The following is a 72,089-nucleotide window of genomic DNA, read 5'->3' as shown; positions in this document are numbered from 1 at the left end:
ATGGGTTACATTGCTCAGGATGATATTTTCTAGCTCCATCCATTTGCCTGAAAAATTCATCATGTCTTTGTCATTAGTTGCAATAGTACACCATTATGTAAATGTATCACATTTTCTGTATCCATACTTAGGTGGAGTGACATCTGGGACAGAAACGTTTCTGGGTTAACAATTTTTAGATGGTTGGGTGGACCTATCCCCTCAACTGGGGCTGTGCTTATCTACTAGAGCTGGTCTCTACAGATTCTCCCTCCCCTTTGTTGGGTATTTGCACTAAAGTCATCCCCATTGGGTCTTGGAAGGCTCTCGGTTGCCTGGCATCTGGAACTTTAAGTGGCTACATTCATTCCCCATCCCCCACTGCTACATAAGTCTATTCGTTTTCCTAACCCTCTGTACTGCTTTCTTGGGCATTTTAATACTTGATTCTGCTCCCCCATTTTCCCTCCCCCTCTTCCCTCTCTCCCTCTGTCTCTCTACCTCCTGTGATTATTGTGTTCCCTCTTCTATGCAGGATTGAAGCATCTCCACTTTGGTCTTCCTTCATCTTAGCTCCATATGATTTGTGGATTGTGTCATGCGTATTCTGAGCTTTTGAACAGTGAGTACATACCATGTGTGTTTTTTGTGTCTGTGTTACCTCACTGAAGATGATATTTTCTAGTTCCATCCATTTGCCTGTGAATTTCATGAAGTCATTGTTTTTAATAGCTGAATAGTACTCTATTCAACACCCTTAGTCATCAGGGAATGCATATCAAAATGACACTGAGATTCCACCTCACACTAACGAGATTGGCTAAGATCAAAGATGCAAGTGACAGCAGATGCTGGCGATGATGTGGCGAAAGAGGAACATTCCTCCATTGATGGTGGAGCTTCAAGCTGGTAAAACCAATCTTGAAATCAAGCTGGCAGTTCCTCAGAAAAGTGGAAGTAGTTATATCTGAACACACAGCTCTGCCACTACTGGGCATATACCCAAAAGATACTGCAAAATATAACAAGGATGCATGATCCAATCGTTTGTTACAGCCTTAATAATAGTCAGAAGCTCGAAACAACCCCCATGTCCTTCAACAGAGAAATGGATGCAAAAAAATGTGGTACATGTGTAAATTTTTTCATAATATTATCATCATCATCATTATTATTACTATTATTATTATTATTATGTTAATCTTTTTTATAATCCTGTCATTATCGCCCTCCTGGTCCAACCTTGTACAGTTCCTCATTCCATTCTTCCTCTCCCCTGTCTCCAAGAGGATGTCCCCACCCCCGTACCCCACCAGTCCTCCCCACTCTCTGGAGCCTCAAGTCTCTTGAGGGTTAGGTGCATCTTCTCTCACTGAGGCCACATCAAGCAGTCCTCTGCTGGTCTGTGTATATGTCTGGGGCCTCATATTAACTAGTGTATGGTGCCTGTTTCGTGGTTCAGTGTCTGAGAGATCATTTTTTAAGTGCTTCTCAGACATTCAAGATTCCTCTGTTGAGAATTTTATTTCTGTTTAGCTTTGTACCCCATTATAAATTGGGTCATTTATGGTTTGTTTTTAGTTTAACATCTTGAATTCTACCTCCGTCAGCTGTAGAGTTAGTGAAGATCTTTTCCCAATCCATAAGCTGTTGTTTTGTCCTACTACCTTACAGAAGGCTATTTCCTACTTTCTCTTCTATTAGATTCAATACATCTGGTTTTATGTTGAAGTCTTTGATCCAGTTGGAATTGAACTTTGTGCATGGCAATAACTATGGTTCTTTTTGCATTATTCTAATGCAGATAGACAATTACACTAGCATCATATGTTGAAGATTTTTTTCTTTTTTCTTTTTCCCCCTTTTTACTTTGGATATATTATGTATTTACATCTCAAATGTTATCCCCTTCCCCCATCTCCCATACCCCTTCCCCTCTTCCTGCTTCTATGAAGATGCTCCGACTCCCATTCATGCACTCCTATCTCAATTCCTTGGCATTACATTACACTGGAGAAATGAGCCTTCACAGGACCAAGGGCCTTTCCTCCCACTGATGTCCTATAAGGGCATCCTTCACTACATACGTGGCTGGAGTCATGGATCCCTCCATGTGTACTTATTGGTTGGCGGTTTTGTCCCTGGGAGCTTTGGGGAGTATGGTTGATTGATAGATATTGTTGTTCTTTCTATGGGGCTGCAAACCGCTTCATTCCTTTCTCTAACTCTTCCATTTGGATGGAATTGGCCCCTGTGTTCACTCTGATGTTTAGCTGTAAGCGTCCCCATATGTATCAGTGTATGGCAGGTTTTGTGTGTCAACTTGATTCAAGCTGAAATGATCACAGACAAAGGAGCCTCAGTTGAGGAAATGCCTCCATTAGACCCAGCTGTAAGGCATTTTCTCAACTAGTGATCAATTGGGCAGGACCCAGCCCACTGTGGGTGGTACTGTCCCTTGGGTTCTATAAGGGAGAAAGCTGAGCAAGCCAGGGGAAGCAAGCCAGTAAGTAACATCCCTCCATGGCCTCTACATCAGCTTCTGCTTCCTGACCTGCAAAGCCTCTCAAGAGACATGCATATCAGGCTCCTGTCAGCAAGCACTTCTTGGTATCAGCAATAGTAACTGGGTTTGATGGCTGTATATGGGATTGATTCCCAAGTGGGGCGGTCTCTGGATGACCTTTTCTTCAGTCCCTGCTCCACTCTTTGTCTCTGTATTTTCTCCCATGAGTATTTTGTTCTCCCTTATAAGAGGGACTGAAGCATCCACATTTTGGTCTTCGATCTTCTTGAGCGTTATATGGTCTGTGAATTTTTTCTTGGATATTCTGAGCTTATCAGTGAGATTACATTTGTGTTCTTTTGTGACTGGGTTACCTCAGGATGACATTTTCTAGTTCCACCCTTTTGCCTAAGAATTTCATGTAGTCATTGTTTTTAATAGCTGAGTAGTACTCCATTGTGTAAATGTACATATTTTCTGTATCCAGTCCTCTGTTGTAGAACATCTGGATTCATTCCAGCTTCTGGCTATTATTTCTATTGTATGGTTTGGGCTTCTGGTCAAATATTAAATGTCCATACGTGTGTGGGTTTATTTCATGGTCTTTGATTCTATTTCATTGATCAGTTTGGTTCTTTCAGTACTAATACCATTATTTGTAGTGTACAGCTTTAGGTCAGCAATGATGATTCTTTCAGAAGATTTTTTATTATTCAGGGTTGTTTAGGCTATCGTGGGTTTTTTGGTTTCTCCATATGACATTGAGAATTTCTCTTTCAATGTCTATAGATGTGTGTTGAAATTATGATGGGAATTGCATTGAATGTAGATTTTTTTGAGTAGAATGGCTATTTTCACTATGTTAATCCTACAAATACATGAACATGGAGGAACTTTTCTTTTTCTAGCATCTTCCTCAATTTCTTTCTTCAGGGACTTGAAGTGATCGTGTTACATATCTTTCATTTGCTTGTGTAGAGTTACACCAAGATATTTTTTAAAGAAACTTTTTAAAAAGTAATGGTTCTTTTGTATTGTTTCAAAACACTATATAGCTCTGGCTATTTTGGAATTTACTCTGTGGAATAGACTGTGCTGAAACTCAGAGATCTGTCAGCCCTTGCCTTGTCTCAGGTGCTGAGATTAAAAGTGTTCTCCACTGTACTCATCTATAATCTTTCTTTAGGTATTCAGTTTGATATTTTTTGTCTTTGTGTGAATGTTTGTTTAGCTCATGATAAATTTCCTTCTCTTGTGTCCTTTTATACAGACACAAATGGTATGAAGTTTCATTTTATCAATAAAATATGCATACATTTCAATTCCCTTCAAATATGTACAATAAAAAACAGATAGACACATATATAGACATATAGACAATAGCCTAAAGTCATCCCAATAGGCCTGTCCTGTAAAGTTTATACCACCTTCCAAGTGGTGTCTTAATTCCCTAATACATGGATATTTAGGAGATGCTGGGATGTAGATCATGGTACATGCCATGAAGATATAGCTGAAAACCTATTTATCTGGGTGTGACCTCACAAACTTTAAATCCCAGAACTAGGGCTTGATAGGGAGGCAAGAAAATATCCTAAATTTGAGGCAGTAAGATCGATGTAGTGAGCTCTCGGATAGTCAAGAATAGTTAGAGTGGTCCTATCTCAAAAAAATGTAGATAAAATTAGAAAAGAGAAGAAAAGAAAAATGAATAGGAAAAATAAAAAGAAGATGGAGAAAAAGAAGAAAAGAAGATGAAGAAGAAGATGAAGAAGAAGGAGGAGCAGGAGGAGGTGAAGGAGGAGGAGAAGGAGGAGGAGGAGCCATATCATATGCCATTGCCAGTCACTTTTTAAAATTACTTTTCTTTCCTTTTGCACATTTTAAAAAAGTTTATTTAATCTCTGTCTTTTTTTTTACCCTCCAGATTTTATCCCCCTCCTGGTCCACCCTCTGCAGTCCAGTCTTTACCCAACACTTATTCTGCCCTCCCACAGCTTCTCATCCCATTCATCATTCCCTCTCTCTCCAAGAGGATGTCCCCCATTCTCATTCCATGGGACCTCTAGTCTCTTAGGGTTAGGCACATCTCTGATTGAGGCCACATCAGGAAGTCCTCTGCTATATATGTGCCAGGGACCACCTAGTTTTTGGCTCAGTGTCGGAGAGATCTCAGCAGTCTGGGTTATCTGAGACTGCTGGTCTTCCTCTGGGATTGGAAATGCCTAAGAGTGGGGAAAGGGTACTCATAGAGTCTATCTCCAGTAGAAGGACAGGGCATCAATTGGAAGGATGGGGTTGCCATCCCATAGTCAAAATCTCTGATCCAGAATTGTTCCTGTCTACAAGAACTACAGGAACAAAGAATGTCCAATGACTGGTCCAACTTGAGATCCATCTCAAGGGGAGACTCCAAGGCCTAACATTATTACTGATTACGTGATGTACTTACAATCGGGAACTTAGCATGGCTGCACTCCAAGAGGCCCAAATAGCAGTTGAATGAGACAGATACAGATACTTACACCTACATTGAACTGATGCCAGTCACATTTTTAAATCCAGTAAGGATTTTCTTCTACCTCATAGTTTTCCTGTTAGGTTCACACTTTTCACATTTTCTTATAATGTGGACATAATCAATAAATCATTCAATATTCTGCCTCCTCTGGGCTCTTCAACTGTAACAGCAATAACTTTAGGAGTCAAACACTCATTCGCACCATGCTCTTCTTTTCATTTCAAACTACTCTATTTCTAAACTCCCAATTTCACACACTTTTTTCTGTATGTTTCATCCATGGCCCAATTATAAACAAAGCTGATTCCCATTAAGTCTTTATCTTAATTAACATTAACTCTCAGCCTGACAGACTAGAATCATTTAGGGGGGAAAAAGAATCTCATTGAAGTAATCATCTTTATTTTTCAAGTTAGGTTATTGCCACATCTGTGATAAATTTTTATTAATTATGTATTTTATTTATTTACACCTCAAATGCTGCCTCCCCATGTTACCCCCTTGCAGAGTACTTACCCCATCCCTCATCCAACCTTCCCTCACCTTTAAGAGGGACCTCTCCCCTATATCCCTCCATGTTGGCATATCACGTCTTTACAAGACTATGCCAATTCTTTCCCACTGAGGCCAGACAAGGCATTCATCTTCTACATATGTGCCTGGTCCCAAGGATCAGCCCATTTATGCTGTATGGTCCGTGGATTAGTCTTTGGTTGCTCCCAGCAGTTCTGGTTAGCTGACATTGTTTGTCTTTCTATGGGTTGCCATCCCCTTTAGTTCCTTCAATCCTTCTCCTAACTCTTCCATAGGGGTCTGTAACCTCAGCCCAATACTTAGCTGTGGGGATTTGCATCTGACTTAGTCAGCTACTGGTAGAGATTCTCAGAGGTCAGCTATGCTAGAGTTCATTATACAAGCACAACATAGCATTAGTAATCATGTCATGGAGTGGTGCCTCCCTTGGAGATTTATCTTCAGTTGGGCCTGTCACTGTTCATCCATACCTTCAGTCTCTGTTCCATTTTGTGTCCCTGCATTTATTTGAAACAGGAACAATTTTGGGAGGAAAGATTTGAAGGTGGGTTGGTGTCCCTATTCCTCCTCTGAAGTTCCTGTCTGACTAATAGATATGGATTCTTCAAGTTCCATCTCCCTGTGTATTAATGTAAGTTCACCCATATTGAGTCCTAGGACCCTCCCTCATACCAGGTCTCTGAGACTATCTAGAGGTTCTCCATAACCCAGGCAGATACATATTTACATTCATTGTACTGGCCCTATGGAACTTGCTCATGCCTCCTCTTATACTTGACCCTGTCCCTTTTCCTGATTCTTCCCCTTTCCCACCCAGGGCACTTGATTCCCTCGCCTTCCATGATTATTATGTTCTTCCATTTAAGTAGGATTTAAGCATCCTCATTTGAGCCTTCCCTGTGGTTTAACTTCTTAAGGCCTTCAGGGTATGTTATGGGTATTCTGTACTTTTTGGGTAATATCCACTTATCAGTAAGTACATCCTTTACTATGATCAAGTAGGCTTCATCTTACAGATGAACAAAAGTCACATGATCATCTCATTAGTTGCTGAAAAAGTCTCTGACAAAATCCAACACCCCTTCATGGAAAAGTCTTCTGAGAGATCAGAGATGCAAGACACACACCTAAAATTAACAAGAACAATATACAGCAAACCAACAGTCGACTTGAGATTAAATGGAGAGAATTTGAAGCAATCCCAATAAAATCAGGGACAAGATAAAGGTGCCCACTCACTTCCTAACAATTCAATACAGTACTTGGAGTTCTACTAGAACAATAAGATGACAAAGGTAGGGTTGGGGATTTAGCTCAGTGGTAGAGCGCTTGCCTAGCAAGCGCAAGGCCCTGGGTTCGATCCTCAGCTCCGGAGGGGAAATAAAAAAGAGCTTTAGAAAAGATGACAAAGGTAGACCAAGTGGATACAAATTAGAAATGAAGATATCAAAGTATCATTACTCAAGGATAATATAATAGTATACATATGAGACCCCCACATTTCCATCAGAGAACATTTATAGCTGATAAACAATTTGAGCAAAATGTATATAAAATTAACTCAAAGAACTCAGGAGCCTACCTTTATACAAATAATAAATGGGCTGATACAGAAGGTAGAGAAACAGTACCTTTGACAATAACAACAAATAATATAAAATATCTTTATATAACTGTAACCAAGCAAGTCAAAGATTTGTATCACAAGAATTTCAAGCCTCCAAAGAAAGAAATCAAAGGAGATCTCAGAAGACGGAAAAATCTCCCATGCTCATGGATCTGTAGAATTAACATAATACAATGGCCATCTTAACAAAAGCACTCTACAGATTCAATGAAAACCCTATCAAAATTCCAACTCAATTCTTCACAGTGATAGAAAGAGCAATTCTCAGCTTTATATGGAAAAACAAAAAACCCAGTATAGACAAATCAATCTGGAACAAGAAAAGAACGTCTGGAGGAATCAGTAACCATGATCTCAAGCTGTACAACAGAGCAATAGTGATAAAAACCACATAGTGGTTGTCCCTCAGCTCCTAGAGGCACGACTGTTCCACAACCCTCGGATACAAAACCTATCTGCAGAGAACAGGTCTGCCAAGAGCACTCTCACTTCTAGGCCCACAGCCCACACCTAAGGACTCATTTCTCCCCATTGACTGTTGAAGAGAGACACCCCGGGAGCAGAGAGGCTGTGTGAATCACAGGGAAGCGTAGGATAGAACATTTCTGGTCTCCATCTGTACCCAGAGCAGGGGCTGTCCAACAGCTCTTGGACATAAAACTTGCTGACAGAGAGTTGGTCTGTCAGGAGCTCTTTCACTCCAAATATCACAGGCTCACAGGCCACAGGAGAGAAAAACTCCATTCAGAGACAGCAAGACCAACTAACATCAGAGATAAACAGATGTCCAGAGGCAAGAGCAAGAACCCAAGCAACAGAAATCAAGACAACTTGGCACCATCAGAACCCAGTTCTCCCACCAAAGCAAAATACTGGATATCGTAACACTCCAGAAAAGCAAGATTTGGATTTAAAAATCACATCTCATGATGATGATAGAGAACTTCAAGAAAGACATAAATAACTCCCTAGAGAAATATAGGACAAAACAGGTGAAGAAGAGAAACACTTAAAGAGGAAACACAAAAATCTGTTACAGAATTAAAGGAAAACAGAACAAAACAGGTGAAGTAATTTAAAAAATCCAGAATCTAAAAATATAAATAGAAACAATAAAGAAATCACAAAGAAGACAACCATGGAAATAGAAAACGTAAGAAAGAGATCAGGAATCATAGATGGAAGCATCATCAAGAGAATGTAGAAATTGAAGAGAGACTTTCAGGGGCAGAATATCCCATAGAAAACATAGATACAATAGGCAAAGAAAATGCAAAAAGCAGAAAGATCTTAACCAAAAATGTCCAGGAAATCCAGTACACAATGAGAAGATCAAACCTAAGAATTGCACCAGACTTCTCAACAGAGACTATGAAAGCTAGAAGATCCTTAACAGATGTCATACAGACCCCAAGAGAATACAAATGCCAGCCCAGGCTTCCATATTCAGCAAAACTCTCAATTAGCATAGACAGAGAAACCAAGATATTCTGTAACAAGACCAAATTTGCACAATATCTTTCCATAAATCAAGTCTTACAAAGGATAATAGATGGAAAACTCCAATACAAGGAGTATACCCTAGAAAAAAGCAAGAAAGAAATCTTCTTGAAACAAACCCAAAAGAAAATAGCCACACAAACATAATTCCATCTCTATCAACCAAGATAATAGGAAACAAAGCTCGTTGGTCCCAAATATCTCTTAACATCAATGTATTCAATTCCCCCTCCCTCAATAAAAAGATAAACTAACAGACTGGATATGTAAACAGGACCTGACATTTTGCTGCATACAGAAAAGACACCCCAGTGACAAAGAAAGATACTACCTAAGAGTAAAAGGCTGGGAAAATTGTTTTCAAGGAACTACTCCCAAGAAACAAGCTGGCGTAGCCATTCTAATATCAAATAAAATTGATTTTCAACCAAAAGTTATCAAAAAAACATAAGGAAGGACACTTTATAATAATCAAAGAAATTAATCTACCTAGAAAAACTCGCAATTTTTTACAAATATGCTTCAAATGAAAGGGTACCCACAATCATAAAAGAAACTTTAGTAAAGCTCAAAGCATACATTGTACCACACACAATAATAGGAGACTTCATCACACCACTTTGATTAATGGCTAGATCATGGAAACAGAAACTAAAGGGAGACACAGTGAAACTATTAGAAGTTATGAACCAAATGGATTTAACAGATAAACAGATATTTATAGAACATTTCATCCTCAAACAAAGGAATATACCGTCTTCTCAGCACCTCAAATTAACTTCTCCAAAACTGACTATCTAATCGGTCACAAAACAGGCCACTACAGATACAAGAAGATTGAAATAAGGCCATGCTTTCTATCAGATCAACATGGACTAAGGCTGGTCTTCAATAAGAAAAAAAATACAAAAAGCTCCCATACACATGGAAGCTAAACAATGTTCTACTCAATGAAAACTTGGTCAAGGTAGAAATTAAAGACTTTTTTAGAATTTAATGAAAATGAAGGCATAGCATACTCAAATTTATGGGACACAATGAAAGCATTGCTAAGAGGAAAACTCATAGCTCTGAGTTCCTCCAAAGAAATTGGAGAGAGGATACATTAGCAGCTTGACAGCACAACTGAAAGCTCTAGAACAAAAAGAAGCAATTCACACAAGAGGAGTAGATGGCAGAAAATAATCAAATTCAGAGCTGAAATGAACCAAATGGAATCAACAGAAGCAGGAACTGGTTCTTTGAGAAAATCAACAAGATAGATAAAACCTTAGCCAGACTAACGAGAGGGCAGAGTGAGAATTTGCAGATTTACTTGAAAAATAAAAAAAAAAAAAGATACCAAAAAATATTCTCAACAATAAAAGAACTTCTAGGGGAATCACCATCCCTGACATCAATCTGTATTACAGAGCAATATTGATAAAAACTGCATGGTATTGGTAGAGAGACAGGCTGGTTGATCAACGGATAAAATTGAAGACCCAGAAATGAACTCACATACCTATGGTCACTTGATCTTTGACAAAGGAGCTAAAACTATCAAATGGAAAAAAGTCAGCATTTTCTTTTTCTTTTTTTTATTGGATATTTTAATATTTACATATCAGATGTTATTCCCTTTCCCGACATAAGCCCCCCAATCCCATCCTCCTCCCCTTCTTCTATAAGGGTGCTCCCATCCCCAACCACCTTCCTAGCCCTGGGACATTCCCCTACACTTCAGGGTCCAGCCTTAGCAGGACCAAGGACTTCTCCTTCCACTGGGGCCCAACAAGGCCATCCTCTGCTACATTTGCAGCTAGAGCCATAGGTCAGTCAAGGTATAGTGTTTGGGTAGTAGTTTAGTCTCTGAGAGCTCTGGTTGGTTGGCATTGTTGTTCTTAAGGGGTTGCAGACACCTTCAGCTTTTTCAATCCTTTCTCTGATTTCTCCAACAGGGATCCTATTCTCAGTTCAATGGTTTGCTGCTAGCATTCATCTCTGTATTTGACATGCTCTGGCTGTGCCTCTCAGGAGACAGCTATATCCGGCTCCTGTCAGCATACACAAAGTCAGCATTTTCAAAAAATGATGCTAGTTGAACTGAAGGTCATCATGTAGAGGAATGTAAATTAACCCATTCTTATTGCTCTGTATAAAGGTCAAGTTCAAGTGGATCAAGGTCCTCCACATAAAACCAAATACACTCCAATTATTAGAAAAAAATGGGGAAGAGCCTAGAACACATGAGCACTGGGGAAATTTTTCTGAACAAAACATTGGGCTATGTTCTAAGATCATGAATTGACAATTGGGACCTCATAAAATTGCAAAGCTTCTGTAGCACAAAGGACACTGTCATTAAGACAAAACAGCAACCAGCAGATTGGGAAAAGATCTTTACCAGTCCTACATTTGATAGAGGTCTAACATCTAATACATACAAAGAACTAAAGAAGTTAGAAACATAGAATGAAATAATTCTATTAAAAAATGGGGTATACAGCTGAACAAAGAATTCTCAACTGATAAACACCAAATATTTGAGAAACACATAATATGGGTTCAGCGTCCTTAGTCATCAGGAAAATGCCAGTCAAAATGACCCTGAGATATCACCTCAAACCAGTCAGAATGGCTAAGATCAAAAACTTAGGTGACAGTAGATGCCAGGGTGGATGTGTAGAAAGAGGAACACTCCTCCATTGTTGATTGGATTACAAGCTGGTACAATCACTGTGGAAATCAGTCTGATAGTTTCTTAGAAAATTTGACATACTACTACCTGGCGATGCAGCTATACAACTCCTGGGCATGCACCCAGAAGTAGCTCCAACATATAACAAGGACACATGCTCCACGATGTTCACAGCAGCCTTAGTTATAATAGCCAGAAGCTGGAAAGAACCCAGATGTCCTTCAACAGAACAATGGATACAGAAAATATGGTGCATTTACACAATGGAGTAAATTCAGCTATTAAAAACAATGAATACATGAAATTCTTAGCAAATGGATGGAACTAGAAAATGTCATCTTGAGTGAGGTAACCTACTCACAAAAGAACACACATGGTATGCACTTGCAGATAAGTGGATATTAGCCCTAAAGCTTGCAATACCTAAGAAAAAATTCACAGATCATTTGAAGCCACAGAAGAAGGAAGACCAAATGTGAATGCTTCATTCCTTCTTAGAAGGGAGAACAGAATAGCCATGGGAGGAAATACAGGGACAAAAAGTGGAACAGGCATTGAAGAAAAGGTCATCCAGAGACTGCCCCACCTGGGGATCCATCCCATATGGAGTTACTAAACCCAGTCACTATTTCTTATACCAAGAAATTCTTGCTGACAGGAGTCAGATATGGGTGTGTCCTGAGAGGCTCTGCCAGAGCCCTACTGATACAGATGAGTATGGTTGCAGCTAACCATTGGACTGAATAAGGGGACCCCAATGGAGGAGTTAGAAATAAGATTGAAAGAGCTGAAGGGGTTTGTAACACCATAGGAAGAATAACAATATCAACACACCAAACCCCACCAGAGCTCCCAGGGACTAAACCACCAACCAATGTGTCTACATGGAGGGATCTGTGACTCAGCCATTTAGGTGAGAGAGGATGGCATTGTCTGTCATCAGTGGGAGGAAAAGCCCTTGGTCCTGTGAAGGCTTGTTTCTCCAGGGTAGGGGAACGCTAGGGAGTTTAGGTAGGAGTGGGCGAGTGGGAGTCAGAGCATCCTCATAGAATCAGGTAGAGGTGGGAGGGAGTATGGGATTGGGGAGAAGGGGATAACATTTGAAATGTAAATACATAAAATATCAAAGTAAAATAAAATTATAAAAAACATTATAGTTTTGATACCGAGAATGTTTGATCAACAGAGCAGAGTTGAAGACCCTGAGATAAACCCACAAGTAGAGATACTTGATTCTTGACAAAGAAGCCAATACCTTACAGTGGAAAAAAGAAAAGAAAGCATCTTCAACAAATGGTGCTGGTCTAACTGGCAGTTTTCATGAAGAAGTATGCTAATAGATCCATATTTATCATCCTGCACGCACCTTAAGTCCAAGAGGATCAAGGTCCTCAACATAAACCAGAATACTGTGAATCTAACAGAACAGAATTTGGGGAAAAGCTTTGAATGCGTTGTCACAGGAGAAAATTCCCTCAACAGAAACCAAAGGCTCAGGTTCTAAGATCAGCAATTGATTAATGGTACCTCATAAAACTGAAAAGCTTCTGTAAGGCAAAGGACATTGTCAATAGGACAAAAAGCAGCCTACATAGTGGGAAAAGATCTTTATTAACCTGACATCTGGTAGAGGACTCATGTCCAAAATATATAAAGAACTCAAGAAGTTAGACTCATAAAAATCCAATTGTCCCAATTAAAAATGGGGTATAGAGATAAACAGAAAATTCTCAACAGAAGAATCTTGAATGGCTGATAAAAACTAAAAGAAAATTTCCACATCCTTAGTCATCAGGGAATTTTTAAATTATGAAAGGGGGAACAGCTTGTGCAGTGGTATCATTGGTCAAATAGTTCTGGGTTGCATAAGAAAGTAAGTGAACGAGAAAGAAAGTTGCCCAGCAAGCATCATTCCTCTGTATATCCTGTCTTCAGTCTCCTGTTTTTAGTCCTTACCCTGGCTTCTTTCAGTAATAGCCTATGACCTGGAAAAAGTGAAATAAGCCCTTTCTCTGTCTAAGTCCTTTTATTTCAGAGTGTTTTTATTAGAGTGACGGACAAACAACTAGGATAGACCCTCTCCTAGACGGCCATGTAGACGTTTAACATTTTAACCTGGTCTAAACAAGGAAGTGTCCTCAGACTCAAAAGCTTCCTGGAATCTGTTGTTTAATAGCTTGATTTTCAACAGGAAGGGCACAAATATTTATATAATATCTCACCTCCTGTCCCAGTGACAAAATCTCATGACTTTGACCTCCACTGTCCACAGTTAATTCAACATTCTAGTTTTCCAAAGTACCCCTATAATGGCCATTAAGCTCTGCTTGAAGATTTCTATGGTGTCTCTTGTCTGATAGTCCAGATTCTTCCATAGAATTCCTATAACTTGATGGTCAGGACCCCAAACCTTGGTACCAATTTCCTGTACTAAACACTTTTCTTGTTGTTGTTTCAAACAAATCCCTAAGAAGAAACATTTTAATGGTAGGCTTATGTTGGCCTACTGTTCTTAGGTATATTCCACCTTAGAGGGGTAAGAAGGAAGGCAGAAGCATCCTGCTGACGGTCACATTGAGTTCACAGTCAGGAAGTCAAAGGAGGCAAATGCTGATTCGCCCCTTGTTGTTATATTTTTGTACATTTTGTGTCCCTCACCCCATGGGGTGACATCCACACTCAAAGTGGGTCTTCCCTAGGAAAAGCTTACTGAAACCACATTTGTAGATATACCTAGAAATGTGTTTCTACAATGATTCTAAACCAGTTGACTTGACCATGATGAATCTGTCCTTACAGTGTGGCTGTGCTCTTAGGATGATGCATTCTCATCTGATGTCTTTATCTATCAGTGACTAAACATTTTATATTCTCATGTTTGCCCTTCTTTCTTTCTGACATCTCAAGGAGCTCCAGAGGTTTACATCTTGGGCTTTCTTCTTGATATACATGTATATTTTATGGATGTCACAATCATTTTGGTTATTAAACATGGTAATGATTTTGAGGTCACTAAATGTCACTCTGCTATAGTAAGTATACCTGTCATTTTAGGTTTAATAGCATTTTCCCCATTACACTGTATATCTTAGGGTTTTGTGTGTGATATTGTAAATAGTAATGTCTTCCTGGTAGCTTCGTTCTAACTAAATATGAAATTTTCTTCCTTTTCTTTTCACTAGATTTTGTTAGAAATTGATTTCGCTATATATTAGATAATCTACCAGTTCTTTTTCTATTTAGTTGGAACAAATTTTTCTATTCCTTCACCTTAATTTGGTATCTATTAATGAGTTTTACTTCATAAAGTTTATTTTTAAAAGTAAATTGCTACTGAGAATATTCAGAGTTATTATTTAAAATGTTTATTAATTCTTTAGTTTTTAAAATTTTATTTATCTTGGATATATTTTATGTATTTACATTTCAAACGTTATTGCCTTTTCCCCTTCTCCCATACCTGCTCCCCCTCCCCCGATTCTTAACCACTCCCACCTCAACGCCATGGCATTCCACTACATTGGGGAAACAAGCATTCACAGGATCAAGGGCTTTTCCTCCTATTGATGCTGGACAATGTCATCCTCTGCTACATATGCTGCTGAGCCCTCCATGTGTACTCATCAGCTGGTGGTTTAGTCCCTGTGAACTCTGCGAGGTCTGGTTGGTTGACATTGTTGTTCTTCCTATGGTGTTGGAAACCCCTTCAACTTCTTCAGTCCTTTCTCTAACTCCTCCATTGGGGACACCAAGCTCAGTCCAATGGTAAACTCCAACTATCCTCATCTGTATCAGTAAGGCTCTGGCAGAGCCTATGAGGAGAATCTATATCTGGTTCATGTCAGCAAACACTTCTTGGCATCAGCAATAGTTACTGTTTGGTGGTTGCATATGGGATAGATCCCCAGGTGGAGCAGTCTCTGGATGACCTTTTCTTCAGTCCCTGTTCCACTGTTTGTCTCAGTTCCATGCTTTGTGCTATATTTCCTCCCGCGAATATTTTGTTTTCCCTTCTAAGAAGTACTGAAGCATGCAAAATTTGGTCTTTATTCTTGAGCTTCATATGATCTGTGAAATTTTTCTTAGGTATTCCAAGCTTTTGGGCTAATATCCACTTATCAGTGAGTGGATATCATGTGTGTTCTTTTGTGACTAGGTTACCTCACTCAAGATGACATTTTCCAGTTCCATCCATTTACCGAAGAATTTCATGTAGTCATTGTTTTTAATAGCGGAGTAGTACTCCATTGTGTAAATGCACCACATTTTCTGTATCCATTACTCTGTAGAAGGACCTCTGGGTTCTTTTCAGCTTCTGGCTATTATAAATAAGTCTGCTCTGAACATGATGGAGCATGTGTCCTTTTTGTATGTTGGAGCATCTTTTGGGTGTATGCCCAGGAGTTGTATAGCTGTGTCTTCAGGTAGTACTATGTCCAATTTTCTGAGGTACCACCATTTCCACAGTGGTTGTACCAGCTTGCATTCTCACCAACAATGGAGGAGTATTCCCAATTCTCCATATCCTCACCAGCATATACTGTAATCCGAATCTTTTAACTTAGTCATTCTTACTGGTGGGAAATGGAATCTCAGGGTTGTTGTTATTTCCATGATGACTAAAGATGTTGAACATTTCTTTAGGTGCTTCTCAGCCATTTGGTAACCATCCTCAGTTGAGAATTCTTTGTTTAGCTCTGTGCATCATTTTAATAGGATTATTTGATTCTATGGAGTCTAACTTCTTTAGTTCTGTGTATATATTAGATATTAGCCCTCTATCAGATGTAGAATTGGTAAAGATTCTTTGCCAATCTGTTGGTTGCTGTTTTGGCCTATTGACTGTCCTTTGCCTTACAGAAGCTTTACAATTTTATGAGGTCCCATTTATTAATTATTGACCTTAGAGCATAAGTCATTGATGTTCTCTTTAGGAAAATTTCCCCTGTGCCTATGTGTTTGAAGCTTTTTCCCACTTGTTCTTCTGATAATATCCAGAGTTATTATTAAATTGTTTATTAATTCTTCATTTTTTGCAGTGTTTTCTTATACTCTTTTGGTTTACAATTCAAGGAATATATGCCTCTTGAATATGTTTAATGTTGTCTTTAAACCAAACTATTCTGTCCAATATTCTCTGTAGAAGTTGATATAAATCCCTCAGTTTTATTTTTTGTCCTGAAATTTTTTTTTCACCTGGGAGTTCTTGGCAGAATAGTTTGTATTGGCATTTGAAGTTCTTTAGAAATACCAGTCTAGGTCTTTTGTCTTTCAAAATCTCCACTGAAAGCTATACATTATTCTAATGGTCCCGACTTTAAATATATCTTCCATCATTCTCTCTTGCTACTTTCTATATTCCCTTTTTTATTTTGTACAATTACTGCTGGCATTATTATATGAAGTGAGAGTTACTTATCTGGTCTTATTTGATGTTGCTATGTCTCTTGAAATTCAATCAGCATATTTTCTTTAGATTTGTAATTTTTCTTCTATGTTCTTATTGAAAATATTTTCTGTGGAGTCATTTTTTACTTAAATGTCTTGTTTCTTCTCCTTCTTCTATACCTACAACTTGTGTAATTTTCCTTCTATGCCATCTCATATTTTCTGGGTTTTTCATTTTTAGTTTTTTCTTTTTCTATATTCAATATTTTCTTTGACTTGATAATCCATCATTTACCTTTGTTTTCTTCAATTAATTCCAACCTTTTAGTCTGACTTTTCTCTGGAATTTTTGTTTGGATTTTTTTCCTAAAATTTTGTTTATTCTTTTTCTTTTGCACTGCAGATTTTATTCCCTTCCTTTCTCCATGGTCCTCCTACAGACTCACCCTTCTACTCAGCTTCTTCTAGTTTTTCCCTAATTCAACCACAGGGTTCACCAGCTTTTGTTCATTGGTTATGTGTCAATATCTGCCTCTGAGTCTTTAAGATGCTTGTTGGGTATTTCAGAGGGCAGTCTTGCTAGGTCCCTTTTTGTGAGCAGTCCATAACCTAAGTAATAATATCAGGTCTTGGGTCCTCCTCTTGAGTTTGATCCCACTTTCGGCCTGTCACTGGACCACCTTTTTCTCAGGCTCGTCTCCATTTTTATACCTTCAGTTATTTCAGACAGAACAACTATGGGTCACAGTTTTGACTGTGAAATGGCAACCCTACCTCGCACTTGGTGCCCTGTTTTTCTACTGGAGGTAGAATACAAGTTCCCTTTCCTCACTGTAGGGAATTTCATCTAAGGTCCCTTCTTTGAGTCCTGATAGTCTCTTACCTCCCATGTCTCTGGTACATTCTACCAGATCCCTCCACCTCTTACTTCCTGAAGTTGGCTGTTTCCATTTTTTCTGCTGGGCTCAGGCCTTCAGTCCTCTTCTCTCACCCAATACCTGTTCATGTTCTTCTCACCACTTTCGCAAACAAATCCTTTCCTCTCTCCTCCCTCCTGTGATTGATTTCTTCTCCTTCCCAAGTAGAATTGACTCATCCTTCCCTCTGCTTGGTAATCTTTTTGAGTTCAGAGGTCTGTGTCTTCTGTATTCTGTACTTTTTGGCTAATATCCACTTATTGGTGAGTATATACTATGCATGTACTTTTGGGTCTGAGTTACCTCACTCAGGATGATATTTTCTAGGTCCATACATTTGCCTGCAAAGGTCAAGATTTCCTCCTTCTTAATAGCTGAGTAGTATTCCATTATATAAATGAACCACATGTTCTGTATCCATTCTTCTGTTGTGGGATGTCTGGGTTGTTTCTAGTTTTGGCTATCACAGACAAGGCTGCTATGAACATGGTGGAACACATACCCCTGTGGTACAGTAGGTCATTCTTTGGGTATATTCCCAAGAGCAGTAAAGCTGGGCCTTCAGGTATTTCTATTTCTAATTTTCTTAGGAACCTCCAGATTGATTTCCAGAGTGGTTGTATCAGTTTGCAATTCCATAAGCAATGGAGGAGTGTTCCTCTTTCTCTACATCCTCACTAACATATGCTGTCACCTGAATCTTGAGCTTAGCTATTCTTATTGATATCCAGTGGAATCTTAAGGTCACTTTGATTTGCATTTCCCTGATTACTAAGGAACTTGAACATTTCTTTAGGTACTTTTTGTTTGAGATTCTTATGTGGTGAATTCTCTGTTTCATTCTATATTCCATTTTTTGATTGGGTAGTTTGGATTTTTGGCAGTTAACAAAAGTTATATATATATATGGTATTAGCATTTTATTGAACCTGGGGTTAGTGAAGCTTTATTTCCCAATCTGTAGTTTGCCAATTTGACATATTGCCTTTGTCCTTTGCCTTACAGAAGAAGCTTTCCAGTTTTCTAAGGTCCCATTTGTCAATTCTTGATATTATAGCATGAGCCATTAGAGTTCTGTTTAGGAAATTTCCCCCTATGCCAATGAGTTCAAGGCTCTTGCCCACTTTCTCTTCTATTAGATTCACTGTTTTATGTTGAGGTCGTTGGTTCACTTGGACTTGAGCTTTGTGGAAGGTGACAAATATGCTCTATTTTCACTTTTCTACATTCAGTCAGTTAGACCAGCACCATTTATAGAAAATACCTTCTCTTTTCATTATATATTTGTGGCTTCTTTGTCAAAGATCAAGTGTCCATATGTGTGTGGTTTTATTTTTGTGTCTTCAATTCTATTCCATTAATCAGTGTACCAATACCATGTACCAATATCTGTACCAATATCATGCAATTTTTATCACTGCATAGAATAGCATGAGGTCAAGGTTGGTGTTTTTCCCAGCAGTTCTCTTTTTGTTAAAAATTGTTCTTTGCTATTCTTGTTTTTTTTGCCTTTCTAGATGAATTTGAGAATTGCACTTTCCATGTCTTTGAAGAATTGTGTTTGGATTTCCATGGGGATTGTGATGAATCTGTAGATTATTATGGTGGCCTACTAATTTTTAGTAGGTTAATTCTGCCAATACATGGGCATGGGAGATCTCTCCATTTTCTGAGATCTTCTTTGATTTCTTTCCTGAGAGACTTGAAGCTATTCTCATACAGATCTCTTATTTGCTTGGTTAGAGTTACCTGTTGTGGTAAAAATCAAAAATGGTGGAACAGTTCCCATGTGTACCATTCAGCACTTTCCTTGGCTCCCTCTGACCCAGGCAGTCTGCGATCCATGGCATCCTGCCCTCAATCACAGCTCCATCCATCTCAAACAGTGGATGGCTACTCTCCAGCCCGTGGCAATCTATTTGCTCAACTAGTTCCCAGGGAGGGTTGTTACCACGCCAGGCATACACATTCCAATTTCGTGGGTGCCCAGTGAATCCCGCCACAATATACTCTCTTGAACTTAATTAAGTTGTCACATGAAAGATCCCACCACACAATATCCTCTGATCCAATTAATAAGATATAATTTGCCTATCTAGACCACACAAACTACTGTACACACCAATCCCTTAAAAGTAGTCATGACAACCTGTAACTATGTGCAAAGAAGAATCTTAATATCTGAATCCATATCCCCTCAGCTCCTTCCTCCTTCTGCAAGCAGTCCTTCAGCAATGGGGCTTAGGGTCATAATGCAAATAGGCAGTTTTCTGTGGATGTGGGACACATGATGCCTCATCACACTCAAATAGAGACAGTCGTGGTAGAGGCTAGAGGTAAAATTTTTGTTTGGAGTCAAGAGTACAGGATGTTACATTTCAGGGCATCTCAGTATCTTACAATATGGATTGGATCTGGAGGTCCTTATTTGGACTGGTGGGTTAGACTCCATGTGTTTTCAGGGAGATTCATGTGTGGGGTGACTAATAGAAATGTATGTGGAATGGATCTTGTATTACACATTTTGATTTTAATGGCCAAGCTCCATGAAGTAGAATAGTACTGTGATGGGAAGGGTGGTTGAGAGTGGAGGGGTATATTTTTTTTAAATTTTTATTTATTTTTTTATTATCTTGAGTATTTCTTATATACATTTCAAGTGTTATTCCCTTTCCCGGTTTCCGGACAGACATCACCCTCCCCCCTCCCCTTCCTTGTGGGTGTTCCCCTCCCAAACATCTCCCCATTGCCACCCTCCCCGCATAGTCTAGTTCACTGGGGGTTCAGTCTTAGCAGGACCCACGGCTTCCCCTTCCACTGGTGCTCTTACTAGGATATTCATTGCTACCTATGGGGACAGAGTCCAGGGTCAGTCCATGTATAGTCTTTAGGTAGTGGCTTAGTCCCTGGAAGCTCTGGTTGCTTGACATTGTTGTACTTTTGGGGTCTCGAGCACCTTCAAGCTCTTCCAGTTCTTTCTCTGATTCCTTCAACGGGGGACCTATTCTCAGTTCAGTGGTTTGCTGCTGGCATTCGCCTCTGTATTTGCTGTATTCTGGCTGTGTCTCTCAGGAGCGATCTACATCCGGCTCCTGTCGGTCTGCACTTCTTTGCTTCATCCATCTTGTCTAATTGGGTGGCTGTATATGTATGGGCCACCTGTGGGGCAGGCTCTGAATGGGTGTTCCTTCAGTCTCTGTTTTAATCTTTGCCTCTCCCTTCCCTGCCAAGGGTATTCTTTTTCCTCATTTAAAGAAGGAGTGAAGCATTCACATTTTGATCATCCGTCTTGAGTTTCCTTTGTTCTAGGGATCTAGGGTAATTCAAGCATTTGGGCTAATAGCCACTTATCAATGAGTGCATACCATGTATGTCTTTCTGTGAGTGGGTTAGCTCACTCAGGATGATATTTTCCAGTTCCAACCATTTGCCTACGAATTTCATAAACTCGTTGTTTTTGATAGCTGAGTAATATTCCATTGTGTAGATGTACCACATTTTCTGTATCCATTCCTCTGTTGAAGGGCATCTGGGTTCTTTCCAGTTTCTGGCTATTATAAATAAGGCTGCGATGAACATAGTGGAGCACGTGTCTCTTTTATATGTCGAGGCATCTTTTGGGTATATGCCCAAGAGAGGTATGGCTGGATCCTCAGGCAGTTCAATGTCCAATTTTCTGAGGAACCTCCAGACTGATTTCCAGAATGGTTTTACCAGTCTGCAATCCCACCAACAATGGAGGAGTGTTCCTCTTTGTGGAGGGGTATATTGAATAGTTGAATGTTGTGAGTTCACATGAGTTCTGATATAAAGTCTATTTTTACACGTGAGTTTAGTAACATGAAGACAGCCTTATTGCACTATATTGAAAATTTTGTACAGCATAATTACTAACTTATTTGTTTATCAACAAATCCCATGCACTTGCCTGATATGTGGGTGAAGTTTGTTATTAGAAGTTCTAGATACATGAATAACTGTAAATGGCTAGACTGGATCATCAGTATAGGTCAGTATAGTAAATATTACATAATCTCAGACACATGAGTTGGATAAAGTTTAGATTAGTTTTTGGATTATATAGTCACACACCTTGATTTGGAGAAATATTCAGAAAAGTACAGCATATATCCAATAAGTTGTACACTGCAACAAAAACAACTATAACTTTAATAGAAATAAAAATATTCAAAACAAAATATATAGATTCTGTCACTTGATTAGAAGTCTCCTTTCTTCTTTAGGTTGTGAAGTCTTTAGGCTTCAACCTAATTTCTCTGATGGGACTGAAGATTTCTGTAACTAAAATTTATCACAGTGGTGATTGCATATAACTAGGTTAAACCAAGTAAATTATAGCTGACCTTTAAGAATATAGTGACTTACTTGTTCTACCTGTTCAATTGATTGTGTATATAAAGGAGTGTAAGAATCAGTTTTCAAGAGACATCATTATTCTGAAAGTTAAGATTTTTCTCCCGCTCTCCTTCCCTTCATCTTTCATTCTCTGTTTTCTCTCCCTCTCCCTCCCTCTTCCCTCCCTTCCACTCTCTCTCTCTCTCTCTCTCTCTCTCTCTCTCTCTTTCTCTCTCTCTCTTCTTTATTAAACCCTGTCTCTTAACACACAGAAGAATGTGGTGAGTGAATGAGTGAAATAGTGGTGATATCAGCAGACAAATGAATCCTGGTGGATAGAGAAAAATACTAGGATACATAAAGCAGTTCAAGGCATAGCTCTGATAATCAGCAAAATAATTATTTTCGTGGGTAGAATTGTGTATTGCTTCAATTGCTTTGTAGTAGTTGAGCGGAATGATTTTCTATCAGGGTTTTATTGGTTACTTGTAATACCTTTCTAGTCTTTCTCTTTCGTGTCATAAGTTATTAACTTTTTCCCTAATTTTTTTCTTAAATTACATTTTCCATTAAAAGCAATCGTTACTAAATGAAATTCTCACTAAAACAGAATAAAATAAATTGTTTTGTGTTCCTTTTTTCTTTGCCTAATGGGAATGTTTTGTAAGACAAAATTTCTTCAACTTAAACTGTTTAAAATGAACCTTGCCAGGGAGGCCTATCTGTTAGTCTGACTCTTCACCATGTCTGTATCTGCATGGTACATTTGTATCAGCCTCTGCAGAAGCACCATGGTGTCTCTGACACTATCCCTGAAGAACTCATGATCTTGAAAATTTAAGTTAAAAACTTTCCCTGGTGTTTTTCAACCCCTCTTATTCATAAAGTCCATGAGAATACAACACACAGAAGACTCAGTTAAGTAGGGGAGCACAGAGACCAAAGAGACAAATCCTCTATGGGTCTGAGATAGCTCATCTATTTATACATTGCATTTGGTATTTTTGCGGTAATTCCAACAGTGGGGGTGGACAACTTTGCTTGCACTTGAGATTCTTTTCTTCCTACTGGGTTGCCTCATCCAGCCTTGATGTGAGGAATTCTGCCTAGTCTTAATGTAACATGTTATATTTCACTAGACCTGTGGAACTGCAACCACTGAAGCCAATAACTATTTTCTCATTTTAAATTTGTCATAGCAGGAAGAAAATTGACTAATACACCAGATAAAATTTTCTCTAAATGTTCAAGCCTGCATCTTCTATTTGGGTTGGGAGACATAGACCCACACTACCAAGAACACAAAAGTAGGTTGCTGTTTTTACAACTGTTCATGCATACTTTTAATAAAGCCTACTTACTGGCTTCCATCTAATGCCAGACTTAGTTTGAGAAACTTCACTAAAGTGTTCCCGTAGCTCTGGCTCCCTCCTCTTTGCTCTCCATTCTGAGTTTCGTGTGACTATGTTGTCTTCCCAGAACAGACATACTTGTTCCTCAACTCAAAACCTTATGGACGTTTTTTTCTGTGCAATTACTTCCACTGCCCTGGTGTCTTTTCGGTTTTGGTTTGTGTTTCTTATAGTCACTAATAAAGACTTTCAGAAGAAAACAGTGACAAATATCTGTATTCACTCCACCTAGCTGGAACACTGAAACGACTTTCTTCTATTTCCAGAAATTCTCTTGATAAGGACATGTTCAATGTTATTGTCAATACAACAAAGCTTCTATATTTGAAATGTCACAATCCATGTCAGGTTTAGTTCATGCTCATTTTATTAAATGGATATTAAATATCTAAACATGCTTTCTTTCATTTTCTAATGCATGTATCTTATTTTCAGAGGTTTAAAACTTTCAGTGTAGAGAATTTTTGTTTGTTTGTTTTTGAGGAGAAGCCAGGATACTTTATTGAAGACACCTCTTAGGATCAAAGGAAACTATCGTGCCGTAAGTAGTGTCTAGTTCCTGTTGCCACCATACAAAACACATTTATCATCATCATCATCATCATCATCATCATCATCATCATCATTATCATCATCATCATCACCACCACCACCACCACCATCACCACCATCATCATCACCATCATCACCATCATCATTATCATCACAATTATGCGATTTCCAGTGTACTAACACTGTGGTTTCTAAAACATGTTTTTTGTTTTGGTTTTTTTTTTTTTTGGCTTTGTTTTTTATTGGAAAATTTTTACATTTCAAGTGGTATTCCCTTTCCCAGTTTCCCATCTATAAGCCTATTCCCATCTCCCTCCTCCTTCTTCTATGAGGTTATCCCTCCTCCCAGAACATCCTCCCTTCCCTGCCCTGCCCTGATATTTCCCTACACTGAGGTGTCCAGTCTTGGCAGGACCAAGTGCTTCTCCTCCCATCGGTGCCCAACAAGGCCATCCTCTGTTACATATGCAGCTGCAGCCATGGCTCTGCCCATGTGTAGTCTTTGGGTAGTTGGAGCTCTGGTTAGTTGGTATTGTTGTTCTTATGGGGTTGCAAACCCCTTCAGCTCCTTCAATCCTTTCTTTGACTCCTCCAATAGAGACCCCATTCTCAGTTCAATGGTTTACTGCTAGCATTCACCTCTATATTTGTCATGCTCTGGCTGAGCCCCTCAGAAGAAAGCTATATCAGGCTCTTGGCAGCATGCACTTCAGGCTTCATAAATATTGTCTAGGTTTGGTGGCTGTATATAGATGGGCTGGATCCCCAGATGGGGCAGGCTCTGAATGGCCATTCCTTCGGTCCACTTTGTCTTCATATCCCCTCCTGTGAATATTTTTGTTCCTCCTTTTAAGAATGGCTGAAGCATTCACACTTTGGTTGTTCTTCTTCTTGAGCTTCATGTGGTCTGTAGATTGTGTTTTCGGTAATTGGAACTTTTGGGCTAATGTATACTTAATATGTGAACGTTGATTCTGCATTCTGCTATATTGTTAAATTTGTTTGCAATATCTAAAATTTTGGGAGATCTCTAACTATAATGACATCTGCAAATAGAGATTTATGTCTTTCTCTGTTAGTATTTCCTTAGTTTCCTGTTCTTGCCTTTGTCTCCCACTTGTACTTCCAGGAGAATATCAAACAATAGTGTAGCTACAATACATCCCTGGCTTCATATCGACTAAAGTGGGATTGCTTCAAGCCTTTATTTATTTAAGATGATATTGGCCATGAGTTTTTATATATATTTTTAATGGTGTTGAGGTGTTTTTCATCTACCCTTATATTTCCTAGGACTTTCATTGTGAAGCCATGTTGGATTTTGTCCAAGGGTTTTGCTATATTTATTGATATGATGATGTTATCGATATAATCATGTTATTTATATCTTCAGGGCTATTTCACTGATTTATTACATTTACTGACTTGTGTATATTGAATTATGTCTGCATTTCTTGGATAAATTCAACTTGGTCATGGTGTATAATCTGTTTGATGTATGTCTTTCTACAAATATTAAGTAACATTGAATTTTTGTGTATTGGCTCAAGGACAACTTTATAACTGAATCTGTGTATGCTACATTACAGAATTTTTCAATCACACCTTTTCCTACCAGTGGGAAGTTAGCATAAACCTGCAAAGATGGCTAAAGGAGAAGTTGCCCCTGACTGAATGAATGAAAAAAAAGCATCAGAAGAAAATAAAGCAACTTCCAGAAAGCAATTTTCTATCAGAGATCATTGTATTCAGAGGATTTATAAGAAAAATAAGTGAATTAATCCTAGTTTTCAGATTAAAATTTGTGAAAGGAAGAGATGAAAAGCAAGCAGGAGACAAAATAGGTTATGAGGCTCTTTAATCTGTCTTGCCTTCCCTTTACTCTGCAGTTGGGTTTGGGCTAAGTAAAATGCTACAGCACTGGCTGGTGTCTTGTCTGAGTCAGTAAGTATGTTCAATTAGATATTTTGTGTCTAATATACAATCAAGAGTATAAAAACATTTTAAGATTTATTTCATTTATTTTACATATTTTATTAAATAATCACATGAATTAAATGTCTGTGTGTAATATGCAGGTCATTTGTCTTTTGTTTCTGCTTTTTGTATAACAGTCTCAAATTCTGTAATTCTTTATTTCTGTGTAAAATATGTCACTCAGTAAACATGAGCCTGAAATTGAAGGAAGTCATCTTAGAGTAGAAATAATGAATTATCTGCTTAATTTGTTCCTTACTAACCTGATCTACCAAGCAGAAGATCATTAGCTCAGCCAGTCTCAGATAAGTTTGTCTATGGTGTGAGGAAACACAATAGATCTTTCTTTATAAGTGCAGAAGCTGAGGATTTTCAGCTTGTACAGTGGAAGACTCTTGTGAAAAACACATGAAAATATAAAAAGATGTCTCCAATAGAGAATGTATACAATTCTGTTTGAATATATAACCTATAATCATTTTGTCTTATCAAAACACCAGTGCGAATATATAATACACACACACACACACACACACACACACACACACACACACACACACACACACACAGCATTTGGATCTTACCTTCAAAAAGACCAGTTTTTTAAAATGGTGTAAGTTTTCACAGGCCAAATTGAGACCTTGAAACAATGTGGAAGTTAATTTTACTCTGTGAGAGATGTATACCTGATCCCATTGTGAAAATGTTATGTAGAGATTCCCTTTGGTAACATCTACCTAACAACAAAGCAGGTGGTGATGGGGGATCTTATGATATCATTCAAGAAAAACAAAGCACATTTTGTTTACAACTTTACTAATGACCTTTTACCTACTATACTTTAAGTTCCCTTTCCTTATGTAGGCTCAATAAAATAAAATAATGTATGACATACTTGACATGTCTTTCATGATCTTAGCCATTCTGACTGGTGTGAGGTAGAATCTCAGGGTTGTTTTGATTTGCATTTCCATGATGACTAAGATGTTGAACATTTCTTTATGAGCTTTTTGGCCATTTGATAATCCTCAGCTGAGAATGTTTTGTTTAGCTCTGTATGCCATTTTTAATAAGGTTATTTGTCTCTCTTGTGTCTAACTTCTTGAGTTCTTGTATATTTTTGATATTAGCCCTCTATCTGATGGAGGATTGGTAAAGATCCTTTCCAAATCTGTTGGTTGCTGTTTTGTCCTAATGACAGTGTCTTTTCCCTTACAGAAGCTTTGCAGTTTTATGAGGTCCCATTTGTCGATTCTTGATTTTAGAATATGAGCTATTGGTGTTTTCTTCTGGAAATTTTTACCAGTGCCCATGTGTTAAGACTATTTCCCACTTTTTCTTCTATTAGTTTGAGTATATCTGGTTTGATATGGATGCCCTTGATCCACTTGGACTTAAGCTTTGTCCAGGGTGATTGACCTCCTTTCGCTGTCTGATTGCTCTGGCTAGGACTTCGAGTACTGTATTGAATAAGTAGGGAGAGAGTGGGCAGCCTTGTCTAGTCGCTGATTTTAGTGGGATTGTTTCAAGTTTCTGTCCATTTAGTTTAATAATAGCTTCTGGTTTGCTGTATATGGCTTTTACTATGTTTAGGTATGTGCCTTGAGTTTCTGATCTTTCCAGGACTTTTATCATGAAGGGGTGTTGAATTTTGTGAAATGCTCACTCAGCATCAAATGAAATGACCATGTGGTTCTTATCTTTGAGTTTATTTATATAGTGGATTACATTGGTGGATTTTTGTATATTAAACCATCCCTGCATCCCTGGGGTGAAGCTTACTTGATCATGATGGATGATCGTTTTGATGTGTACTTGGATTTGCTTCGTAAGAATTTTATGGAGAATTTTTGTTTGTCCAATTTAAATTTTACTGTGTTATGTTCAGATAGAATAAAAGGAATTCTTTCAATATCTTTGAATTTGTAAAGAATGTGGTCAGCTTTAGAAAAATTTCTAAGAACTACTCAGTAAAATGTATATTCTTTGGATAGAATATTCAATTAATATCTATTAAGTCTATTTGATATATGATGCTATTTAATTTTGATGTTTCCTTGCTTCTTGTCCAGATCAGTTTTCCTAGAAAAAGTTGGATCTTGAAATCACTATCACTGAATTGTTGTTAATTTGTACCTTTAATTCCAGTGCTAAAATTATTTTAAGAATTTGTTTACCCCAGAATTTTTTATATATAAATTTAGAACATATCTTTTAGCTATTCCCTTTACTAGAGTAAAATGTCCTTGTTTATCTCTTCTGATTTTTTTTACTATATAATTTTTTTCAGACATAAAGATAAGGATGCCTCTTTGCTTTTTGGTCCTATTTAATTAGAATACATTTGCCCATTGTTTTACTCTAAGTTGGTTCCTATCTTTAAAATTAAGATTTTTTTCCTTGTAGGCAGTAGATTTGTGCATTTTGTTCCTTAATCCATTTAGTTGGTCTTTGTCTTTGATTAGAGAATTGAGAACATTGAAATTTACAATTATTATTAAAATGCATGTAAATTGTCATTGTGTTTTGATATTTGTTGATGTTTGCATTTGGAATAATAATTTCTATTTCAGTAATTGTGGTTTTGTGTTTCTTCCCAAACCCCCTCTTCCCTGCTCACTTTTCTCGTCAGCTTAAAATACAGCTGTCTGTATATAACTTTGTTGGATATACATTTTTAAAAGCCCTTTTTATGTTGCAGAAAAAATTTTCCTTCAATAGTGGCAGATAGTTGTGTGGGTATATAATTTTAGGATATATAATTTTAGGGTATATAATTTATAGGTTTTTGGTCTTTAACGACTTGGAATGCATTGCTTCAGGATCTTCTGGCTTTCAAAATTTCCATTGAAACATCAGCTGTTATACTGAAAGATTTTCTTTTAGATGTGGCTTACATTTTTTCTCTTGAAGCTTTCAATATACTTTCTTTGTTCTGTATACTTAGTTTTTAAACTATGACATGATGTTGGAATTTTCTTTTCCCGTCTCATCTATGTGGCTTTTTCCCCCCTCTGTGCTTCTTGTATCTGTATGAAAGCATATTTCCTTAATTCGAGAAAGTTTGTTCTACAATCTTCTTAAAGATATGGTCTATGACATTGACTTGGGATTTTTCTCCCTTATTTCTGACCAAAATCTGATGGTTTGGTTGTTGTTTGTGTTGTTTTTGTTTTTGTTTTCACGGAGTCTCGTAGTTTTTGCATGTCTATTTTCTATGTTTTTGTTTTGTTTTACATTAATTATGTTCCTTGATTATTTTGTCTGTGTTCTTTATTTTACTTTTGATAGCTAATGTTCTTTCTTCTGCTTGATTCCTTTTAATTGGTATGTTTCCTTTGCATATTCTAGTTGGGTTTTATTTTTTCTTTTTTCTGTTTTAACTCTATCTTCATTTCAGCTTGAGTTCTCTTCAATGTTTCTCTCAGTTTATTGAATTCTGTTTTCACATCCTAGATTGTTTTTAACATTTCTATCATCCTAAGTTTGTGTTCTTTTAGGTATCACTCAATCACTTATACTCCTTTAGCTCTACTCCTTGATTTCATTGAGCTTTTTCTTTTTCTTTGTGTATTCCTTAAACTTCTAGAATTCTTTCAATAGGTTTATGATTGCTCTTTTAATTTTTTCCCTGAAGTTTATCTAGCTAATTGATATTGACATGTATCACTTAAGGAGCACTAAGTTTTGGAGAGAAGGTACTGACTTAATTTTTCACATTGCTGGTATTCTTGAAATACAATCCATCTGGGCAGGTGGACTTTGTTATTTTTAAGTTTGTTATGGATGGAGCATGAGGTATGGAAAGGGAGTATATGTGAGATAGGTTGGGTCTAAAGGTTGGATATTGTGTCGATGAAAGCAGTAGGCATTGAAGATTGTGATGATTTACAGGATATTCTTGTTTCAAACTGGGGGTGTCAAGTTAGATAAATATGACAAGCATGTTTGGGAGTAGAAGACCAACATTGTATATTAGTTAAGGACCCTAAGGTAAATCTGGTGGATTATAAACAGGTATGGATGAAGAGTTCTGCGGGACTCATCAAAATTGACTGTGAAGGAGGACATGGAAAGTCTGGGTAAGAATTAGGTTAGGAAAGGATGCACAAAGAGTCTCATGACTCTGTGGGGGTAGGTCATGTCTCAATGGCAGCCTGGATGTTGCATATAGCACTGAAAGATACAATGGGAATAAGACAGAGCATAGGATTTGGGACTTCAGAGAAAACTATTGGCAGTTCGCTACTGAAAGGTTCAGGTGGTCAGACTTGGCCAAAACACTGGCTTTGGGGCCATGACTGTATTCATGGTAACATAGAAAAACAAATATCATTTTGGGTCAGGATTTAATCATCAGGCTATACCCTGGAGGAGACAGAGGAGGCGTGGTAATAGATTTGGATGGTCAAAGTTTCACTTTCATTAAAATAACCTGTTTCTTTCAATGTTCAAAGTCACTTTAAAATGTTCAATAGCTATCTAAAGATATTCAAAATCTTTTTAAAATATCAAAACATTCTTAAAATATCTAAATCATTATAAAGCCAAAAGGAAAGGTCTCTCTTTAATGGTTCAAATTTTCCCAGTTATGGAATCTTTTAAAATAAAAAAAAAACAAGTCCCTCATCTTCTTATTCCAATAGGGAAGAATCAGTACATAGACATAATCAAATGAGATAAAAAACTAAATTCCTACAATATAAAAAATTTGGTACTTTGGTGTCTGAGATCCTTCCATGAACTTCTGGTCTCCATAAGTGTTTCTGTAAGTGGATTAGACAATCACCAGAAGTTTCTATTAGACCTCTTCAGGGACTGTGCCCTGATATGTGGTGCCAGGCTCAACTTCTTTCTATGACCCCTTCAGTCTTAAGTCTTCTATTAAAATTGAGGTTATTTTTTTCACCAAAAGTTTAACCTGGCTTCTTTTTAGCAACTCCAGGATTGTCAAAAGGTGCCAAACTCCTGTTCTCTACCATGATCCCTTCATGTGATCAACATCAGTAGCACCCAAAAAACTCCTCCACCTTCCCAAGTTCAGAACCCAGCAGGAGATGTATCCTTTGTTCCATCTTGAGCTTAGGTTCTCTGTGATGACCATTAGGAAATGTTACCAAATGTACAAACTTCAATGATACCTGTCTCTCTCTAATTATCAGTAACACCTTAGTTCTAGCCAATTCGTGCCAATTTTCTGAGTAAAGCAAAGGATGTACTTTAGTAGTGCTGGTTATATGTTAACCAACTTTTTAGCTCCAGATACCATAGATTCGCAATTCAAACCATTGAATGTATTCAACACAGTTTTGAAGAGGGTTGCAAATTTCCCAACCTGGAACTTCGTAATTTATATTTCTCATATTTATCTTCTTAGTTCCCACAACACATTATTATTCTCTGAATACTCAATAGCTTTTCCATCCATATTTCAAATTACACAGAAATGCTTCCAAAAACACACAGCCAGGTCTGTCACTACAGTACCTCACAACTTAGGATTTCTAATGTTGCGAATGGCTAAAATCAACTTGTAGAGACAAAGGTCTATTTAATTTTGCAGCTTATAATTCAATTCCTAAGGAATTCAGAGTAGAAACCTTAAGGTCAGGTTGATGCAGAAGCCATTGATAGTAGTTGCTGTTTTTGCTGTTTATTGGTTTGATCCCCATGACTTTCTCAGCTTGTTTTTTTTTTTTAAATAGATCCCAGAACCACCAGATAAGGGTTAGCACTGCTCACAGTTAGCTGAGCCTTTCCATATCAATTGTCAGTCTAGAAAATGTACCACAGGCTTGTCCACAGGTAAAGTTGCTAGTGGTATTTTCTCAGTTCTTATCAAATGAGTCTAAATTGTGTCAAGCTCAAAATAAATCAATCAGGACACTTACCCTTCTTGATTCTTCTGTAGCTAAGACAGTGTGATCCATTCAAGTCATAGACAATAACCCACAAGGCTTCTAGAAGTGATATCCTAGGGGTTATTTATTTTCATCCAGAGGCCATATTGGCATTTGGCTTAAGCTGTCACCTGATGGTTCTTGATTTATGGTCTCAGTCTGGAAAGCTTCACTCTTTTCACAAAACGTATTTCACTGAGTTAAAGTAATAAGACACATATACAATGTAAATTAGAATTAACCTAGGCTACTCCATTAAAATGGAATATAACTGAAAGTTCAAAATTCGACTTTAATTTATTATATTATATTTATTATATTAACTTACCAGTCACATTAAGCATCTTTCCTTTAAAGTATACTCATGGAAAATGCTACCAAACAGGACTCAGAGTGAAGTTCTGAAAATATGTGACCAGGAAGTTATTTGTTACAAAACTTTCTATAAATTTGGAACACACTACATTTCTTATCTGTTTTCTAAATAATTGTGATGTGAAGATGTTTATAGTCTATGAAGAGGCACCTGTTACTGTCATTGAAGTTTTGTTATGACTCCTAGAGGGTTTCAGAGAGGTTTCTGAGAAACAGATCTTATTAGATAGTGTTTGTTTATTGATCAATGGGTTCTTTAGTACATATCAATTGCATATGTACTAATAGTACATATAAAAATATTTACAGCTTATTGAATATTGGGTATGAAAAAGGAATACCAGTGAATTCTTTTAGCCTTCAAGAACCAGGAAATATGAAACTGTTTGATGATGTATATCCTCAGAAAATCATACATATCACAGCATTCCTGTTTTATCCCAGATAAAGAAAGCCAGCTAATTAAAGAGAGTTTCAACCACAGTATTCTTCATATGTGGACAATGCTTATCTCAGAATACTTGGATATCTAATAAAAATCTCTGTGCCATATATTATATGGTTATATATTATATACATATATGCATCTATCTATATAATAACTACATATACATATACATAGTCATAGAGCTCCTAGGCCATAGAGGAAAATCTAATACAGTGTTTTTCTAAGTGGACATGTCAAACCATTACCTACATATATGTGTGTATATACATAAAAGAAAAAGAGGCCATGGATTCGAGAGAGCAAGTGTACATGTTAGATGTTTTCGAAAAGAGCAGGAAAATGAAAAGTGATTTAAAAATATTATAATCTAAAACACCATATTATTCAGATAATTCTTAACTAAAGGCACAACACATTTTGTTTGCAGAAAATAGAGCAAGCAAACTATATACTTCTTCTCTTCTGGCTAATTTTTGAAATACTAAAAGATGCTATCTACGTTGCTGTCAAAAGAAAAAAAAGAAAATCATTATTGTATTACTCAGTCATTAACTGAATTTAACAATATTAACCAAATGTACCATGCCACTAGTACAAACATGGCATAGATGTTGTTGGGTAAAAAAACTGATTTTTGATTGGCTTTGCAGCCTGTTACACAGAGGGAATTTTTGGTAATATAACAATTGGCAAATGCCCATGGTTACAGAGTTTCTAGGACACATGGGAGAATATACTGCTATAGTTTTTTTTAATGAACATGTCAAACCACCACCTAAATACTTATATTTACACTCATAGGTTAATGGTCACAGTCTTGTCAGAGATTTCTTTACCTAGTGAGTTGCAGTTAAAGAAGAGATTCCTATGTTTGAGATCCTGAGAATAAGTGACTGTTGAGGGCTCAACTTCAAATTGAACATCTACATCACTACCTCCCAATGTTTAGACAACACTGTAAAAGAGGGGATACTAACAATAGTAAGAGTAGGATAATAGAGTGAAGTGACGTGTAAAATTGATTTCTAGATATCATATGGCCATTAAGCTCAGTAAATCATAGCACCTATATGTACATGCATAAGAATTACATAAAACCAAACCAACAAAATTAGTGACTGTTTTAGCTGTTATTAAAATTTTTAGTTAGAAATTATATTTAGTTATATAAGTTATTTAGTTAAGAAAATAGAAGGAAGACATGAAGGCAGGAGTGTGCATACTAAAGATTACCTGAGGGGAGTTTAAGGAGAGAGAGTAGAATTGTCAATGTGCATGAAATTATATATATATATATATGTATATATATATATTTGAATATATATATTCAAATAGTAAATAAAATTTATTACAATATTGAGCCTGAAGTGTCAATAATCTTTAGCTATGCATGTCAGACTATAGGACAAGGACAACAACCCACCCATAAAATCTTCCACTCAAAATGTGTCCTGCCTGTATGATGTGTAGGGACAAAAGATGGAATAGAGACTGAAGGAAAGGTCAACTGATGATTGGCCCAAATTGAGACTAATCTATGGGCAACATCCAATCCCTGACAATATACTGTTATGCTTTCAGACAAGAACCTTGAATATCTGTCTCATGAGAGGCTCCACTCAACAGTGGAAACAGATGCAGACACCAACAACCAAACATTAGACAGAGCACAGGGAATCTTATTGAAGAGATGGAGAAGGATTGAGGGACCTGAGGAGGACAGGGACTACACAAGAAGATTAATGGTGTCAACCAACCTTGACAATTGGGAGCTCCCAGCTACTGAATCACCAACCAAGAGAAAACATGGGCTAGACCTATGCCCTCTGCACATATGTAGCAGATTTGCAACTTGGTCTTCATGTGGGTCCTCTATCAACTGTAGAGGGGTGGTCCCTAGACTTTTTGCCTGATTATGGATGCCATTCCACTAACTGCCCCCCCCTTATCTAGCCTCTGTGGGAGAGGATGTGTCTAGTCCTACAGTGACCTGGTGTGCCAGGACAGAGTGATGCACAGGAGTACCCTCTCCCTTCTCATAGAAGGAGAGAGGGGAATGGGCAAAAGCTGTTTGACAGGGAACTTGGGAGGAGATAGCAGATATTAGGTTGGAAAAATCAATCAATAAAAAGAATTAAAACATTACCATTATAAATACAAATGTGTAACTCATTGAAACCCATACTTAACATTTTCCATCATCAAAAACTGTCAAACTAGTTCAGTTCCAGTTATGCCTGGAATTATCAGTCTAGAAAAGAGTCATTCTTTTTATTTCAATGGTGGAGGACTTACTTTGTCTTCTATATGGTGTCTTTAGTATAGTTTCTGACTCCCATCCACAGTATTTTAAATAATCCTCTTTGTGCCTTCTTATGTTCTTGTAGCATCCAGGTTTGGCATGCATTTTAGATTCCTACTTTCCATCCTCAAGTGAAAATGTGGCTGGATTAATAATAGAAAAACATCTATGAAGCCTAATCCTTTATTCATGTTCTTGGTGTCTTTCTACTAATAAATGATGGAAAAACAGTGCCTTCCTTTAGCCATAAAAAGGAGCCTGAACACCTGAATGGATAAATACAAACATATTATTGTTATTTGGATGAACGAACTCAATACAACTTATAAGTTCTGGAGTTGTGCTACAGACATTTCTGGGAGAGGGGCATGAACCTTGCAAGTGTACTCATTGCAGTTAGAGACCAAAAATAAATTACCAAAGATAAAGAGTTCAGATGGTACAACAAATCAGAGTCTTTTCCAGATGACACAGTTGTTCTGAGCTTCTTCTAGGCATCATAGCTTGTCTTTGTTTGCAGTAGGCACTTTGGCTACTCACTGTTTCTTTCAGGCTGCTTGCTGGACCTGTGTTTCTTTTATCCAGTTGCTAAATTTGTCTTTGATGCTTTCAGGTGGCTAAGCTTCTCTACATGTTTTCTATGTAGCTTGGCTTGTCTGAGACTGAATCTCTGCCATCATTTCTGCTTAAATACTCTTCAGGAGAGGGGGTCTAAGAATTTGATCAGTTTCAGGGACTTGCTGAAGGTATTTTGAGTTGTTAACTTCCTGTTCTAATGAGTTTCTCTGCAATATTTCATTTCTTGTAAAACTATAAAATTGTTTTGCCTCCCTGTAAACATTTTCTTTTAAGAATTTTCCCTCCAAAATGGAAGGTGTTCATCTTGGAGGAAATTTTTATACAAATGGTGTCTTAAACACTGAGTTACTCCTGCAATTCAAACAAACAAATACAAACAAACAAACAATAACTTGTAAATAAAATTTCCTCCATCCAGATGTAATTCTGAAACTGATGACTTTACTTAGCTTCTGTCAATCCTTTCAATATATCTATGAATTTACAAGCTTCTGGTTGAATAAATGGATCTTCTGATTATCCACAAAGCGTTTATTTAGAGGCTTTTTGAATCTCAGCTTCATGACTGCAGTTTAACAGATAATCAGTAAATAATTCAAAATATTTGTTAGGAATTCTTAGAAAACTAAAATATAATCCTTCAGTTTTATACTAATAGAGTACGGAGAACAGAGGTGGGCAGAACAAAGGGCAATTCAAAAATGTTTTTTAGGTAATAAAATTGAATGGAAATGCTTAAGAATCTATCCCTTAATCATGTACCCTATCCTAATTGGATGAATTTGTGGAAAATAAATTGAATGATGATCTATCTCTAATGACTAGAGGAGGAAACACAATTTAAGAAAATGGCAAAGAGTTGAGTTAAGGTAATTATTCTTGACTTTGTAGAACCTTGTTGATTTAAGTACAACATGGTAGTTATTAAATTTTATGTATAAGTTTTTTAAAAATATGTTTGCAACACACTCAAACAGGCAAAGAAGAGGGGAGGAAGATGAGGGATGGGAGGGTTAATCTGGAATTGGGATATCATTTGAGATATAAATGAATGGACCAATTAATAAAATAAATAAAAATATGTTTATACTTCAAAGCCATGGATCTTCGGATCTATAACTCTACCTGCAATCTAGGATCTGCACTACACTTCCCAGGCCTCAACTCAGCCTACCTCCATGGAGGCCTGCTGCCACCTGAGACAGGCAAGACAAGTAACTGGCTCTTCTTGTTTTCCTGAAGGCCTGCTGCCATTATGAACTATCATCTCTATCTGCAGCCCCAGAAGCTAACCAGCTATCTCTAGGAACTAAAAGGCAGCCAACACCAGAGACAACAAAAGTCAAGGTAATACCAGAGCCCAACTCTTGATAGGCTATAGCAAGATCAGAATATCATAATATATATGAAGAGCAAGACCTTAAATCAGGTCTTATGAATATGATAGAGGTCTTTAAAGAGGAAATAAATAAATCCCTTAAAGAAATATAGGAAAATACTATCAAATAGGTAGAGGCCTGTAAAGAAGAAGCAAATAAATACAAAGAAATACAAGAAAATAAAATCAGTCAGATAAAGAGAGAATACAATCAGTCAGATAAAGTGAATAAATGTGTTCAAGACCTGACAATGAAAAGAGAAGCAATAAAGAAGACACAAATAGTTGCAGTCCTGGAAATGAAAAACCATGGAAAAAGAAGCCAAAATGTAGACTCAAACATCATTAATACAATACAAGAGGTGGAAGAGATTATCAGGCACAAACAATATAACATTATACCTTTATCAAAGGAAATACCAAATATAAAATATTTATAACACAAAACAATACAGAGGCAAATGCTAGTAGCAACTATTGAACTGAGAACGGGGCCCTGGTTAAGGAGTTAGAGGATTGAAAGAGCTGAAGGGGTTTGCAACCCCATAAGAACAACAATACCAACCGACCAGAACTCCCAGGGACTAAACCACTACCCCAAAACTACACATGGACAGACCTATGGCTCCAGTAGCATATGTAGCAAAGGATGGCTTTGTTGGGCACCAATGGGAGGAAAAACACTTGGTCCTGCCAAGGTTGGACTCCCAAACCCTGGCAGGAGAGAATGTATTGGCAGGGAGGGAGAAAGGGGGAGTGGTTGGGGAGGGGAAAGACCAGTATAGAAGAAGGGGAGGGGGATCGGATAGGGGGCTTATGGATGGGAAACTGGAAAGGGAATAACATTTGAATTGTAGATAAAAATATCCAATTAAAAAAAAAAAGAGTTGCCTTTGTCATGTTGTGCACTCATAGCAATGGGAATCCTAAGACCTCACCCATCTGCTTTTTTTAAAGCACTGTTAGATTAAAAAAAAAAAACAAAAAATATTTATAACACAAAACATCCAGGAAATTTGCGATATGAAAAAGATCAACTATAAGTAGAAAAATCTGAAATTAACAACACAGAAAATATCTTCAACAAAATCATAGAAGAAATTTTTTTCTAACCTAAAGAAAAAGATGACTATAAATGTACAGGAAGTTTACATAACAGTAAATAGGTTGGAGAAGAACAAAACCTTTTCCCACCACATAATAATCAAAGAACTAAACATATAAAGCAAAACAAAACAGAAAGAATATTAAAAGATGCAAGGTGAAAAGACAAAGTAACATACAAAGGCAAACATCAGAATTACATGTGACTTCTCAACAAAGATTCTAAAAGCCAAAAGGCCCTGGATAACCTAGGAGACCACAGATGTTAGATCAGACAACTATACTCAGCAAAATTTTCAATCACCATAGATGGAGAAAACAAGATATTTCATAACAAAACCAAATTTAAACAATATATTTCCACAAATCCAGCCCTACAGAAGATACTAGAAGGAAAATTGCAACAGAAGGAAGGTAACTACACCAAAGACAACAAAAAAATTAATAATTTCATAGCAAAATCAAATGAGAAGGACACACCCCACAAACATAAACAATTTTAGTGTGAAATGATAAAAAGGCATTCTACAATATCGCCAGACACAGCAGACAGGCTGACCTGTTCTCAGCCTAGCAGACTATCTGACTCAGAGCTCTGAAATTTTTCTCTCCTCCCAGCTTACTCAGTTCCTATGGTTGGCTGTTGCCATGCATGCCCCACACTTCCAAATTCCCATGGCTGGCTAATTGTATTTTATCTTTTGAGATCTCTGCTTAGTTCTATATCCCATTTTTTAATTGGGTACTTTTTTGATGTTCAAGTTTTATTTATTTCTTAATATATTTTGCATGCTAATTCTATATTAGATGTATAATTGGTAGAAATTTTTTTCTTTTCTATAGCCTGTTACTTTGAATGATGGTATCCTTTGCTAAATAGAAGCTTTTCACTTTCATGAGATTCTATTTATAAACTCTTATTATTTTATTCCTATTATTTGTGGATTTGGTCTGAAAATATTGTCCCCAATTCCGCTGATAGTTTTGGTACCTGTTTTTGTTTGTTTTCTTTTATTTCATTTGACTGAAATACCTATTACTTCTATCTTGTCTGAAGTAATTGAGATTCTTTCTCCCTTCTATCTTTCATGTTCTGTTGACAAGGCTTACCTAGATGTTTTTGCTTGACTTCCCAAAGTTTTCAAGTTTTATCTCTCTCTGAGTGTTCTTTAGTGATTCTATTTTGTTTTCATGGTTTGAACTGTTTTATTATCTCATTCTACTTCATCATGGGAATTATCCATATCCTTTTTAAGGTGCTTGAATGTATTAATATTTAGTGCTTTCAATATTCTCTCTACCTTAAGCTATATTGCACTTTTCAGGGCCTACTACTGTTGCAGGTTATTTGATCACATTGTGAACCCTGAGATTATGAACAAAAAACACAAGAGCTTTCTGATTATAAACAAGTACTTGTGGTGTGGCTCAGCCCTAGCACATGACTTTAACCCAAGAGCTTTCTGTAAACAAGAGATAAAATTACTCAATGATAGGTCAACAGGGGAGCAAATAATCAATTGACAGGGAAGGAACACAATAAAACCCAAGAAAGAGAAAAGAAGGTATTTATTTGTGTTGACAGGTATTTAAGATAATGTGGAGTAGGAGAAATAGATCTATCCTTCTGGGATGCTGGAGGAGTAAGAATGTCAGTTGGGCACTTCTATGACCTAGGAAGATTTCACCACAGCATCTCACAGTCTTCATTTTATTTTAAAAACAACATACTGTGGTAGTGTTACTGGGTTCTAGTGGAGGCATGTTGTCTCAGATCTTAGTGTTTGTGTTTTTCAACTGGTGTCTCAGCACCTAGAGTTGAACATATTGGTGTAATTCTATATGTTTATATCTGGAACTGTCTTTGTTGTGTGGGTATTCCATTTTTGTTTCTTTTGTACTCTCAGGATCTTTGGAAAATATGGAGGGTATGTGTTGTCTGATAGAGATTTCCTCTGCAGACCAGTGGGTGGCAAAGAAAAATAGCAGTGACCAAGGAGAAAGGCTGAGAAATGCTTCAGGAACTAGCTAAGAAGCTATGGTCTAAACCAAGAGAGAGCAGTCCCAGGAGCTGGAAGAATAATAGAGAGAGGAAATCTAGCAAGTTGATTGAAATACGCAAGGAATAATCTGGAGAGATGAAGATGAAAAGGCTGAATGAGGCCTGTATCTGTCGTGAAGGCTGGAGTTTCCAGTGAATAAATTTGAGGTGAGAGGATGTGAACCTCCAATCAGGTTATTTTGGAATTCAGGATTAGACTAGAGAGATGGTAAATGTAATACACAGAAAGAATAGTGAATCATCTACCTGACTCATTGACAGGTACATTCACTGGAAATCCTAGGTAGAAAGCGTTTCTAGGTATTGACAGTTGACAAAAGGAAATGGAGATGAGTTACAAAGGAGGATTGAGAGGGTCTACAAGAAGGAGAACAGCCCGATATTTGGAAACTGCATACTGGAATTGACTGAGTCTCCAGTCAGTGAAGGTAAGGTGGGAGTTCAGGAATCTGTAAGTCAACTACTGAGCTAAAGATGAGGCTGGACATACATAATAGGGCTCATTTTTCCTATTAGAATGAAGCTTTTGTCCATGATGGTCTGGTAGGGATATCAATTTTCTCATATTTTTGAGATCGTCTTTATGCCCTAACATATGGTCTACTTTGAAGAAAGCTTCATGAATTATTGAGAAGTTCCTGTGCTCTTTAGTGTTTGGGGGCAATGTTCTAACTATATCTCTTAGTTCCATTTTGTTTTTGATGTCACTTAAATTCAAAGTTTCTCTAGATATTTTACTGAATGATCTTTTAGTGAGAAAGAAATTAATTCATGCTTTTAAAACTATTTCTATTCTTCTATGAAATTTGCTGGCCTTAGGTTTGGAATATTAATATTTCTGATTGTAGAGTCCTACTGCTCTTTTTTTTAATTTTTGTGAGTATGAAACATCTCTTTACATATCTTTTAACTCATTTTCTCTTTGTTTTTAAAGACTGTTTTCACAGCTGAATAGTATTCCACTGTGTAAATGTACCAGCACATTTCTGTATCCATTCTTCCTTTAAAGGACATTTGGGTTGTTTTCCAGCTTCTGGCTATTATAAATAAATCTGCTATGACAGTGGAGCACATGTCCTTGTGATATGGTGGAGGATGTTTTGGGCACATACCCAGGCATGTTATAGCTGGTTCTTCAGGAAGAACTATTTCCAATTTTCTGAGGAACTGCCAGATTGATTGTAACAGCTTGCAATCCCACCAGCAATAAAGGAGTGCTCATATTTCTTCAAATCTTACCTAACATCTTCGGTCACCAGAGTTTTTGACCTTAGCTATTATGATTGGTATAAGGTGGAATCCCAGGGTCGTTTGGATTTGCATTTCCCAAAGACTAAGGAGTTTGAAATTTTCTTTAGGTGCTTCTCGGCCATTTTATAGTCCTCAGTTGAAAATTCTCTCTTTACTCTCTACCCGTGTTTTAATGTGGTTTTTATAACTATTGCTCTGTAATATAGCTTTGAGGTCAGGGATGATGATTCCTCCAGAAGTTCTTTTGTTGTTTTGAGTTATTTTTTCAGGCAACTGATGTAACTAGATGTAACTAGATGTCAGGATGTAACTAGAAAATATTGTCCTAAGTGAACCAACCCAGAGACAAAAGCAAATACATGGTCTGCTCTCACTGATAAGCGGATATTAGCCAAAAAGTTCAGAATACTCATGAAACAACACACAGACAATATGAAGCTTAGCAAGAAAGAAGGCCCAAATGTGGATACCTCAATTCCTCAGGGAAAAAATGAATCATGGCAAGCAGAGGGAGGGACACCAGAGTGGGAAAGGAGAGGGGGAGAAGAGAAAGCAGGCAGAATCAGGTATTGGGGGAGGCAGGAGAGAAGCCCAGAGGGACAGGAGAATGAATATAAATATGCAGCAGTGTAGGGTGTGGAATGGGTGGAACCATTAGAAAGACCCAGACACCAAGGATGTGGGAGACTCCCAAGACCCAGTGGGGATGGCATTAGCTGAAATATCCAGCAGCAAGGAGAGCTGAGAAGTTCACCTTGAATAGAGTAGATGGAGACTGCCTCCAGTTGTGGGATGGTGCCACCCACTCATTCAATATTATTAACCCAGAACTGTTCTTGACTAAAGAAAATGTGAAGACAAAATAATTGAGCAGAGACTGAAGGAAAAACCATCCAGAGACCACTTCACCTTGGGATGCATCTCATTAGCTGACGCCAAACCCCAACACTATTGCTGATATCCAGATATGTTTGCAGACAGGAGCCTCACTTAGATGTCTTCTGAGAGGCTCTGCCAACACCTAAGACAGATGCAGATAATTATAGCCAGCCACTGGACTGAGCCCAGGACCCCATTGGAAGAGTTAAGGGAAAGACAGAAAGGAAATGAATGGGATTGGAACCCTGTAGAAAGAACAACAATATTAAATATCTGGACTCCTCAAGATCCAAGGGATGAACCCACCAACCAAAGAGCATACACAGGCTGGTCTATGATGCCTGCAATACGAGGTGTAGCAGGGAACTGCTTTAGCTGGCCTCAGTGGGAGCCTTGGTCCTGTGAAGGTTTGAAGGTCAGTGCTAGAGAGGTGAGGCAGAAGTGGCTGTGTGGGGGCGGGAGCACACTCTTAGAGGTGAAGGGAAGGGGAAGCCGTTTGGAATTCATGGAGGGGGACTGGAAAAGGAGATAAATTTTGAAATGTAAATAAATAAAGTAATTAAAAAATAAAGACTTTTTCCAATACTATCTATGCCTGCTTGTTACTTTATTTGCTTCAAATATCTTTTTCTTTTTTTTTCTCCATCTTTATTAAATTAGGTATTTCTCATTTACATTTCAATTGTTATTACCTTTCCTGGTTTCCAGGACAACATCCCCCTAACCCCTACACCTCTCCTTCTATAAAGGTGGTCCCCTCCCCATCCTTCCCTCATTACAACCCTACCCCCAACAATCCCATTCACTGGGGGTTCAGTCTTGACAGGACCAAGGTCTTACACTTCCACTGGTGCACTTCCTAGGCTATTCATTGCTACCTATGAGATTGGAGCCCAAGGTCAGTCCATGTATAGTCTTTGGGTAGTGGCTTAGTCTCTGGAAGCTCTGGTTGGTTGGCATTGTTATTCATATGGGGTCTCGAACCCCTTCAAGCTCTTTCATTCCCTTCTCTGATTCCTTCAACTGGGGTCCCATTCTCAGTTCAGTGGTTTGCTGCTGGCACTTGCCTATGTATTTGCCATATTCTGACTGTGTCTCTCAGGAGAGATCTACATCTGGTTCCTGTCAGCTTGCACTTCTTTGCTTCATCCATCTTATCTAGTTTGGTGGCTGTTTATATATGGGCCACATGTGGGGCAGGTGCTGAATGGGTGTTCCTTCAGCCTCTGTTCTAAACTTTGCCTCACTATTCCCTCCCAAGGGTATTCTTGTTCCCCCTTTAAAGAAGTAGTGAAGCATTCGCATTTTGGTCATCCTTCTTGAGTTTCATGTGTTCTGTGCATCTAGGGTAATTCGAGCATTTGGGCTAATATCCACTTAACAATGAGTTCATACCATATGTGTTTTTGTGTGATTGGGTTACCTCACTCAGGATGATATTTTCCAGTTCCATCAATTTGCCTATGAATTTAATAAAGTCATTGTTTTTGATAACAGAGTAGTATACCATTATGTAGATGTACCACATTTTCTGTATCCATTCCTCTGTTGAAGAGCATCTGGGTTCTTTCTAGCTTCTGATTATTATAAATAAGGCTGCTATAAACATAGTGGAGCATGTGTCCTTATTATTTGTTGGAGCATCTTTTGGGTATATGCCCAGAGAGGTGTAGCTCGGTCCTCAGGTAGTGCAATGTCCAGTTTTCTGAGGAACCTCCAGACTGATTTTCATAATGGTTGTACCAGTCTGCAATCCAACCAACAATGGAGGAGTGTTCCTTTTTTTCCACATCCTTGCCAGCATCTCCTGTTTATGGAGTTTTTGATATTAGTCATTCGGCCTGGTGTGAGGTGGAATCCGTGGGTTGTTTTGATTTGCATTTCCCTTGTGACTAAAGATGCTGAACATTTCTTTAGGTGCTTCTCAGCCATTCTGCATTCCTCAGCAGTGAATTCTTTTAGCTCTGAATCCCCTTTTTAATAAGGTTATTTGTCTCCCTGCAGTGTAACTTCATGAATTCTTTGTATATTTTGGATATAAGCCCTCTACCAGTTGTAGGATTGGTAAAGATCTTTTCCCAATCTGTTGTTTGCCGTTTTGTCCTAACAAAAGTGTCCTTTCCCTTACAGAAGCTTTGTAGTTTTTTGAGATCCTATTTTTCGATTCTCGACCTTAGAGCATAAGCCATTGGTGTTTTGTTCAGGAAATTTTCTCCAGTGACCATGTGTTCAAGATTCATCCCCACTTTTTCTTCTATTAGTTTGAGTGTATCTGGTTTGATGTGGAGGTCCTTGATCCACTTGGACTTAAGCTTTGTACAGGGTGGTAAGAATGGATTGATCTGCATTCTTCTACATCTTGACCTCCAGTTGAGCCAGCACCATTTGCTGAAAATGCTATCATTTTTTCATTGGATGGTTTTGGCTCCCTTGTCAAAAATCAAGTGACCATAAGTGTGTGGGTTCATTTCTGGGTCTTCAATTCTATTCCACTTGTCTATCTGACATACAGTTTTTTATCATTATTGCTCTGTAATACTGCTTGAGTTCAGGGATAGTGATTCCCCCTGAAGTCCTTTTATTGTTGAGGATAGTTTTAGCTATCCTGGGTTTTTTGTTATTCCACATGAATTTGCAAATTGTTCTGTCTAACTCTCTGAAGAATTGGATTAGAATTTTGATGGGGATTGCATTGAGTCTGTAGATTGCTTTTGGTAAAATGGCCATTTTAACTACATTAATCCTGCCAATCCGTGAGCATGGGAGATCTTTCCATCTTCTGAGGTCTTCTTCAATTTCTTTCTTCAGAGTCTTGAAGTTCTTATTGTACAAATCTTTTACTTGCTTGGTTAAAGTCACACCAAGGCACTTTATATTATTTGGGTCTATTATGAAGGGTGTCGTTTCCCTAATTTCTTTCTCGGCTTGTTTCTCTTTTGTGTAGAGGAAGGCTACTGATTTATTTGAGTTAATTTTATACATAGCCACTTTGCTGAAGGTGTTTATCAGGTTTAGTAGTTCTCTGGTGGAACTTTTGGGATCGCTTACATATATACTATCATATCATCTGCAAATAGTGATATTTTGACTTCTTCCTTTCCAATCTGTATCCCTTTGATCTCCTTTTGTTGTCTGACTGCTCTGGCTAGGACTTTGACAATTATATTGAGTAAGTAGGGAGAGTGTGGGCAGCCTTGTCTATTCCCTGATTTTAATGGGATTGCTTCAATTTTCTCTCCATTTCATTTAATGTTAGTTACTGGTTTGTTGTATATGGCCTTTACTACGTTTACGTATGGGCCTTGAATTCCTGTCCTTTCCAGGACTTTTCTCATGAAGGGGTGTTGAATTTTGTCAAGTGCTTTCTCAGCATCTAATGAAATGATAATGTGGTTTTTATCTTTCAGTTTGTTTATATAGTGAATTACATTGATGCATTTCTGTATATTAAACCATCCCTGCATACCTGGGATGAAGCCTACTTGATCATGATGGATGATTGTTTTGTTGTGTTCTTTGATTTGGTTTGCAATAATTTTATTGAGTGTTTTGGGAGCCTTGTAATGGACTGAGTTGATCACTTGAGTCTTGTGTTTATGTCTAGAGAAAGGGCCAGATATAAATGGCAGGGAATGACTGAGCTAGGGTATGTGAGGAGGTAGATGGAGTTGGTGGTGGAAGTCTTGGCTCCCTGTGTAGCAATTAGGGTGTAGACAATGGCACGTAACCCAGACAGATAACACTTCGGGGCTCTAGCTAAAGGGGGTGTCCAAAATTGGGACAGGAATGCAGGCTTGAAACAAATAGTCTTCTAGTTGATTGTGCAACCTTTTGCTCATACGTGCATGCCTCCACAATCCCCCTCCATTTCCATCCATCATTTCTCCTCTCCTTTACATCTATGGGGGTGCTTCCCTACCCACACACTCCAGCCCCATCATTCCAGCATCCCCCTATGCTGGGGCATCAAACCTCAACAGGACCAAGGGCCTTCCCTCCCATTGATGTCAGACAAGGCCATCCTCTGCTACATATGTATCTGGAGCCATGGATCCCTCCCTGTACACTCCATGGTTGTTGGCCTAGGAAGTCATTTTGTAAGACAGAGAGAAAATTCAAAATGGTAAAAGCTGCAGATCCATGGTCTAGAAGATAAGCTGTGTGCTAATTCTTCTAGAAACTCAAAATTCAATAGGATTGAGTTTCTTTTTCAATGTACTGCAACCATGAAAGAAACCTATACCTTGTCCAAAATGAAGTCACTTAAGAGTGAAAATTTAAAAGCAAATTTTCTGTTGACTTTGGTATTTTTCGGCAAAATTTAAGTGCTATTATGATGTCTAAAAAAACATAAAAAGCATGGCTACCTTAAATTAGCTAAATGAAATTCAATGTTCAAGTTATTCATTCAGATCTATTTTGTGCCAGCCAAGATCTCATTCATATTCAAAATGTCTTTCTCTCAACACCAATTTTAGCTACATTCCTTTTCCCCGAGAGGAACCATTTCTCTGTCTGTCTTTGTCTCTGTCTTTGTCTGTCTCTCTCTGTCTCTGTCTCTGTCTCTCTCTTCCTCTCTGTCTCTCTCTGTCTCTCTGTCTGTCTCTCTCTCTCTCTCTCTCTCTCTCTCTCTCTCTCTCTCTCTCTCTCTCTCTACCATTTCTCTATTTCTGGAGACTGATAGGAGAACACTCAAAGAGTTTTGTTTTTTGTATTTTCAGTTCTATGTTACATTAACCACAGGAAATGTGAAAAATCTTAATTAAGCATCTTAGATATTTGATTGTAGCACTAGTTAAGCCTTATTTATAGTTAATCTTGCCTATCTGGAACAAAACAAAATTTATTATTATAAAGTTCAACTGCCAACAAATGCTAACTGCAGATGTGGGGTATAAAATCAGACCTTTGGGGATTACATGATGATATGATTGCATCAATTAGTTACTGCCTGTGTATTTACAGTTTACTTGTTAATCTGTTATACAGTTAGGGAAAACAGAGAAAAACCTAATTGAATCTTTGTTTATAGTGTGAAAAGTATTATTTTCTTCGTATCACTGTGTTTCCATCCGCCTTCCCTGAAGGTTGTACACATGTATTTATGTATGTATGTATGTATGTATGTATGTATGTATGTATGTATGTATGCATGTACGTTTGTATGAATGTATGTATTTATGTATGTATATGTATGTATATATATGTATGTATGCTTGTATGTATGAATGTATGTATGTATAGGTATTTATGTTTGTATGTATAGTATATATGTAATAAGAAAGTAAGCAGTTGAAAAATAGTTTGTCACATAAAATTTATCTTTGGAGCTAATTCAACATATCTGGCAGTTTTGATAAGAGGAATTCATTTGGGCGATGATGCAGTTTAATTTTCCTAAATATTCTTGTCTAACAACTTTCCACCTTTCACTAAAATCCTTTCATGAGTACTTACTACTTTGCAGTTCATAAGATCCACCTATAAGTATCAACTTATGAGCTATTTAAAAACAGTTTCCCAAACTCTATAAGCTCACAGAATCTTTAGAGCAGCATATAGGAAATAGATGTTTTAAGAAAGTTTTTGAAATGGCTACTTTGGAATCAGTTTAGTTGATACAACACTAGCAATAACTGTTTTAAAAAAATCTTTGTGAAACCTACAAGGAAAAAGAAGATATTTGACTCTAATAGGTAATAGGCTTCTAATTTCATTACACAACAGAAATAAATATTTACACAAATTAGTTGTTTCCTTGAAAAATCTTACAATGTATTTCCATCATAGGATTCAAAAGTTCAAATATATCCAAGGTAATGTAAATATGTAAGGTCAAATAAGTGGAACCTGTTACTCTCTCAGTCTATATATTATTTTAAATTTTAATAACAGAAGCACTTGAGCAATATTATCACCTATTTCTTACCTCTTTGATGTAATGATACAATCAGCAACTGGTAAGAATTATCGTAAGGACATAGACATCTGAAAGCTTCCATGCATAGGAGGAGATTCTCCATAATTTGGATGGTTATTTTGAAGGCACATTTTGGAATTGAATATAATGAAAAAATTGTTTTTTCCTGATGCAAAAATACATTTGATGAAAACAGTTTTTGCTCTTCTTGTTCTATGTGTTTTTAAATACAGTATTTGTGTGCGTGTGTGTGTTTGTGTGTGTGTGTGTGTGTGTGTGTGTGCATGTGTGTATCTGCATTCATGTATAATAACATGAGATCACACGAACCCCCACATTACTCAAGTGGAGATTAAAAGACAACTTAATTGTCCATTTTCATCTTCCATCTGGCTTTAAATAGACTTCTTTTTTTGTTGTTCACTACTTCATACTCTAGGTTTGCAGGACTGAAGGGTTAGAGAGATTTGCATGTTTCTAGCATCCATCTTGCCTCAGAAACTCTGTAACTACCAATGTCTATAACCATATCAGTCTTGCCATGTCTTCTGGAAACTTGAATCCAGATTTTCACATTTATGTAGTAAGCACTTACTTACTGGGCCACTTCCTCACTTTAATATGACTTTCTTTATACCCTTGATTCTGTGGAAGATTTATAAGAGAGACTTCTTTTTCTCAACTATGACAACATGTAACTGATGGACCTTGGCAGCATATTAAAATCTTCTGTCCCTCTAATTTCTGCTTAAACATTGTACCTGAAATTTGAATAGCAGTTAGTCATTAAGTGATTTTGCATGATTCTGTTCTCTTTTTAGAAGTGATCAAAATAGAAGATATCAAGATTTCATTTGGAAACAAAAATTTATCATTTGATTTTTTTCCTTGACAGATCTTCATTTTTTTCTGAGTTTTCTCATTGGTGATTTTATACACTCTAATCTTCTACTTATTTGTATTTAATTATTATAGTAATACCAAAACAAACTTATTTTATTACTTTAACTTTATAAGAAATTTTTAAGTCTGTTAGTATAAATACTTTGCTTATTTAAAAAATTATGCTGCTTTTATTTTTGCCTCTATATTTTTAAAAGGCTCTTGGGGTTTATCTATCTTGTTGAGAATAACATAACAGAAATGGAGACATAACAACAGAAATGGAGGGAATCAAAAGTCATCAGATCATACTACACAAGCGTATATTCAAGAAAAGATGGATGAAGCAAAGAAGTGCAGACCGACAGGAGCCGGATGTAGATCGCTCCTGAGAGACACAGCCAGAATACAGCAAACACAGAGGCGAATGCCAGTAGCAAACCACTGAACTGAGAATAGGACCCCCGTTGAAGGAATCAGAGAAAGAACTGGAAGAGCTTGAAGGGGCTCGAGACCCCATATGTACAACAATGCCAAGCAACCAGAGCTTCCAGGGACTAAGCCACTACGTAAATACTATACATGGACTGACCCTGGACTCTGACCCCATAGGTAGCAATGAATATCCTAGTAAGAGCACCAGTGGAAGGGGAAGCCCTGGGTCCTGCTAAGACTGAACCCCCAGTGAACTAGACTGTTGGGGGGAGAGCAGCAATGGGGGGGAGGATGGGGAGGGGAACACCCATAAGGAAGGCAAGGGGGGAGGGGGATGTTTGCCCGGGAACTGGGAAAGGGAATAACACTCGAAATATATATAAGAAATACTCAAGTTAATAATAAAAAAAAGAAAAAGAAAAAAAAAAAGAAAACTGGAAAATCAAGAGCAGGGAAACTTTCTAAACAGGTCCCTATCCCAAAAGAAAATAGAAGAAGTCATTAAAAACCTCCAAAAAAAAAAAACCTCGAAAAACCACCCCCCAAAAAAAGACCAGCCAAATGAATTTAGTTTACAATTCTACCAGACCTTCAAAGAAATCCTGATACCAATATTCATCAAACTATTCCGTAAAATAGAAACCAAAGGAACATTACCTAATTCATTCTATGAAGCCACAATTACTCTGATACCTAAACCACAGAAGGACCCAATCAAGAAAGAGAACTTCAGATGAATCACGCTTATGAATATTGATGCAAAAATATTCAAACAAATTCTTGCAAACCGAATCCAAGAACACAGCAAAACCATCATTCACCACGATCAAGTAGGCTTCATCCCAGGTATGCAGGGATGGTTTAATATACAGAAATGTAAATGGTTGGAACTGGAAAATATCATCCTGAGTGAGCTAACCCAATCACAGAAAGACATACATGGTATGCACTCATTGATAAGTGGCTATTAGCCCAAATGCTTGAATTACCCTAGATGCCTAGAACAAATGAAACTCAAGATGGATGATCAAAATGTGAATGCTTCACTCCTTCTTTAAAAGGGGAACAAGAATACCCTTGGCAGGGAAGAGAGAGGCAAAGATTAAAACAGAGACTGAAGGAACACCCATTCAGAGTCTGCCCCACATGTGGCCCATACATATACAGCCACCCAATTAGACAAGATGGATGAAGCAAAGAAGTGCAGACCGACAGGAGCCGGATGTAGATCGCTCCTGAGAGACACAGCCAGAATACAGCAAATACAGAGGCGAATGCCAGCAGCAAACCACTGAACTGAGAATAGGACCCCCGTTGAAGGAATCAGAGAAAGAACTGGAAGAGCTTGAAGGGGCTCGAGACCCCATATGTACAACAATGCCAAGCAACCAGAGCTTCCAGGGACTAAGCCACTACCCAAAGACTATACATGGACTGACCCTGGACTCTGACCTCATAGGTAGCAATGAATATCCTAGTAAGAGCACCAGTGGAAGGGGAAGCCCTGGGTCCTGCTAAGACTGAACCCCCAGTGAACTAGACTGGTGGGGGGAGGGCGGCAATGGGGGGAGGGTTGGGAGGGGAACACCCATAAGGAAGGGGAGGGGGGAGGGGGATGTTTGCCCGGATACCGGGAAAGGGAATAACACTCGAAATGTATATAAGAAATACTCAAGTTAATAAAAATAATGTAAAAAAAATTTAATTATCAGAAAAAAAAGAAAGAACTGGAAGAGCTTGAAGGGGCTCGAAACCCCATATGTACAACAATGCCAAGCAACCAGAGCTTCCAGGGACTAAGCCACTACCTAAAGACTATACATAGACTGACTCTGGACTCTGACCTCATAGGTAGCAATGAATATCCTAGTAAGATCACCAGTGGAAGGGGAAGCCCTGGGTCCTGCTAAGACTGAACCCCCAGTGAACTAGATTGCTGGGGGAGGGAGGCAATGGGGGGATGATGGGGAGGGGAAAACCCACAAAGAAGGGGAGGGGGAGGGAATAGGGGGATCTTTGCCCGGAAACCGGGAAAGGGAATAACACTAGAAATATATATAAGAAATACTCAAGTTAATAAAAAAAAGAAGAAGAATATTCCTCCATTGCTGTTGGTATTGCAAACTGGTACAACCACTTTGGAAATCAATTTGGAAGTTCCTCCAAAAATTGGAAATAGACCAACTTAAAGATCCAGAAATACTAATCTTTGGAATATATCCCAAAGATGTCCCACCATGCCACAAGAGCACATGTTCCACTGTGCTCATATTGATCTTATTTGTGATAGCCATAAGCTGGCTATCACATGATGTCCCATGACAGAAGAGTGGATACAGAAAATGTGGTTCATTTACATGATGGAATATTACTCAGTTATTAAGAACGAGGACATCCTGAGTTTTCAGGCAAGTGGATGGAACTAGAAAATGTTATCCTGAGTGAAGTAACTCAAACCCAAAAGGACATACATGGTATGTTCTCACTAATAAGTGGATATTAAAAAAAAATAAAGTACAGACTACTGAAGATCTAGTCCACAGAACTCAGGAAGGTCAACAAGCTGAAGGGCCCAAGTGAGGATGCCTCAGTTCTACTTGGGAGGAAGAAGAGAGCAACCACAAGCGGGGGGGGGGGGAGGGAGGGAAGGACAAAGGACGGAAAGGGGATGGGGTTGGGGGTATAGGGAAACATGATCTTGTATTGGGTGGAGGGGAAAGACTGAAGCCCTGAGAACCACCAGAAAGAATGAAAACAGGCGACCTTGGGAGGAAAGATGTTGGGAAGACCCTCTAGAATGTACCAGAGACCTGGGAAGTAAGAGACTCTCAGGACTCAAATGGGGGAACCCTAGATAAATACGCTACAGAGGGGAGAAGGGACTTATTGACTCCACCTACAGCATAAAGACAGGGCATCAAGTAAATGATGGGGTTGCTATCTCACAGATTAAGCTCTAACCTATAATTCTTCCTGTCTGAAAGAAATGCAGAGATGGAATGGAGAAGAGCCTGAGGGAAAGAAAGTCCAACACCAGGTCCAAAGTGGGTTCCAGCTCAAGGGGAGGCCCTAAGACTTGATGCCATTACTGAAGTTGTGAGGCATTCACAAAAAGGGACCTACTGTGACTGCTCTCCAAAAGACCCAATAAGCAGCTGAAAGAGTTAGATACAGATATGTGCACCCTGCCGTTGAACAGAAGCTGCTGACCCCTCTGGTTGAATTAGGGAAAAGCTAGAGGAAGCTAAGGAAAAAGGAAACTGTATAAAAGGACAAGCAATCTCAATTAACCTAGACCCCCGAGATCTCTCAGATACTGGATCACCAACCAGAGAGCATACACCAACTGAGATGAGGCCTCCACCACATATACAGCAGAGGACTTCCAGGTAAGGGTTGAGTCATTGAGGATGTACCTAATCCTCAAGAGACTGAAGGTCCCACAAAGTTTAGAGGTCTGGTGCGTTGGGAGAGACATCCTTGTAGAGACAGGGGAATTGGGGAAGTTTGGTTGAAGGGTGGAGGTATGTGGAACTCTTGGGGAGTAGACCAGGAGGGGAATAAAATCTTGGAGTGTAAAAATTAATTAATTAATTAATTAATTAAAAAAATCCCTTGGGATAGCTCATCTATCTAGTTCAATTTAAGGAAGACTGGTTGTCTTACAACAGTGAGTTTTAAACTAGAAATATGGAGTACACTGAGGTACATATATTTCAAAGGCTTCTTCCATTTCCCTTTGCAATATATGTCAACTTTCAGGATTTACATTTTATGTGTCATGTTAGTTTATTCCTAACAATTTTAATGTTATTGTTAACTAACTTATTATTTAATTTAATTTTGAGTTGATATTTGTTAATTAATCTTCTATTTTGAAAACTTTCTGTCGTTTTGATTCTTATAGCTATTCTGTGGGTTTTTTTGTAGTTGCCACATTCATGATCAAAAGGGAAATTTAATCTCATCTTTTTTTCCATATGTTATCTTTTCTTTTCCTTTACTTGCTTCATTTCTCTGACTAGAAACCTCCAATAATATGTTAAGAAAAGTGATATTCATGGCCTTCTATAAGAAGCATGAAAGCTTTTACCATTGAATATGATGTCTGTAATAGACTTTTTCTATCTGTCATAAATCAGACTCAGCACATCTTATTGATTTTGAGTTTGCTGAGAGATTTTATTACAAATGGCCATAAAACTGTCCTATCTTTTTTCTTTTCTTTTTTAAATACATATTTTATTTTTATTAGTACACAGTTACTGATTCTTTATGGTATTTACATATATACTAAAGTACAGTTGTCACAGCTCCTCTCCTTCATCTTTATTCCCCTCCTCTCATTTAAACTCTGTTGGTGCATAGACAGTGTGGACCCAGTGGCAACTTGGGCTGGGACCTCACCATAGCTCCAAGTGACAGAGCTGGCCACTTACACCTGTAGGTTTATATTTTTTAAAACCACTTTGTTAAGTGTTCTTAAATGCTTTAACCTCCCTTCTAGTCTATCACCTCCCATAGGTAGTAGAAAGGAAAGGTTAATAAAGCAAAGGAGTATGTGGACCTGTTTAGAAATAGTTCAGTGAGGTGAATCCAATCTTGGTTCACATGAATCAGCAGTGGTATCTTGATCTACTTGCTCACAGCATTCATGAATCAGTAACAGCAGTTCAATCCCGAAGAAACGTAAGGCTCTGCTTATAGGCCCAAGTCCACAGAAGCAACAAGAAGCAACCAGAACACCATTAGAAGTTCTTTGGTGTGTATCTCTCTATGAAGTTCATGCAAATAATGACCAGAAAACAATGGCATGGTAAATCAATGCCACACAGTTTTGCCAGAGAAGACCAGTGTCAGTAAAGACCAAGGAAGACCATCAAAGAGTGGCAAGGCAAACCAATATCACACAGCAGTATCCTCTATCTTTTGGATTATATTTATATCCTTTCCAAACATCACCTGTCCTCTCAAGTGTCCACTCTAGCAAATATCACCTGTTCTTTTTCCAGGCAACTTCCAGAAAAATATAATGTGTCTGTTCTCAGCAATATATCCTTGCATGTGTCTTATTCAACAAAAACACACCCTCTTATAAGACAGTCAAAAGTATTACATGATACAACAGAGTCTCCAAAAGTACTAGAAACTTCCACTTCATATATCATGCTATTCCTCTCCACGCTTGTGTCTCCAGAGTAGGCCCAGATGGTGAAAGAATCTGGCAAGTCAGATCTAAAAGTATGAAGTTAGGAAACATGGCCCACCAAATGCCAGGCTTGTGGGAGAGTGGGCACTGCCTCTTGCTGATAGCAGCACTGTGTTGGTTTCCTACCTGGAGCAGTAGCGGGGCATTCACCCTGGTGGCATGGATAAGGGAGAGTCCGATGTGACCAGTTTGATTACCACCTAGGCCCAGATCTAGGGCTCTGAGTTGGTCCACCCCAAAGTCTATATCATCTGTTAATTGTAACTTACAAAAGGACAATTTCTGCTAATCCAAAGTTGTAAGATCTCCATGACACAAGGCAACATCAGGATATCCAAAAGGAGGCCCTATGAGGAATTAATATTTATGGTGTCACAAAAGACAAAGATCTCAAAACCAGACCACTGACTCATTGCAATGAACATTTGTGTGTACAGAGGTATATGCTGTGGGACACACTATGACAAGCTACTATTTCAACAATAATGTTTCTATACTTAGCTCTGTGTGTGTATGTGTGTGTGTGTGTGTGTGTGTGTCTGTGTGTCTGTGTCTGTGTGTATGCAAGCATACATGTGTGTGCGTGCAGCTTATTTTGTTGGAGAGGTTGCAAGGGCAAAAAGTGGGTATCAAGGAATTGGGAGATGAATGGGACTGGTACATAATATGACATCTACAAAGAATTGATGAAAATTTTGAAATAACCTCTACATCCCTCAATTATTTCTTTGATATTTTCCAGTAAACTATGAAAGATAAGTTCACTTTTTTAGAGTCTCCCATTGTTCTGCCTAGTTTTTATCAACTTGACAAGAGTCAGGGTCATCTGATACCAGAGGACTTCAGTTGAAAAAGTTCTCCCATTAGATTGGCTCAAGATGAAATCTATGAAACATTCTCTAGATCAATGACTAATGACATGGGCCTAGCCCACTGTGAGTGGCATTACCCTGCGCTGGTGGTGCTTAGGAAATTGGAGAGTACATGAACAAGCTCTGCAAGCAGCCTAGTAAGCAGCACTGCTCCATGGCTGTGAGGAAAAGCACCATGGGATGGGGTCTGCTTATAGTTTCCAAGGATTATTCCATGTTTACTAGGGCATGGTGCATGACAGCAGGCCGGCAGGCAGACATGGAGTTGGAGCAGTAACAGAGCTTACATCTTGATATGCAGGTAGAAAGCAGAGAAAGGGAGAAAACAAGATTGACAAAAATCTAGCACCAGTAATTTATCTTCTTCAATAAGACTAACTCCTAATCTTTTCTAACCAATAAACTAACTGGGAACCATTTGAATTCATGAACCAATGGGAACCATTCTTATTCAAACCACTACAACTAGCTTGCACCTGCCAATGTGTGAAAATGAAAAAATCCTGAACAAATACAAAATCTGCTGACATGTTGGCCCTAAATTTCCCAGTCTTCATAATCACAGATTATGAATTAGTTTCTGTTCTTTACAAATGATCCAAGTCATAGCATTTTATTACAGTCTTAAGGCAGGAATGCAAGACCGTTCTGGGAGAATGCTTTCCAGGAATCCTGAAGCCTTTCATTAAATGCTGAGTCTAGAAAAAATGAAACATACGTATTTATTTACAAGGAAATCTAATTTTAAATTCTTGGATGATTTAGTCAATGTAAGCGCATATTTAAAGTAGGCAGTAATTCACTAACTGAATATGGCATATCAATATTAACTAGTATATTTGAGATAGATAAGCAGAAAAGATACAAGAAATGAAAGATTTGCCTTTAGTTAAATGTAATATTTTATATAAACACAAGGAAGTAAGAAATAGTTCATATTAAAGTAGAAGTATTTAATGAGAGTATTTGTGAGAGTATTTTTCATAATAAATTATTACTATTTGATCATATTGATATCTACTACTTTTCATCCTATAATTATTTTTTCCATCCACGTTCTTTAATTGATGAATATGTATTTGCACCTGAAGAAGATTCACTCAAAGGAAGACTGGATATGTCAATATCTAGTTTTTAATAAGACCAGAGATAACACTAGTCATATATAGAGAAGACGAGGCCTTTGCAGTGAGGTGTTTTATAAAGAAAGACTTTAGCATATGGCAATTAAGTTCTATTCACTAGGTCATCTGTAAATGTTCAAGAACAACATTAGAGAAGTGTGTAACATCAAGAAATAAAAGAAAATTCCTGACATTTGTCAGTCACTCATATATGAAATAATGGCTAGATTTTAAGATGTTTGGAGTGTTTTGCATGGGTGTTGAGATACAGAAAGAATATAAAATATTATCATGATTTCTGTCTTCTGGCTTCATATGCATTCTTTTTCTCCTAAGAGCTAGCACAACTGTTGATACTTCATACATATGGATAAAACGATTTACATCTCTGCATTTAGATAGAGTCATTCTCTTCCTTTTTCTTATGCTGAATATTCCTTGATTTACATGTGGTTATTGTATGAGAAGATATACTCTCGATATAAGTTGGAATCTTAATGTTCTTAAAAGTGAGCACTGTTCAAAGATTCCCCACATGCTTTGTTTCAGCAGCACTTTTAACATCTGTCTCATTGGTGCTTCTACCAACATTGTTGTGGGTCTTCTTCTCTGTTTTCTTGTAAGAATTTTCAAAGAAAGTAATTGCTATCACTAGTCCTGCATCTTGCTAAATAATATGGAAGGTGTTTTTGGCAGCTCCTCTGATATCCTGAGATCAGACACATTGTGATTTCCAGCAGTAGGAGCTTTGATTGCGATATGACATACATTGGGGCTGAGCCTTCCACATAATCTCCCAGATGGCATTCTGCCAGCCAACTGAATTTACCTGATTTCTTATTAGCGTGCTTCCTGTACTTTTTTAGTAGTCATTAAGACTTTTCACTCAAATACATATAGATAAGCAACTGAGGAAAGTAAAACAAACTCCTGTAACCTGTGTGTACAGAAAATTAATAATGAATCAGGTTCATATACTTTTGCTATCAACATGCCATTATATTTGAAAAAACTTGCTGTAGTCCATAATTCCCTTTCTTTGTAAGTTTATGGCTGTGTAGCTACATTTTTGAATACTTGCTTTGGCCTGTCACTCCTTTTATTACCATTTTCACTGAAGTCACCATAGTGCTAATACCATTTACATCAAGAACCATATTTCAATAAAATGGTGTGAGGGAGTTATTCTACTAGATATGGACACACAGTTACACTGGTAAGAGGCCATATTACCAATGTTGTAAAACAATTATTGATATGAAGAGAAATTCATAACTGGATTCACAAATACATTTGGAAGATGCTCTAGAGAGAAAGGTTTTCAAAACATACATACATAATTCAGCTCTTCAGTTACTTGCTAAAGAAGATACACAAGTAATAAGTAGAACTAGGAGAGTTGGTGATATTAGAAATAACTATTATTTATTTCTACTGAAGTTCATGACCACATGTCAAACTTGCAGAGATACCACACCTCATGAATAGTATTTTCTCCTTGGGTAATTGTAATGTATAGGAATAGATACAGACACTATTTAAGGGATGATATGCCATGGTAAACATTTGATTTACTCCTGCTGGACCTATTAAAATTGTATAAAAGGGAAAAACTCAAAATTGCACTAAGAGCACAATCCAGATTGTATAGAGAGATGGGACAAGATGTGTACAACTAAAAAAGCAAGAAGCAGTCCTCATAAAGGTGTTGCCATTCCCTCAAGAAAAAATCATATTTTTACAATTGTGTTCTGTCATAAACTACTAGAAGAAATTCTCTTTTCTATTCTTGCAGTGGGTTTCCATCATGGATTGGCCATTACATACTTGCTGTCTTAAGATGCAGAGGAGCTGAGGAGGAGATGGAGAGCAGGGTCTCGGGCAACAACGATTATACTGGGCATAAACAACCAGGGAGACTGTGTCAGAGGGCAGATCATTTAGTGAAATAGAAGGGCTAGATTATATAGCTGGAATGAGGGATGAGCAGGAGGAAAATTGAAAAGGGATGAGGTATTGCAAAAGGGAAAGGGAGCTACCGGACAGATTATCAGACTGATGGTCACATCATTTCTAATAAGCCAGTTCTGTGGTAGGGAAACAGAGGCCTAACTAGCTTTATCATGAAGAGGACTTTGTCTCTGGCTGAGTAGGCTCAAGTCTGATTTGGGTATTAAGTACAGTCATTCCTGCCATGCTTTCTGAGAGCTGTTCTGAGAGCTGTCTAGGGTATGGAAAGTGTTCTACCATCCCTCATCTGACGTGGGATCCCACATCTTACAAATACAAATTTCTTAACTGTGAAGGCATTTGTGAATAATATCATGAGAAAAAGGTAAGGCCATGAAAATGTTGTTCTCTGTGGCACAGTAAATTTCTAAAAGAAAGAAAAAATATCTATTTTGTGTTTGCTATTATATATTTCTTTAGCAAGCTTCTGACTGTCATAGACACTTGATAAACTAATCAGAATTTTCCAGAAAAGAAATATTATAAATTACACACACACACACACAAAACACAATATATATGATTGATAGATTATACATGGTTAGATAATATAAAATAAATAGATTGTCTTTATAAGGAATAGTCTCACAAGACTGTGAAGGATGATAAGTTCGAAGATGTGCATCTGAAGACTGTGATGGGTAGTTTCCCTTGGTAACTTGGTCCAGTCTTGAAACATCTGGGTAGAGAGTCTCAGTGAATAATTGCCTAGATCAGACTTGTCTGTCTGTGGAGGATTATCTTGATTATGTTATTAGAAGCTGGAAGACACTCTCAGTATCTGGTACCATTCCCTGGGAAAAGGATCCTAACCTGTGCAAGACTGAAATGTTGAGTGTGAGCTGAGTGAAAGTATGCATGTTTATTGCTCTATTCTGATTATGGATCAATATGGCCATATCAGTCTAAACTCTGTTGCTTTAACTCCCCTGCTATGATGATCTGTAACCTGGATTTTGAGCAAAAATAAAATTGTCCTCCAATACATTGATTTTCATATAGTACTTTATCATAGCAATATGAAACAAAAATAAGACAAACAGCCAGAGACACAGAATAATCAATATGCAAACTAAATTCTGAGTCCTGCTTTGTTTTTAAGTCAGGACCTGACTCTGTAGCCCAGGCATGTTTCAAATTCACAAGTTTATTGTTCTAAACCTTAGGCATTATAGGTATATGATACCAGCTGTGCAGGAATTTCCATTAATAAGCCTTTTCTTCTAGTCAAATTGTTGATCAAGTAAGATCTATTTGCATTATAGAAAGTAATCTTCACTATTCTTCAGGGTACCTCAAATGTTACTGTAATCAAGAAGCAGCTATTCAGACACACACACACACACACACCATATACACCTTTTTTCTTTATTATCTGTGTACTCCCTCCATAGATTGTTATAGTTTCGTGTTTACTTTACCAGAACATGAGAGAATATTAAGATCACTAAAGAAAGCATCGACTTTCCGCATAGACTTCTGTCTGATGTGTTTTGTAGGAGGAGCCTATTTTCTCCTGCATAGGTTCAATTACTTCCATAATGTCACAAGCTCCACTTTGACTGTTTACATCTGAATAATTCTAAGAAGTGTTCAAATTGAATACATATACAAATTTTACTGGTGTGAATCATAGTTTTCTCTAGTGAAAATATCCATCTTTCGCACTAAAACTCATAAATTGGCAATGTCAAAATTGTGCAAAGCTTTGCCATGGGATAATTTTTGTGACGGGTCAAACATTATGATTTTTTAAAGACTGTTTAAAAGTATATATGTAAATGTGAGTCAGTGTGTGGATCTCTGTGTGTGAATACGGGTGACTGTGGGGTCTAGAAGAGGGCATTTGATCCTCTGGAGCTGGAATTACAGGTAGTTATGAGTCACCACATAAGAGCTGAGAAAAAACACTGGTCCTCTGTAAGAAGATACATTTTTAAACACTCACACATTTCACCCACATAGCCCCAACTTTCATCTCCATTCTTTAAATCATAGACCAATAAATCTCAAGTTGAGAAGAAATAGAACTATGCATTTCTTATTGGGAGAACAAAGTACAACTCAGTTTATGTAATGCCTGGTGTGATGTCACCACCAAATATTTAAATATAATTGATGATGTTATAAGGTTAATTGATTCTACAAGATTGATATTATAATATGACCAATATATCTGATGCTGAATAATTTTCATGGGTCAAAATATTTTGTAAAAGGCCCATGACATTCAATAAGACATTTTGAAAATATATGAATAGTGACAGGAATGGCAAGTTTGGGATTCATAATATGTATCTTGTTCATTCAGTAGACGTTGCCATTGCATCTAAATACTTTAGTATAAATAACTGGTATCTTCTTTCAGAAATAGCAACATATTGAGTACTTAATGTCCCTTACTTCTAATACCACATTGGTCAGTTAGTAGTAATTGAAGATTAATTGAATATAAATTCAGGACTAAACTCTGACTAGTTTAGCAAGTGTCCATGACAATCAGGATACTTGCTGAAAGAATACATACTAATGGAGGATCATGATCCTTTTTCTTGTCACTCTGGTCACCTTGAACATTAGGCTACTAGGCAAGAAAATGCCTAGTATGGGAAAAAAAAACAATTAAAATCTGCAGCATAGATTGACTTTTCCTTGATTATTAAGACTCACCTTTGCTGAGGGTTCTCTTTGGAGATCCTGCAGATTTGACTCTGCAGGACCGTCTCTTTCCTGACTCTGACCTATTCACAGATTATATCAATTTGGAAGTAGGCCAAAGCAGAGACTGAGATCTAGGCCTGGGTTGTAGCTGAGCTGGTCAGCCCTCTGGCTCTCCCTTACCTGTATGACCAGGAAAAGCTCTCAGATAATGCTCCTGCTAGGCCTCCCAATACTTCCATTGTCAAGAGACAGCTTCAGCCTTCCCATTCTCATGCCCTCAAGGCAGCTCAGCCACCTCCAGAGCCAGCTTCACTCTTCTGCCCACTCATGGTGAGGTAGTCTACTCTTCCTGCTGCTGCAGACTGTGAGAGGGTGGACCAGCTCTCCTGCTCTCACACGTCAGGGGCTGGCTCACCTGTGCTTTGCCATCAAGGCCAGCACCATTGTAGCTCAGGCAAGGTTCAGGGCCTGCTCTCCTGAGTGTTACTGCCAGTAATGGAGGCAGAGCTAGCTCTCCCGTTCTCCTGTCCTTTGGGCCAGATCTTCCAGTTGCCAGAGGTGGTGAGAAGTAGGGTTGGGAGACATCATCCCCACCCCCACACCATTCCAAATCAGGTAAATGGTGAGGCAATCTCACCTTTGACCTCAGGGCTGGTTTACCCATGCCATCTTGACCAGGATTAGCAATACTGTGCTGGCCAGGGGAGGTTCAGAGCCCACTCTCTCAAGCGGCTGATGCTTAAAAGGGGCAAGGCCAACTAATCTGATCTCATGACCCTCTTGACTGACACAGGTGATAAGAGGCAAATGAGTAGACATATTTTATTTTCTAACTACTCAATACGAAATTTCTCACTGTGTTGTTTCCAAGTCACTGACTATCCATTTAAATCCACAAATTAGTGTAGACTTATAAAACATTAATTCCCTTTGATAAAATAAACAACTAAATGCATAGGGTTATAGTCAATTATCACCATGACAGGAAGTTCAGTGGTGTACAGGCAGATGTGGTACTAGAGAAGGAACTGAGAGTTCTATATGAGAGACTAGAGGATAGCAGCAAGAAAACGAGCTACAGAGCCTGGATTGAAACATCAAAGTCCACCCCTAAGTGACACATTTCTTCCAACAATGCAAAACTTCTAACAGTACAACTCTCTGCTGACCATCAATTCAAATATTTGAGTCTATGGGGGCCTTTCCTATTCAAAATACCACTCTTACTAAAGGGAGATAGTAACAAATTGCCCATTGTATTTGTATTTCTTTACTCTTAGATTACTGAAACTGTCAGACGCCATCAGAGAAAGGTTTTTGTTCTGTGTCTGATCATTAATGTAAGAGAATAAGGGACTATGCAATGTTCATCTCCAAATGGGATACCTATATCATTATGTATTCTTCTATTTTATTTTATTTCAAAATCAATTTCTAAACTTTAACACAATATATTTTGATCATAGTCTTTGCTTGCCTTTAATTGCTCCAAGATCCTCTTCACCTCCCTACCCACCAACTTCATAGTCTTCATATTCTCCTTTTTTCTTTCTCTAAAAAGAAAATAAAACAAAATACCTACATGCACTAAACCATAACAATGATGACAATGACAACAACAACAACAACAACAACAACATAAACCCACAAAATACATTCAGTATGTTTTGTGTTGGTCTACTACTCCTGAACATGAGGTGTCCTCTGGAGGAGGGTTGGTATGCCAAATGTCATTTTAATGGATAAAACTGATTTCTTCTTCCTAATAGTATTTTCTTTTCAGCACTATGAATATTAATTAGTAGGGATGACCTTTCTATTTTTACATTAGTTTGATGTCTCCAATTCTATAATATACTGGTGCCTTATAGTCAGTTTGTGGAGAATAATTAATAGAATTTTCAGTAACCTCTAATATTTGGGAGGAGTCTATTGCCAATAAACTAAGAAGGTGTAAGCCATTTGTGTTTCTAAGGGTTTTACCTCATAGTTCCTAATGATAACTTTGGGGTTTTAACAGAGAAAATGGACATGAAGTTGAGAAGTAGCGAGGTGGGGGATAATCAGTGGCAGCTGGGAAAGTGAAATAACATGATCAAAATATATTGTATGGAGTTCTCAGAAGATAAAAATTCTAAAAAGAAATTAGTAATAAAAATATTAAAGAATAAAAATTCTGCAATACTTGCTTATATACTGCTCATATACTGAAATATGAATTGACAAGTATGCCATTTTTAATTTAAATAAAGTGATATTTTACTAATTTCATGAAAATGAGACCATGTTTGGTCTGAACGAAGTAAGTTGTACCCATGGCTATCATCAGATCCTAAACAACTTCTGCCAAAGATCGTTGCTTAGTGAAGACAGCCAGGGTAATCTCGCACAAGAGTCTGTCTCAAATGATTAAAACTGAAAGTTGGAGAACACCTAGTACCACTTTCTCTGAATTAAGTAAAGGCTGGTAAAGCTGTTATATGTCAGATATCTCATGGAAATTGCTCTGATACATATAAATAATAAAAAAAAACCCTTGGTATTATTTTCGCAGATGTGGTCAGTAACTTCATCTGGGTTAAAGTCAGCAGGAATTACACATGAAATCTTGAAAGGAAAAGAGCCTTCCCCCAGAATAGTAACAACTTTAGAAAAAAATGTGCATACCATGGAAGGTAGCCAAGATTCTGATAAGCAAGGGAATGTATAGAGTTTCCAAGAACACCTCATTACCACAGCACCTGTAAATGCTATAAAACATTGGGAAGATATTTTAATTCATTCTTAGATCATAATAATTCTAAAGCAATAGTGTAAACATGCATGAGCTGAAAGATAGAACATGAATGCAAGCAAGGCACATAAAATTTCATATATATATATATGTATATATATATATATATATATGCTGTCCTTGTGTACGTAGTGCCAAACAATCATACTGCTTCTGACATACCAACCAGACAAAATCACATAGCAAGCTCTGTTTCTCTGGCTTTAAAATGTTTCCACACCTTTCACAGTGATCCCAGAGCTTTATGTGCAGGAATTGTATTGTAGATGTACCCTTTGAACTGTGCTCCACAACTTTGTAAAATGATTGCTTGTGATTTCTGTAATGATTTCCATCTGTTGCACAAAGAAGTTTCCTTGATTTGAGGTGAGAACTACATTTATTATACTAAACCCTAAGAAGGATGCACAGGACACAGGATCTGGCGGGATGGAGGGATTGTTTTTTATTATTTAATTATTGTTTTACACACACACACACACACACACACACACACACACACACAATGATATCACTGAGTGTTGGGCATATGCACATGTTTTAACTGCTCAATGTTTGGTATGAAATAACCAATTAGTGGGCATATTCCAGGGGAAGACAAATTCTTACTCTCTCAGCAGTCATTATATGCTTATAGCTCTTCATCTAAGTGTGGGTCTTTTTGTGAGTTGCCTCAATCAGCCCACTATACCCACTCATGTGTAGGTCTTATTAAGAAAAGCATATTTTGAGTTTTCATTGTGTGAGCTTACTTTTCATCGCATAGAAGATATCTTGGTGCTTTAGATTTTACATTTTTCCTATCCAGCTACCATGATGCTTCCTGAGCATTAGATGTAGAAGCTTTACTGTAGATGTTAGTTGCAGCCAGACATTCCATGGTCATTTAATCTCTGTTTGTACACAAGTTGTAGATTTATGTTTTAGTCTCAATCTGATGGGGAAAAATTATGCTTCTTTGATAAGTATTGAGAACTACACTTATCTGTGGGTAAGAAGATAAATATTTAGCTTCATTTAGAAATAATACTGGTTTAAGGAAACTGCTGCATTAGGTGATCCATGGCCTCATTAGAGGTGAATTGTTGGCTAGAGTTATAGTACTAGGCATGAGTTTCCTCTGATTAAAGTGGACATAAGACCAAATAACTGTTATTGCTTATCTCCAAGGTATGTTGTACCTACTGTATCTCTGCGGATATCTTGCCTTTCTATCCACTGTGGTAGTTTGTAGGCATCAGAGCTGCATGAGACTATGGATTGCTTTTCTCTGCTGTCAACTAGTACAGATCCTTATGTTATGAGAGCTAGTGTTCAGGGAGGAGGTTATCATGCCAAATCCAACTTGATTCCTTAAAATTATCTACCCTTAGGGTTGGGGATTTAGCTCAGTGGTAGAGCGCTTGCCTAGGAAGCGCAAGGCCCTGGGTTTGGTCCCCAGCTCCGAAAAAAAGAACCAAAAAAAAAATTATTTACCCTTATGTGTTGTGTTTATCACTAAAGATTTAATTTCAAATATTGTAAGGCAAGCAAGGTTAACAGTAATTGTTTGGGGGAATCTCTTGGAATCCTCTGACATAAATCTTGGAAGGAGGTTTCTCATACCTGCTACTGAATATTCATGATTTTGTTTGTGTATGAATCATGGGAGGGTGTGTCACTGTAAGGGTCCAATTGGAGTATGGTATTCACTTTTGGAGTTATTGGCCAGAGCGTTGCTATAAAATTCCCATATATGTGTGTATACATACACATACACATACACATATACATATACATATACATATACATATACATATACATATACATACACATACACATATACATATACATATATATCTGCTGTCTGTCTGTCTGTCTCTGTCTCTCTTGGTGTGTGTGTGTATCTGTGTGTGTGTGTAAAATAATTTGGGGCTTATCTATGCTCCCTTTGCTCCCAAATAAAATGGCACAAGGGCCTAATAAAGTTATAATAAGCTTCAACACTATAGCTAGGAAGGTTCCGAGCTATTCCAAGCAGCCTTTGCTGGTCTTGCTTACTTTGCAGACTACTGTCCAATTATGTGCCTCTTTACTTTCCATGTTGACCTCACTGCAGCCGTGTTCTTCATGTGTGTCCATATGGTGACTCCTCAGCCCACCTAAACCCCTTTTTCTCCTTCAAGACATAGAAGTCCTGCCTTATACTCTCCTGTCCATCTAATAGGTTGATCAGCTCTTTATTGACCAATCAGAAGATGATGCAGAACAATATTTTACAAGATACTGAGTAAATCAGGAAATTCTTCATAATAGTGACAATAACAAAATCCAGACATCAACCAGAACTCTGGGTACAGAGTTTGAAAATACAGTATATAAAACAAACCCCAAATATGTCTGTCTGCATGTGTGTGTTTGTGTGTGTGTGTGTGTGTGTGTGTGTGTGTGTGTGCGTGTGCAATTGAGTACGCACATGGGTGTATATGTGTGTATACATTATTCGTATCATGTGAAGAATTTTAAATAAATATAAAATAATGAGTTTTTTGAGACAACCTCGGTATTTGTCTCTTACTCCTCCTTCATCTTCTGTATTGACATTCTATTTACCTCCCCATTAAAAAAAACACACACTTGACAATTTTCTACTCATTATCATTTATATCCTGTTACTCCCCTCCTACATTGATACCACACTTAGAATCTTTTTATACTTTCTCGTTTCTGTGGTTGCTCCATGTTTTATTTTTATATCTGAGGAATTAGAGGTATGAACTACAGATGAAAGAGAACATAAAATTTTGTTTTTCTGGGTTTAGAATACCTCGCTTAATATTATCTTTTTTTTCTGTTTATTTACTTATCAATTTATAGCAACTTTCACAGTGTTATCCATAATGAATAAACAGGTATTCATTCACAGTAACAGCATTTTTTTTTTACATTTTTTTTTAACTTGAGTATTTCTTATATACATTTCAAGTGTTATTCCCTTTCCCGGTTTCCGGGCAAACATCCCCCTCCCCCCTCCCTTTCCTTATGGGTGTTCCCCTCCCAACCCTCCCCCCATTGCCGCCCTCCCCCCACCAGTCTAGTTCACTGGGGGTTCAGTCTTAGCAGGACCCAGGGCTTCCCCTTCCACTGGTGCTCTTACTAGGATATTCATTGCTACCTATGGGGTCAGAGTCCAGGGTCAGTCCATGTATAGTCTTTAGGTAGTGGCTTAGTCCCTGGAAGCTCTGGTTGCTTGACATTGTTGTACTTTTGGGGTCTCGAGCCCCTTCAAGCTCTTCCAGTTCTTTCTCTGATTCCTTCAACGGGGGTCCTATTCTCAGTTCAGTGGTTTGCTGCTGGCATTCGCCTCTGTATTTGCTGTATTCTGGCTGTGTCTCTCAGGAGCGATCTACATCCGGTTCCTGTAGGCCTGCACTTCTTTGCTTCGTCCATCTTCTCTAATTGGGTGGCTGTATATGTATGGGTCATATGTGGGGCAGGCTCTGAATGGGTGTTCCTTCAGTATCTGTTTTAATCTTTGCCTCTCCCTTCCCTGCCAAGGGTATTCTTTTTCCTCATTTAAAGAAGGAGTGAAGCATTCACATTTTGATCATCCATCTTGAGTTTCGTTTGTTCTAGGGATCTAGGGTAATTCAAGCATTTGGGCTAATAGCCACTTATCAATGAGTGCATACCATGTATGTCTTTCTGTGAATGGGTTAGCTCACTCAGGATGATATTTTCCAGTTCCAACCATTTGCCTACGAATTTCATAAACTCGTTGTTTTTGATAGCTGAGTAATATTCCATTGTGTAGATGTACCACATTTTCTGAATCCATTCCTCTGTTGAAGGGCATCTGGGTTCTTTCCAGTTTCTGGCTATTATAAATAAGGCTGTGATGAACATAGTGGAGCACGTGTCTCTTTTGTATGTTGAGGAATCTTTTGGGTATATGCCCAAGAGAGGTATAGCTGGATCCTCATGCAGTTCAATGTCCAATTTTCTGAGGAACCTCCAGACTGATTTCCAGAATGGTTGTACCAGTCTGCAATCCCACCAACAATGGAGGAGTGTTCCTCTTTCTCCACATCCTCGCCAGCATCTGCTGTCACCTGAGTTTTTGATCTTAGCCATTCTCACTGGTGTGAGGTGAAATCTCAGGGTTGTTTTGATTTGCATTTCCCTTATGACTAAAGATGTTGAACATTTCTTTAGGTGTTTCTCAGCCATTCGGCATTCCTCAGCTGTGAATTCTTTGTTTAGCTCTGAACCCCATTTTTAATAGGGTTATTTGTTTCCCTGCGGTCTAACTTCTTGAGTTCTTTGTATATTTTGGATATAAGGCCTCTATCTGTTGTAGGATTGGTAAAGATCTTTTCCCAATCTGTTGGTTGCCGTTTTGTCCTAACCACAGTGTCCTTTGCCTTACAGAAGCTTTGCAGTTTTATGAGATCCCATTTGTCGATTCTTGATCTTAGAGCGTAAGCCATTGGTGTTTTGTTCAGGAAATTTTTTCCAGTGCCCATGTGTTCCAGATGCTTCCCTAGTTTTTCTTCTATTAGTTTGAGTGTATCTGGTTTGATGTGGAGGTCCTTGATCCACTTGGACTTAAGCTTTGTACAGGGTGATAAGCATGGATCGATCTGCATTCTTCTACATGTTGCCATCCAGTTGAACCAGCACCATTTGCTGAAAATGCTATCTTTTTTCCATTGGATGGTTTTGGCTCCTTTGTCAAAAATCAAGTGACCATAGGTGTGTGGGTTCATTTCTGGGTCTTCAATTCTATTCCATTGGTCTATTTGTCTGTCTCTGTACCAATACCATGCAGTTTTTATCACTATTGCTCTGTAATACTGCTTGAGTTCAGGGATAGTGATTCCTCCTGACGTCCTTTTATTGTTGAGGATAGCTTTAGCTATCCTGGGTTTTTTGTTATTCCAGATGAATTTGCAAATTGTTCTGTCTAACTCTTTGAAGAATTGGATTGGTATTTTGATGGGATTTTTTTTTTTTTTTTTTTTTGGAGCTAACCCAGGGCCTTGCGCTTACTAGGCAAGCGTTCTATCACTGGGCTAAATCTCCAACCCCTAATATTATCTTTTTAGGTCTACTAATTTACCTGAAAACTTCATGGTTGCATATTTCTTTACAGAAAAACACTATAATATTTTGTAAATGTATCCAAATTTCATTATCATTTCATATTTTGAAAGACATTCAGGCTATTTTCATTTCTTGGCTCTTGTGAATACGGTAGCAATAAACATTACTGAGCAAACTTCTGTCTAGTCTTTCGGACATATGCTAGGTGGAGGTATAGGCAAATCATGATAAATTTATTTAAGTTTTTTGAAGATTCTCTGTACTGATTTCCAGAATGGCTAGCAACAGTGAATGAGGCTTCCCATTCTCCACAACCTCAAAGGCAGTTGTCCTTTGCTTCGTTAATATTAGCCATTCTATCTGGAGTGAGATGAAATCCCACAGTTTTTAAATTTGCATTTCCTTAATTGCTAAGGATGTCAAATAGCTTTTGAAGCATTCCTGAACCATTTTAATTTTTCTATTGAAAATTTTGTTTACATTCCTAGCCCAACATTTTTAGGGGTTCATTTTTTCTTTGATCCCAATTTTTTAGTTATTTGTATATTCAGATTCTCAATCTTCTCTTATATGTATAGTGACATAGATTATCTCTTACGGTATATGTTTGATTTTGTTGTTGTTATATTTTTACCTTGTTTGGGTATTAGAGTAATACTAATTTCATAAAATGAGTTTGCAGATGATTCTTCTCTTCTCTTCTGTTCTCTTCGCTTTTCTGCTTTTTCCTCTCTCTCTATCCTTCCCTCCCTCCCTCCCCTCCTGTCCTGTTCTCTTTCTGTATAATTTTAAAAAGTCTGGCCGTAAATTTTTCCAAAGTTCGGTAGAAGTCTGTTATGAATATATCTGACCTTACACTTGCATTTTTTTGCTTGCAGATCTTGATAATTTTTTATTGCTCTGTATAATTAGGGGTTTCACTATGATAGATTCTAGGGTGTTCTGTGTTTTCTTTTTTGTGCTGTCCAGTTTGAGTTCTGTGTATGTCTTGATTTGTATAGATATAACTTCCTTAGTTTGAGGTAGATTTCATTAACAATTTTAGCATTTTTTTATTTCATTCCACTGGGATACTTCTGCATCTTCTATACCTATCTTTCAAAGATTTTATCTTAAATATTGTTCCCCATTAATACGTGACATTTTCTTGTGTTTTTTAATTGTTTAGATTCTTTACTTATTTCATCTAGATTTTTGACTTCATCTCTGAGTCCTGATATTATATCGTCTCTTCCATTCATTCTATTTGTAAGAAATTTCATTGGATTTTCTTATTGAGATGCTAAAATTTTCAATTCTGTCTTCAGTTCTTCCTGTATTTTTCAATGTTCTATTTATTGAATTCAGTTTCCAAATTCTGTGTTATTTTCCTTATTTCATTTGAGTGTGTGTTTATATTTTCCTAGGTATCACTAAAGTTTTTATTGTTAACTGTTTTGATTTCAATTTGCATCTTCAATAAATTTCTTCAATTCTTTGTTGACATTTTATGGTAAGACTGTTAATTTAATTTTATTTTATTGGATATTTTATTACATTTTAAATATTATCCACTTTTCTGTTTTCTCCTCCACAAACCTTTTATGCCATCCCCCCTTGTCCTGCTTCTATGTGTGTGCTCCCCCAGCACATACTCACTTCCACCAAACTGCCCTGGCAGTCTCCTACACTGACGCATCGAACCTTCACAGGACCAATCACCTCTCCTCCCATTGATGCCAGACAAGGACATCCTCTCCTACATATGTAGCTGGAGCCATGGGTCTCTCCATGTGTACGTTTGGTTGGTGGTTTAGTTCCTGGGATCATGGAGTGGGGTGGAGGGAGGCAGGGCTCTGATTGGTTACTATTGTTGTTCTTCCTATGGGGCTGCAACCCCCTTCAGCTCCTTCTGTCCTTTCTCTAACTCCTCCATTGGGATCCGCATGCTCAGTCCAATGGTTGACTGTGAGCATCCACAAATGTATTTGTCAGGCTCTGGCAGAGACTCTCAGAAGATAGCTATATCAGGCTACTGTCAGCAAGCACTTCTTGGCATGGGCAATAGTGTCTGAGTTAGGTGTCTATATATGGGATGAATCCCTAGGTGTGGTAGTCTCTGGATGACCTTTCCTTCAGTCTGCTCCACACTTTGTTTCCTTATTTCTTTTAGACAGGAGCAATTCTGGGTTAAAAATATGAAGAAGAATTGGTGGCCCTATCCCCAGACCGCCGGCCTTGCCTAACCTCTGGATATGGTCTCAACAGATTCTCTTTCCCCTTTGTTGGAGATTTTAGCTAAACTCATCCCCATTAGGTCGCGGGAGCCTCTTGCTTTCTCTTGTTTGCTTGCTTGCATCTGGGGCTTTCTGTTGTCTACCTCCAGTTCCCAATTCTCCATTGCTACACCTTTGTTGACTTTCCTGACCCTCTGTATATTATCCCTATCTCTTCCCACACAGGATCCTTTTTCCCCTTTTCCCTCCCAGTCCTCTTTTCCTCCCAAATCCCTCCCACCCTCTACCTCCTGTGAGTATTTTGTTCCCCCTTCTAAGAAGGACAAAAGCACCCAAAAAATTCCACCAGAGAATTCCTATGCTAATAAACAACTTCAGCAAAATGGCTGAATATAAAATTAACTCAAACAAATCAGTAGCCTTCCTCTACTTAAAGGATAAACAAGCTAAGAAAGAAATTCAGGAAACAGGACCCTTTACAATACTTACAAATAATGGAAGGGCAGTAAGAGAAATGTATAGGGGGGACACCCGTATAGGGGAGCGGGAGGGGTGGGAATGGGGACTTATGGACAGGACACTGGGAAGGGGAATAACCTTTGAAATATTAATAAAGAAATTTATAATGAAACATTTTTTAAAAAGTAATAAAAA

Source organism: Rattus norvegicus, chromosome 5 (assembly GCF_036323735.1).
Source record: "Rattus norvegicus strain BN/NHsdMcwi chromosome 5, GRCr8, whole genome shotgun sequence".
Classification (NCBI taxonomy): domain Eukaryota; kingdom Metazoa; phylum Chordata; class Mammalia; order Rodentia; family Muridae; genus Rattus; species Rattus norvegicus.
Note: the sequence above shows the minus strand (reverse complement) of the source record.